Below are 70,251 nucleotides of genomic sequence, written 5' to 3'. Positions count from 1 at the left end.
TAGCCCTGTGGTGTCCACCCTGGGAATGGGGCCCCCGCTCGGCCTCATGAGCAGAGGGCATGGGAGGTATGCCAAGCCCGCAGGTTCTTCCTGCTCCTCCATCCTGGAGATCTAAGCACAGTCTCAGGACCACGATGCTCCTGCAGGTGCTGCCTTCTGTGTTCTGGATAGAAGAAGCTAATGGGCACCTCTCCTACCCACTAGAGAGCCTATAGGGGAGATTGTATGAATCTCTGCTCGGTGGCTTCACCTGTATCTCAATGGTCCTCCCAGCAGCACGGGGAGACTGGGGAACCTCCTTCCTACCTGAGTACCTTGCAACCTCCATCCTGTGAGTGAGGATGAAGCAGGCAGTGGGCTCGGGGCAGCTGTCAGCAGCGCTTTCCACAGAGGAATCCCAGTTGCAGCTTCTCTTGAAAATGTGAGTAAGCTCTCCACCCAGTTTCACTTTCTTTTCCAATTAAAATGGATTTTTTTCTGAATACATTTTTATTTTACTTGTTTATATTCATTTCACTTATTAACAACATTCCCAGGACTCGAAATTCCTATGGCGTTAAAAGGTATACCATGAAAAATCTCACTCCTGCCCAAGCTGCTCTCTCAAGGGGCTGTTGGGATCACTTCACTGGAGACTTCCACGCCCAGACGGCCAAAGCTAGACAGCTATTCTCCACCCCTCCTTGGTTATGTAAGTGGGGTGATTCCATGCACTATGTGCACCTCACCTGTTCACATGGATGACAGCTGTTGAAGAATGTGTTTCCCAAAGACCTGGGATCATTCTTTTTCACAGCTGCAGAGTACATGCTTGTATGGAGTTACAGGGATTCTAATTAGTGGCTTCTAATAGTTTACCAACCAACCAAAAAAGATGCTGGCTCACCTTGTGCATAAGCTGTTTAGCATAAGTGAAGGTGGGGGTATGGGTGGGTAGGAAGGTGAGGGAGCAATATCTGTATCCAGAGTCCCAGCAAGACAAGACTCTTGGCAACATCACTCTTCTCTCCATTTATCATTAAAGGGTCCAGCAGGAATGCGACAGTTTGGTTCTCAGCCACAGCAAGTGTCTCTAACCCCTTCCCCATCCCCACTGAGGTACGGTGACACCTCACCTTCTCAAGACGCCTCACCAAAACCTCCCCCTCTCTGTTGATGGTTCTGCTGGTGCCACAGCCAATGGGCGGAAGCACGGGCTCCTTTTAGATATGATCATTTATTTCTGTCCCCAAAGTTTATTGATTCAGGCTTCCTTAGTTCCCTCTCTCTGACTTTCTTCATTTTCTCGTGTGGCCGCACGTCCGTCCCTCTGTCTCTTCCTCTCTCCCCTCACCCTGCCCCGTTGACTCTCATTTCATTCTAACTATCCAGGCAGGTCATTAACTATAATGAAACCTGTTCATTAAAACCCTCGCTCTGGGTCTACTTTCCTTTTATTGGGGTTCTAACAGAATGGTGCAGAAACCCGAGAGAGGTATTTGTGGCCAGGACTGTTGTGGCATTAACCTCTCTTAAGCCACTTCCCTGGCTGCCTCTTCCAGGGCCCATCGGAGTGAGCTTCTTGTACATCTGAGGTTAGAGACCTCCCAACTTGAAAGGATCTGTGAGTGTAAAATCCAGAGCTCCCCACTACAGGGTCACCTGCAGTCGGACAGTGTTCCCAGCAGCCCAAGAGGCTTCTCTTGGGAGCTCACATTTTCACTCACTCAGCCTTCGATCATGGGATGTACTTTGACTGCAACCTGTAACCACTGGGAATCCAATAATTCATAGAAAACCTGGGCAAAGTACAAATTAAACCTCTGCAAAAAGCTGGGTGAATGTGAATATTAAGGTCTTTATCTTGGAATAGTTTGATCTTCGAGGCCTTAAATGGCCCTCGGACATCCTAAGCACTAGGTCTTATGGCTCTCACCTTTGGGCTTGGTGGGGCGGGGTGATCAGAAAGGGACCCTTACTGCTTTGGGATCCTCGCTTCTCCCTTTATGAGCTACAGGGTTAATGGATTTAAAGGGGACACCCTTTGAAATAAGCTATTCTCTCAGGAACTTAAATACTCATACCCTCTATCGTGGGTTGTATTCTGTCTAAGCACCAACAAAGTGCACCCCTGCAATGTCTCTGGGCTCATCAACTGTCAAGATCATCCTACCCCTCAATGCCTGCAAGCCCAGGGTAAAATTCCCCTTCTAGACTATGAAAATCTTCAGACCACGATTTGCCACATTCAAATTCCTTCAGTTCTACAGCCCCTCCTCCTTATCAGTCTATCCAGGCTTTGTCCACAGCCCCTCCGACTTTTCCTTTGTCACCAATTCTCCTCCCTCTATGGCCATCTTCCCTGATACTCAATACCTCCTCTATACCATCAATACCTCCTCTATACTCAATACCTGCCTCCCCCTCTTCCTCCATCTTCATCACGGATTCCCTCCCACCAGTGCCATCTTCCAAGCAACTTGACACCTCTTCCCTGCCTGCAGTGTCTCTGCCCCCTGCCAGTACTTTCTGCTGCCTCCGGCTCAGAAGCTTCTTCCATTAACCCATTAATTTTGCTTTCAGACCTGCTCCTGTTTATCCTCTGCATGAAATGGCTAGAGCAGGTTTGGCTGAGCATCTGGGAAGTCTTTCTTCTGACACAGACACTTATATTAAAGAAATTCAAATACCTCATTCAGGATTATGATCTTACCTGGCGTGATATCTATATAATTTAACAAGTAGTTTAACTCCCAAAGACAAGGAGAAAGTCTGGATCACTGCTCAAGATATCCAAACAGAGATAAACCAGCGGGCTTCGGTGCAGTCCCCTGGCAGAGTCTAATTGGAATGATCAGATTGGTCATAAGGACGACACTCTCCGAGATGAGATGGCGACTTATCTCATGGAAGGCTTGCAGAAAACCACTGATAAGTCAGTCAATGATGACAAAATTAGAGAAATCATCCAAAATCAGAATGAAAATCCTGCCCAATTCCGATCACATTTGTCAGAGGTTTCCCCTAAATACAGCAGGGTGGGCCCTTTGACACCAGAACGCGCTACTTTACGCCGTTCACGTTTCATTTCACAGTCAGCTCCAGACGTTAAGAGAAAACGTAAAAGATTCGAGCTTGGCCTCTGACTCCACAGCAAGACCTTCTTGTGCAGCTTTCGAAGGTTTCTACAAAAGGGAGATGCAAGCAAAGTCAAATGAGGTGCAAAGACAAGGCTAAAGGCCAAATGCCAGCAAGGGTCCTCCAGGGCAGGACGGGTCTGTCTAAACCAGTTAACACGGGACCACCTGGACCCTTGCTTTCAGTGTTCCCAAATGGGACATCGGGTAAAAAGGTGCCCCAATCCGCACCCCTGCCTAGGCCATGCCCATATTTCAAACAAGGTTACTGGAAAGTAGATAGCCCCATCTGATGGAGAGGGGGTGGAGCAGCTTATCCCACCAGACCTCCGGAGCAACCTGCTCAGGACGCACCGTTGTCAGGGCTGCGTGGCTAGGCTCAGGAGGACTGATGGTGCTTGGCGTGGGGGCCCCTCTGAAGACACAGGTTACAAACATACCCGCAGGTAAACTCACTGCTCTAGAGTCACAGGGACTGTATATATTCTTTAGCACTTACGCCCTCAGAATATATACCTCTTCAGCACCCCTCACTATTGTAGGAGGCCACAGGTACGCTGTCACTCCCACACATTCTACACTTACTGCTAGGCAGTCCTTATAAAGCACAGTTTACACATCGTCTCTAGACGTCCCCAGGTGTCTCGTGCCTTTACTAAACTATGAGAATCTCACTAGATTCAAAACAGTAATATGTACGCAACTGGCAGACGCCTCCAACCCTCCCAACCTATTACGGAACTTCTCTTGAAAGCTGTACCAGATACTCTGCCTGTCTTCACTACCCCCTCCCCCCAAAACTAACTCGTGTCCCAACACCCCCACTGGATTCTTTCCCTTTACTGCCTGCTCATGGTAACCCACGTTAACCTGTGGGGCTGTCACTCGGCCTTCGACCTTTGGTTGCTTTCCATCATCAGCCTATTTATATCAGGTTAAAAACCTTTGAACTTTCCTAACATCCCTCACTGCCCCATCGTCCTCCGACGCCTGAAAAGCCTTAAACCTGTAACCTCAAAATTCCTCAGGGCGGGCCTGTGGGGGCCCACCCCCTCTCCCTACAGCACCCAGAGTCTGCAGATCACTGTGCTCAGCGGCGGCTGCAGGCCTGCTCTAGAGCTTAGAGGCGCCAACCTTGCTGCCTGGCCTCTTCATTTCATGCATAGCCCGTATGACTCTGTTCTCCCCGGTTCCACCCATGCGATTGAAGAAATGTGCCAATCAGACAGGCTGAGAGGTTGTGTTAGCTGAAAAAAAAAAAAACAACCTCCAAAAAACATAGACACCAAGATTTTTGGTTAGCTGAAAGAAGGAAGAAGAAAGTAGTTTTGAGTTAACCATAGGGTGTCTGGCTGTGCAGACTGTGAGCGAGAGCAATGTCAAACGTGGGGGTACGCAGTAAGATGTGGAAGGTTTGTGGAAAGGTGAGCTTTATTGTTCGTGGTTTATGATAGCTGCAAATAATGAGTTTTAAAGAAGGTTTAAGGAGAGTGGGTTTGGTTTGCCTGGGTTACAGGACTTGCGAATCAGGAGTCTGTAAAAGAAAAGAGCATTCATGACTGATTTGAAGGCTTAAGCTTCATGGCTCCTACACCCATGGAACTTCTTTGTTTAATAAGCATAGTTATATGCTTCGGACCCTGTTTGTTTCTCCATTTTCCAATGTTTGCTTGCAGAAAAGTGTATGTACTAATCAAAACTGCATGCAGCATCTGTGGCTGGATTCCAGCCCATAAGGCACTCGCCAGACCCTGCCGACACAGGACCGTTTTAGGTTGCTCATCGTCCGTCCATGACCAGCAGGAAGAAGTCGCAGGAGAGGCCTTTGCCCGCATTCCATATTATTAGAACGCAGGAATAAAGGACCCAGCAGGAATGCCAAGGTTCTCAGCCATTGCCAGCGTCTCTAACTCCTTCTCCACCCCCACCGAGCTTAACATGACACCTTGCCTTCCCAAGGCACCTCGCAGAAACACCCCCCTCCCCCGCCCTCTTCACTGTTCTGCTGGTGCCACAGCCAATCAGGGGGAAGCGCGGGCTCCTGTTAGACACGATGATTTATTTCTGTCCCCAAAGTGCACTAATGTGGGAGTCCTTTGTTCACCTCTGACTTTCTTCACCCATCTTGAACTGACACCTAGCCTATGCCAGTAGAACCCCCTGTTAACATCCTCATGATCATATTTCCAATCAAGGCCACATTCACAGGTCCCTTAGGTAGGTGATGTATATATAAGGTAGGGGGTGGGGAGCAGGTGCACAATTCTCTCTATACCAATGTCCACTCCCCCTCACTTTTAAAAGTTGCCTCCATGTTTTCCAGGAACATACTCAGTATTATGAAGATGAACACAGCCGGAGGCCTGGAGGACTAACCTCTCTCTCTGGTGTAGACATTTGTAAAGACCCTTTTGTCTTTAAACAAATGGGTCTGGAACCACAGCACACCCACAGCAAAATGGGACGCCGGAGGCCTTGGGCTGCGGCCTCGGTCGCCCTCTGTCTCCTCCCTGTGCTTCTTCCAGCCTTGGCCATGGGAGGAAGTGCTCAGTGGTCAGAGCTGATTTTGTGGGTCATTCGCTTTTCACTTGTGTGGCGTCTGTCATGTTTAGGCCTCTCCCCACTCACAGATAAAATTATTTGTGTGTGAGAGGGTTTTAATTTTTGGCATTTTCCTGCTTGATTGTTGTCATTTAGAATTAATGGAATTCACCTCGGTGTGAGTGATGTATGTATGTGTGTATTTATTTATTTCCAGATGGTTATGCTTGGTCCCCATGCCACTTAGTGAATAATATGCATTTTCTTTCCCCAAATTCCCCACTCTATGACGTGGATAGTTAGCCCTTGGGACAAGGTAGAATTGCCCTTTTGGGTTTCTGAGACTTTAACGCTGTGTGTGTGTGTGCACGTGAGAAAGACTAACTTTTTTTCCCCTCAACATTTTTTATTCACATTTCACACCCATTCAATAGTTCAATCACTCCGAGAAGAGCTGTACCATCACATCCGTGTAGAACATTGTCTTCATTTTTACACTCATCGCTATTAGCTCCCCATCTCCACCTAACCTCCCCTGCCGTACCCCCAAGGAACCATTCACCCGGTTACTGTCTTTATAGATTTACCTATCCTGGATTTCGTACACAGAAAAACGCTACAGAGAAAAATCCAACAGCAACAACAAAGTAAACCAGACAAAAGTCTGAATAAAAAGGAAAGCAGACGATATTAAAAACTAGAACAAATTTAAATGGATCATAAAGGAGCGCAAAGGATAGGGTGGTAAGTTGTAACCTAAGTTGTTGCATCTGCAATAATCTACTTTCCAGTGCAGAGTGTCAGCTAGGCTCTTCACATCCCTGCGCCAGGACAGAGGGGATTCACCCGGGGCTGAAAGCACGTGTCTTTTTCCCTTCCCTTTTTTTTTTAAAACCAAAACTGCTTTAAAATGGGTCACAAGGGAGCTGCGTTACGGGAGTAGAAGGCTTCTTGTTCTCCAGTGAATTTAGCAGCCCAGCGTGCGCTCCAGGACACCACCTGGGCTCCAGTGTGTTGTCCTTTCACCTGAAACGAGGCTGTGTCTGACATGAGTTTCCTGGGTCTGTGTTGAACTTGCTGCTCTGTTCGGCTGCTGTCTGTCTGTCCATCCCTGGGCTAGATCGGCTGGGGAGTTACAGAGTGGTGTCTTTCCCACCAGGCTGGCAGCTTGGATCCTGGCCTGGGGTTGGAGGCTTTGTGACTTTGAGCAAAGGGCTTAATTTCTCTTCCTCATTGATGAAGGGGGAATGATATTGGGCACGACCTCAGAGGGTGGTGGGGTGGACTAAATAATCGAATGCCGGGATGCAACACACACTCACTAAGCATTCGTGTTTTCAAAAACCGTTGTGACGTTAAGATCGAGGGCTCCCCTTTGTGGATGAGGGAATTGAGGTTCAGAGGCAGGAAATGACTTGCCCAAGATCTTCGTGAGTGGCGCGGGGCCCCACATGACAGGGCCTAGGCCACCCCAGATTCCTCCAGTTCCTGCAGGCAGCTCTCCTCCCACCTCCCTCCCCGAGCCCTGCAGTGGTCGATCCCCTCCCCGAGAGGAAATGTCACCTGGGGCCGAGCCAGCTGTAGAGACCTAGGGCGGGTGGCTGGGGTGGGATGAGGCCTGGCCTACATGAATAAAACCTCAGAGCGACCTGGAACTGCTGCGGCCCAGCCCCACCTGCAGCTGGTCCTGAAGACTCACAGGAGGGACCTCACTCTCCAAACAGCCCAGCTGCTCCGGGCAGTCCCAAAGGCCCTGGATAGAGAGCCCGCTCCAAAGTAGGAGCCTTGGGCAAGGCCCTCGCCTCCCAGAGCCCATCCCCGCTGTGAAATGGGCAGGAGGGAGGTACCATGTGGGCACAGCAGGATGGCAGGGGGGTTGGCTACTGGCTGGAGGCACATCAGCCATGTGTTCCCTCGGCTGCAGACAGCTGGGAACCAAGGCAGAGGAACCCAACTGCCAGTTCATAGGCCGCTGTGCCAGGTGAGAGGGAGACAGAACTGGGGGGCAGGGGGTGGGGGTGCTTCTGCCGGTAAAAAAAAAATTGTCAACAGCCCAGAAAGGGGTGGAGGACAGTTTGTCAGCGTGTGGAGCAGAGGATGGCTCCCAGGGCCAGTCCAGAGAGTGGGGGGGCGCTGGGGGATTGAGGAGAGGGGAGAGGGGGAAACCAGGCAAAAGGGTCCCAGGGACTGAGATAAGGGAGGAAAACGGGCTGGGGGTCGCTGGGCTCCGTTTTAGCACCTCCCACACGCGGAGCTGCCAGAAACTGCAGAGTACAGGCTGCAACATTTGGGGCAGACCGAAACCAGCACATGACTTACCGTTATCTCCGAGCTCTGGTGGCGAAGTGGTTACACATCGGGCCGCTAACCACAGAGTCAACAGTTCGAAACCACGAGCCACTCTGCAGGAGAAGGACAGGAGCTTTCGAGAAAGGCCTGCAATCCACTGAAAAGTTAGCCGTGGAAACCCCCCAGGGCCGGTTCTCCGCCGACCATCCTGGCTGCGCCGGCTGCACAACTGTTCTTGGAAATTCAGAGTGAACTGGGTGCCCTGCACATGGTATTGATACAAGTCCCTGCATAGGTCGAAGGGCGCAGAGGGTCCTGGGCTCCCTCCCTGCAAAAGCGTGCCTGGCGGGGCCTCCAGGGAAGGAAGAGACCTTGCAGGGCAAGGCAGGCATAGCCAGGCCCCAGCTAGAGCACGGACCAGAGAGGAAACTGCAGAGTGGGGCTCTTGCCCCCTGGGGCACAAGAGCCCCGCTCTTCCAGGAACAGCCCTCCCAAGGGTAGGGAAGAAACCCAGTGCCGGCTTTATAAAGGGACAGGGCAGGCCTTCACCATAACTGTACAGATAGATGATTACGTGGCAGTGAATTTACCCCCAAGTGTCTGTTACCTTGCCCAAGGCGGTAGAGGTCAGAGTCAGGGCCGAACATAGGTTAGAAAGTATTCCGTTAGAAAATTGCGTTAGAGGATGAATTATGTTCAAACATTTTGTCATAGAACAGAGCTGTCCTTCTGCTCCTGGATTCGGGCTTGGGGGTGGGGGGCGATCCCTGCTCCAATGCAGGGGTTGGGGGCATCCCAGAAGTTGGCCCAGGCCCAGGCTCCCGCCTCGGGGCCAGGAGTGAGGACGAGGCACCCAGAGGAAAGCTCCCGTGTCTCTGACCTGGAGTCGCAGGCAGGCCGCAGGAGCTGAGGGCTGTCACATGCTGGCGGCCGAGGCGGCCCCATTTTCGTTCTGCAAACACTCACGCGGCAGCGTTTCCTGTGGGCCAGATCCGCTCTAAGTGCTTTAGAAACGTTCCTTCACGGCTCCTGGACTTGGTGGCAGGCCAGAGGTTAAACCCCGTGCCCCACGATGTCACCCTCTAACTCCTGTCCAGCCGAACCTGTCCACCTGGGGAGGGAGCCCCTCTCAGCAGGTTTCAAGAGTCCTGGCGTTTTCCTGGCTGCCCTCACCTGGTGCCAACCATGTCCCTGCCAGGTGTCCCCGGAAGCCCTTGACCTCCTTCCACTTGCACTCCCCCTCCTCGGGATGGGCCACGTGGCGAGACCCCCTCGGGGCAGGCCGGGCTCTGGGGACAAACACAGAAGCAGGACAGCATGTCTGGTGAAGCACGCAGTCCAGCAGGAGCGACAGACTCAACCCCAGCCCCGTGTGACCCGGCTATACAAAGAGCCCCACTTGAGGGCCAGCTGGGTCTACTACTTCACAGGGTAGCTCCTACATCACAGCAATCTGGGAGCTGTCCTTGACCCGCTCTGCAGATGGCTACATAAAGGCTCAGCTTTCAGTAAGGTCACGGGCAATAAGAGGCCCATCTGGCATTCCCATGGGGGTTGTCTCAGACCAGTGTGGGGCTCTCAGGAGTCTGAGCCCCTCTCCCACACTCCCAGAGAGCCCTCTAGGAGGCAAGGCTCCTCCTGTTTGTCAGGAGAAGATGGGGTAGGTCCAGGGGAGCAAAGGGGAGGGCATTCCAGGGAAAGACCTGGAGAGGGGTTAACCTGGCTCCTTGGGGAGCTGCGGGGGGCTGGAGCTGGCAGGAGACCTGAGCAAATGTTCACCTGACTGAGGAGGACTGGTACCTCCCAGTCTTCCCCCAGGGTAGCCCCAACTCACCATTCCCAGGGCCAGACTGGTGAGCTGTCCAGTCTCGGAGGTGGACAAAGAGTGTTTGCAGACGCTGGTGCAGACTCCAGCTCTGTCCTTGGGCGAGTCTCGTGCCCTCTCAAAGCCTCGGTTGCTCCATCTGTAAGACAGACTAGCTCCCGGGCCTTTAGGAGGAGTGGCCACTTTAATCTCCCTGTTTTAGGGCACAGAAGAGACCCCCCCAACCCCAAACTATGATTTAAGAACCTTTCTTAAGTCTTAAAAGGGAAGACACAGACATGTCATCCTGATGCGGAAGGCCATTAGCTGGGGTCAGAATAATCTAAAAATTTAAAGGGGGGACGAGAGGGCAGAGGACAGTGTCACAAGCTCGTGATTGGTGGCAGATCCATGCAGCAGGAGCAAGGCCATGATTGGGACATGCATACTTTGTTCGCTAGACAGAAAGACTTGTGAGATTGGTCCAACCAAAGCAGTCCATGATGTATGACAATGTGACCCCCTGTACTGTCCCTCCATCAAGGATACACCCAGGACAGCCCCTAGGAGAGACTGTCCCTCCCTGGGCTGACCAGAGAGGGGTAGAGATAATCCACTTTCCAAGGTTTTCTGCACGGGGGCATGATGATCTACATCTTGGGTTACTGATCAGGAGCCCTGGTGGCGTAGCGGTTACACTTTGGGCTGCTAACCACAAGGTCAGCAGTTCAGAGCCACCAGCCACACCGAGGGTGAAAGACAGAGCTCTCTACTCCTGTCAAGAGTTAGTCTAGGAAACCCACCGGGGCAATGCCACCCTGTCCTACAGGGTCCCTCTGAGTCAGTAGGGAGTCCAAGGCAGCGAGTTTGGGTTTGCTCTTTGGTTTCATCTACACGGGGACTCTGCAGATAGACATGGGACTGTCAGTGTCCTCCATGGCCCTTTGTAAACCAGGCACTCAGAATGGAAGCTCTAATGCAGCCCCAAGGCCCAAAGCCAGCCCTCCCAGCGGCTCCTGGGTGAAGGGCTCATTGCTTTCGCTCAGGTGGAGGGCGGACCCCTAGAATCCAATGCAGGGATCTTTCACCAGCCCTCCCGCCTCGGGCCGGCCACCTGGGGGTGTCACAGGTGTCTCTGGCTGGCCAGGTGGGGGAGGGGTGGGAACCCAAATCAGCAGTGACTAAGATGTGAACCCCGAACTGCTCTGGCAGGGAGCCTCCTCCCCCGGTGAGGTGACTCATGTGGGAACAGGCACGGAAGATGCCAGGATGCAGAGGTGACTCGCTTCCCTCGCAGGAAGCTGGTGGCGGTGTCGTGGGCTTGCAGGGATGGGATGTCTACCCGACGACTCTGGGGGTGGGGAGCGAGGCCCTGTGGCCTGGGTTTGAATCTCATCGATGTCTCCATTCCTCAGTGGTGGCATCAGCGAGTGAGTTCGCCTCTCGGGATTGGGTCCTTCCTTTTGTGCCTTGTCCCACCCTGGTGCAGCCTCGCCTCAAAGACCTGGCCCTCGGTGTGGGAGCAGCCCTCTCTGGTTGGTGGTGGGGCACTCTGCACAGCCTGCATCTCATGTCCACCTTTCACACACCTGGCTTTAAGCAGATACCTACTGCACCAGGACCCCCTGGCTCCCCACCCCCAGGGAGTAGGGAGGGGGCAGAGCTGGACAGCAGACCCTGGCTGGCCCCTGCCCAAGACTCTCTGCTTGGTCCACACAGCTTCCCCGAGTCAGTACAAGGGCAGGAGTACACATGTGGGTGGTTTTCATGAAGAGGGAGAACTAGGGACCTGCATCTTACAGGGGGAGAGAGAGAGAGAGAGAGAGAGAACAAGCTAATTTCTAAAGCACTGGGTTTGGGGACGGCTGCATTTTCCAGAAGTCGCTGAACTCCATCTTGAATCTTGCCGTGAGTCCAGTTTCCATTTGAGTCTTCTCTGGCCCTTAGCCAGCCACGGATCAGGTTTGACCTCCACAGGGTCAATGACCACAGTCGAGAGGGCCAGCTGGGGGAAGGATTAAACAGATCATGAATTGAGGGGCAGGATCGTAGGGGCGTCACGGGTGAGTCAGTAAAGAAAAGGCCCTCTCCCAGCACTAACCCTAGAAGGGGGGCTGCATTTCAGCTCCAAGGTGACAGGAGGACCCCTAGAGGAAGCTGGGACACCTGGGACAGAGAGGATCCCTCAGGAGCTCTTTACCAACTGCAGGATACCAGGTGTGCAGTGGGTCCTTCCAGGCAGCAAGACAGAGAGAGAGAGAGAGAGAGAGAGACGCGTAACTCTCCCTCATGTCCCAGGGACCCCGGCCTCCCTCAGGATTCTGGTAGCTCAGAAGAATGAGGTGTTTTGTCTTGAAGCGGTGGATTGCAACTTTACGCAGGCATTTAAAAAGCCAGTTGCCCACTGCCTTCCAGAAAGGTGAGCATGACTCTAGGACAAATAATTTGGAAATAACTAATAAGACTCATTTAAAAAAAGCAAAAAGCTCATGTCAGCTCTCACCTAGACCTTCAGAGTCTGAAGAGTTACCCTTAAGGATTCGTCCGAAGACAGGCAAGATGGTGAAGTTTTTCTTCTTTTTTTTCCACATAGAGTCACTTGAAATAGTAACAAACGCAAGGTGACCTCGGGAATGCATGACAAGAGGAGGGTGACGTAGTCACTCATCAGAATGCTGTCAGGTCACAGACCGCTGCTGCTGAGACAACCTCTACGACCGATTCATTCTAAATGGCATATGAGCCGGTGGTCAGGGGAAAGAGCAAGCTACAGAATGAGAAACCCATGTCCGTGGGTTCCCTCTGGTTAGAAATGACAGGAAACCACTCCAGAAAGTGCTCAGTCAGAGGGCTCTCACGAGGGCCAGTCTATCATGGAACAGAGGACTGGGCGCCAGGCCTCCGATGGGTAGGCATTTGGAACCTGAAAGTTGGCAGGTGCCCAGCGAGAGCCTCTTGGGGCCCATGTCTCTCAACGTTCCTGTCTGCTTTTCTCTGTTCTCAGTCACTTCCTCCTCCTCCTCCTCCTTCCTCTCCCTCTCTCGGTCTCTCTCTCCATTCTCACTGTGGCCAGGAACCTGCTTCTTCTTCTTGTGGGTTGCACATGGCTCAGCCTCCTGGGGGGTTACAAGTGCCCTGTAACTACCACACCATTTCACTCCCATTAAGGTGGCACTGCCATTGGGTAAGCATTGGGCTGCTAACCACAAGATTGGCCGTTTGAACCCACCGGCCTCTCTAAGGGAGAAAGAAAGATCTCTCTGCTGCTGTAAAGGCATCGATCTCTTGACTACTGCTTCCACGGGACTTGATTGTGGATTCAAGCAGGACAAAATCCTTGACGTCAACCTTCTGTCCGTTTATCAGGATGCTACCTATTGATCCACTTGTGAGGACTGCGTTCTATTGAGCTGTCAGCCCCACTAAAGAGGACAATCCCTGACCTTCACCAGCACGTCCGCCTCACTTTCAGCAAGCAAGGTTGTTCATAAAGCTTCCTCCAATCCTGATACCCCATTCTTCTTTCTAGAATCGGCGTTTCTGATTAGTTTCTCTGCATACAGAATCACCGTAGGATCCAGCAATTTTACTCGTGGGTGTGTACCCCGAAGACTTGAAAGCGGGGGCTCAAACATCAGTGTTGATTGCAGCCCTCGTCACAGTAACCGAAAGATGGTAACAACCTAAATGCCCATCAGCAGATGAACGGATTAACAAAGCCTGGTGCACGCCTATCATGGAATGCGATTTCCCCGCTGGGAGGAGAGGAGTCATGACACCTGCTATTGAGTAGATGGAGCTCAAAGACATGGTGCTGAGTGAAATAAGCAAACACCACGTGAGGCAGTTAGTTTATTGTGCCAACCTGGCTGATAAACACATGTGGAGTTAATTGAAGGGTGGAGGGATAAATGGCTCAGTAAGCCTTGCCTTTCTAGTTCTTGGGTCTCTTATTTTGGGATGGTGGACCAGGGTGCAGCTGCCTTAGAAGTTTCCAGCTCAAAATAACAATGTATAAATTACCAAGGGCACATGAGGGAGGGGGAAAAAAAAGAGGACCTGATGCAAAGGGCTTAAGTGGAGAGTAAATGCTTTGAGAATGATTAGGGCAGGGACTGTATGGATGTGCTTTATACAATTGATGTATGTATATGTATGGATTGTGATAAGAGTTGTATGAGCCCCTAATAAAACGTTTTAAAAAAAAGTTTCCAGCTTCAGCTGGCAAGGCTCACTTCCTGCAAGACATCCCCAAGGAGAAGCAGCATGGATCTACCCCGATGCAGCCCTGGGTGCTGGAGCAGCCGTGTGGAGACCCCTGTCAGCACTGAGATGCTTACACATTCACTGACTCGGCTTTCCTCCTGCAGTCGGCGTCATTGCGTCTGTTTTGGGAGATGGAGGAGGACTTTGTGGATTGGTGTTGGACGTGTGGGTTAATGGGTTACTGTTGGATTTGTGGGCTTGGGCAGCACTGGGTTGGGGTGTTTTCTTGATGCACACTTAACCTTTATATAAAACTCTCTTATTCATGAGCTTCTGTGGATTTGTTTCTCTAAAGTACCCAGACTAACACACATCAAAAGGCAAGAAAAGGCAAATGAACAGAGACCAGAGTTTATTGTGGTTTCTAGGGCAGGAGAGAGGAGGTAATTAACAGTGATTAAAGACAGAGTGACACAGCTGGCTCTAAGAACACCAGGGAAAAGTTGAGTTGGCAAAAGTTGGGTGATAGATATATTTACAAGGCCTCTGTCCCCACCCCCCACCCAACACACTAATGTAGCTGCTAAGGCTGCTAATGGCCAACCAGGTACCTCATGGGATTAGGAGCCTTGGTTTGGAAGTGTAGTGTCGTGGTTTGATGTGACATCCCAGTTAAGAATGTATTTAGTGCTCCTGTTCCAGCCTCTCCCTTCTCTGCACAGGTGAGCTTGCAGACTATCCATAGCACAATTATGCATCGCCATTCACCTTGAAGCGACAGAGGAGGGGGAATCAGGAGGAACAGGATATGGAATGTGTGGCTAATTGCCTCCATAGGCAACTCCTTGTTTTACCTTGAGAGCAGAAGAATGGGACACTTTGATCACAGATTTCATAGAAAAATCCTGATCAAAAGGGGAAAACAGAATTTCAAATTGACCTAGGCTTGACTCTCTGGGGACCGGTGACTGGATGGGCTCCGGAAACTACGCCCTGAGATCCTCTTTGGACTTGAAACCCGAGCTATCCCCTGAAGGCTGCTTCAAAGAGAACAGTTGTCTAGCTTCACTCGTGTAAAAAGGTCTGTCTCGAGCATCACACTCTTTTAAAAACAATCTACCTGGGACCAAATGGACAGCAGCACCCAGACAGACGATGAAAGAACCTTGGAGGACAACGGGTTTCTGTGACTGGGGCGGCCAAGAAAGGCCACCCAACTGAAAGGACTTGAAGGACATCACGTGCTGTCAATTGGAGGGGAGCCAAGGAGAGGAAGGCCCGCGAGGAGACGGACTGACACCGTGCGCTGTGATGGAGGCTCAACCGTGGGGACAATTGTGAGGCTGGCGCAGATCCGGGCAGCGGTCGCTCTGTTGTGTTGGAGGTCAACGACGGGTTGGACCGGACTCGGTGACACCTTACACCAATGACTCTTCTTTCTGGCCCCTTCTTGAGATAACACATCTCAACTTCCTGCCATTCGGTTCCTGATAAAGGTGAAGTGACACTTGGGGAAAATCCCGAGTTCGTGTCATTTGCACTGTGAGGACACTACGTGAAGTAGAACTTGACCTAAATATTTCATCCAACGCAAGCTCCTTTAAATCAAGCCGCCGTGTGCGTGTGCGTCTGTTAGATTCCTCGGGTGGGAAATACCTCAGTCCTTGGCTTCCCACGAGAAAGAAATTCATGCCAAAGCCTGGTTTGTGATCCAAGTGAGTTTTTATAAAGGACAGAGGACGTTTCGGGTTTTACTGTTAAGAACAGGGGCAACCTCGTGGGTCCATGAGACCGCACGCAGCACGTGGAGGCAGAGAAGCAGCAGGAAAAGAGAGGGTGGTCTCCGGTTCCGGCCTTTGGGCTGGGAGGCGTGGTCCACGGTACTGGTTGGCCCCCATTGGCGGAATTAAACCCACCTGGCCTAGACTGGGCCCATCCCGGTGTACTGCCCCCCTAGTACCGCCCCTTCCTGGCTCAGGGGCTGAATTGGCACATGCCTGGTGGACACCCTGGTCCCTGCTCTGCTACCTACCACTTCCTCTAGCTGAGGCCAGCTAATGCTACCTTAAAACATCCTGATGTTTTTATGGGCAAGCTGAGTGAAGAGTGGGCCATGGTATATGTCTGTATCTCAAACACTAGACCCAAGACGGGAAATCTAGTGCCGTTTTGCGAATCGGCAGGTCAAATACACCAGGCACAGTGTGATACTGGAGGCACCAAAATGTGTCTTCATGGGGCATCAGCCTCCACAACTGATAAGGTGCAATTGTGTGATTGAGGGGTAAATAAAAGAAACATCAGGGGAGAGGGGAGAGGGGAGAGGGGAGAGGGGAGAGGGGAGAGGGGAGAGGGGAGAGGGGAGAGGGGAGAGGGGAGAGGGGAGAGGGGAGAGGGGAGAGGGGAGAGGGGAGAGGGGAGAGGGGAGAGGGGAGAGGGGAGAGGGGAGAGGGGAGAGGGGAGAGGGGAGAGGGAGCAAATGCACTCTCCAACAGGCTTATAAAACCTCAGGGCATGCGCAAACCACATCAGACTCATACATGTAACAGGAAGGGGAGGTACCAGGGGGCATACACGTGACAGGAAGGCAAATACAGAACCAGGTGGGTGGGTTCTAGAGTTAAGGCCCCGGCTTAACCTTGGTGGCCCCTGAGCTGGCTTGACCTTAGGTGTCCCTGAGCTCTTCTCAGGGAGCAATCTATGCTCCTGACCAGAGGGAGTTTGCCATACTTAGGGTGGGGCGGACACTAGGGTCTGCTTGGCCTGGATGGCAGGCAACCTTCAGGAGTGCAGTCAGCAACCAGGAGCTTGTAAGAGGCTTCTTAAGATGGTGGTGGTGGCGGCGGTGGTGGTGATGGGGCGGGGGGGGGATCACTGTTAGCTAGGAGAATGTGCTGGGATTCATTCGCCTCCCAGACTCTCAATTATGAGTGTAGAGAATCTGTCGGCGCACACTCTTCCCGGATCTCTGTTTCCCACAGGTGTTGGCCCTTGTTCTCAGCAGGCAGCACGCTGTTCTTTCACAGCGATCACAGGATAGGTGCTCACAGTCGCTGCCTCCTACTGCTGACCTTCTAAGTGGTGTGACCCGAGCCACAAGAAAAACCAAGATCCCACTTACACGGTTCTGTGGATTCACACGCTGGGGCTGCCTCACAGGCCGGCCGGCCTACTTCTTGGTTGCGGTGGTTTGAGCTGTTTGCCCTTGGCCTCTGAAGCCTCCGTCTTTTCTCCTGCCATTGAATGTTCCAAGATGGAAGCCCCTGCATTCCTTCCCTGCCTGTCGCCCCCGCCCAGTAACCAAGGCTGCTGTCCCAGCCACCGCTTCCGTGCCTGACTGTTCTCGATCGATGTACGTCTCTGCCCACACCAGGCACCAGGGGGTGGGTGTGCCGCTCAGGAACTCTTCGCTCCAGGGGAGCAGCCATCTACTTATGGGCACCCAGGAGCCTTCCAGGAGCTGGGCGTCCCAGGAGAGGAGTTGGGGGCGTGTGCATAGCGCTAGGGGGCCTCCTGGAAGACCATTCCTCGTGGAGTCTGAGAACCTTTCTGATGACTGAAGTGGCCAGGGCCCTCCCCCTGCATTAAGAAGAGGTGGCTCAGGCTGCACCCGAGGATCTGGAGGATTCTAGAGCAGATCCTCCAGGAGGGTGAGTGGTGACGAGTCGGGATGCTAGCCACCAGGTCAGCAGCCAGAGGAGAAACTAGAGAAAGACGAGGCTCTCTGTGCGGGTCAGGCGGTCCAGCCTCTGGCCTCCAGAGGGGCCGTTCTACCCAGCCCTGTAGGTTGCTATGAGCCAGCATTGACTGGTGTGGTTGAGAAAGGCTTCTAGACTTTGGTGCTTCCTCGGTGTGTGCTGAGGCTACAATTCCTGATGGGGGCCCGGAAATGGCTTCATGATCTCTGAGCACGCTGGGGAAGGCAGAACCCACCACATGCTGTGTGTGGCTGCAGCTGAGAGGTTGGCCAGGGCGCGGAAAGCCACCCCCCCTAGTGGACAGTTCTGGGATTCCCTGACATGTTGGTAGTTGTCTACCAAGAGGGGTTTCTGGGGACTGTGGCTCTTTCCAGGAGTAGAAAGGCCCTCAGCCTTCTCCCACTGAGCCTTGAACTGCTGGCCTTGTGGTTAGCAGCCCAACTCAACACCACGACGCCACCAGGGCACCTTGGCAGTTGTAAAGAGGTGACTGCATTTGTACAGGAGGCAGGGAAGCAGGCAGTCCCAGCTGCGATTGTAGGTTTTTCCCTGCCCTCCATTTGTGGTTAAGTAACAGGAATACTGCTCCAGGTGCTGCTGCTGCAGGTGAGGGGAGTTGAGACATGATAAGTCAACCCATATCTAACATCACCTTTCTCTGGGTAAATCTGCACAAGACCTCTTGTGCAGTGTTGAAAAGTAAGGATGTTTCCTTGAGGACTAAGGTGGGCTTGACACAAGTCATGGTCTTTTCAATCGCCTCATCTGCACGTGAAAGTTGGACGCTGGGGAAGGGAGACCTCAGCAGGATGGATGCGTTTGAATGGCGGTGCTGGGGAAGAGTACTGAAATTACCAGAGTGCTGCCGAAAGAAGCAACAAACCGGTCTTGGGAGAAGGCTGGCCAGCATGCTCCTGAGAGTTAAGGATGGCGAGACTGTCTCACGTATTTTAGACGTGTTGCCAGGAGCGACCAGTCCCTGGAGAAGGGTCATAGAAAAAGAGGAAGGCTTTTGATGAGATGGATTGACATGGTGGCTCAACAACGAGCTCAAACACAAGAACAATTGTGAAGACGGGGCAGGACCGGGCTGCGTTTTGTTCTGTTGTACGTAGGGTTGTAAGGAGTGTTGCCTAACAACAACATCACAACATGTCCTGGATCAACTTCCTGAGTAGATGGCCCTTTCCCCTCTGAGTTTGCCCAGGCAGTATCGGTCTCCTCTCTGCACTGCCCACCTCACTCCCGATTGGTAAGACAATTGTGAACCCCTGACTATGGGCAGAGAGACACCTGATTGGTGGTGGTGCTCTTATATCAGTCAGGGGCAGAGCAGACTGGCAGCCCTTTGTTCATCCTAGCTTGATGCCTAGATTGTGGCCAGAGCTGTTTCATGCCTAGGGCACATTAAAAAAAAAAAAGACAATTGTGTAGCACATCAAAGCAATTGGTAAGTCAATTGTGTAGCACGGTCTGTTTGTCTTTATTGCTGCGTGCTCAGGGCCTGAGATTGGACAGACATTCCTTCAGTAGTTCAACAAATAGTTGCAGAGTGCCTGGCCTGTGCCAGGCCTGCAGTGAGGAGGCCAGACAGGATCACCAACACCACATCTGCCACCTGGGGCCTACATCCTAGTGGGGGGAGGAAGGGTAACAAGCAAGTGGTCAGAGGTCACGGCGGGCAAGAACAGCTTGGGGATCTCCCAGGTTTTCTCTGGTCCTGTGGTGTCTGCCCAGTGACCCGACGGAAGGAAGCCATGGTATGTCTTGTGGCTGGCCGTGAAGCAGGGGAGCAGGTGGGAAGGGCCGGCCGGGGAGGAAACACACATGATTGTCAATCCTGGCTGTTGACTCAGGAGATGACTTCATCGGGCCACATCTCCCTGCTCCAGCCGGGGGTCTGGGGCTCTTACCTCCGAGCCTGCACCAGCTACAAACTCAGTGTCTGCCCGCACCCATGGCTAGCACGAGCCCTCTGGGCTGTCTCCGGGCAGTCTCTCCTGACCCTTCCAACCCTGACAGGTGCAGAGCCTGAGATTGGGCTGCGTCTGTCTGTCTCCACTAGGCTACATGCTGCATTGCTTTGCCCCAGCCCCTCGCAGAAGGCCTGTCACACGGCAGGCAACCACTTGGGAAGGACTGGCTCTGTGGCCTGGAGGCCCCCAAACCACAGAAACTCAATGCCAGCAAGGTGACCTTGACTCAATGACCCTGTAGGATGGGGTAGAATGGCCCCTGTGGGTTTCTGAGACTAACTCTTTATGGGAGTAGAAAGATTCGTCTTTCTCCTCCCGAGGAGTGGCTAGGTGGTTCAGCACTGCTGACTGCAGTTGAGGGCCCAGTGTGTCCCACTGCTGCCCCACCTCTCTGGGAGCAGCTGACCTCAGCCTTGGTGGATCTCCCCCATGAGATCCAAAGCAAGCCCCTCCCGCCCAGATAGACCAGCCACTGAGTCATCATTTTTCTAAATTTTTGTTTATTTTATAGCAATTGTCATGATTAGAGAAGTAAATGACACATTTAAAAACCTTCTCAGGGCCAGAGCACTTACAAACACAAGGTGTGTGTATGTGTGGGGGGTGTCTCAGCAGTAAGACACGAGGTCTAGGGCTGGGATTGTACCCAGGATCCTGCCCCGGGTTCTGAGCCACCAGGACTGTCCCACGGGCCGCAGTGTGGGCCCTGGAGCATCAGGTGGTTGCCAGGTTCTGCTCAGTGGGACCTGGTGGGAGACCCACCAAAGCTAGACCTGCGATTGTGATTTGGCCTCCTACCTGGGGTGGGGGTCTTCTTGCCCCACAGACCAGCTCTTAGGGGCCTCTGGGAAGCACCGAAGGACAGGGGGCAGTGTAAGGGGTACAGGGGGAGGGGGCGCTGGGATGCAGGTTGGGGATGACCCAGCCTGCCTGGGATGGGACAGACACGCACATGCTCGCACACAGAAATACACACGGTACCTTCACAGAATTGCTAGAATTTTTGTTTGTTTTTTAATTTTTAATTTTTCCTATCTACGGTGTTATTAGTTTTTTGCTATTTATTTTTCTTCAACTGTGACATAAACTGAGGTAAACATCTGTGACCAACAGCTCTCCTAAGGGGCAACGGGTCCCAGCCCACCAGTGGGGGGTGGCAGCGGGAGGAGGCCTGCCCTGAAAAGGGCAGCTCAGGTCTCAGGTCCACCCCTGCCGTCTCTGGGCCTCTGGGAGGGGAGAGTGGGGGCTGGGCTATACAACTAGATCCCTTCCCAACTCCTAGATACTACAAGGGAGAGAGCTCCCCAATGGGGTCTTAACACAGAGAGGGGGCGCACGGAGACGTCTACTGCGGGATCTCTCACCCTTCTTATTGCCGGAGAGATCAGGATGTCGAGAGGCCTAAGGCAAAAGGAGAAGTCCAGGTTGGGAGAGGTGGACCCGGACAGGCTCCAGGTGGGCCAGGGGCAGTGATGGGGGGCCTTCTCTGAGGACTGGCCTGTGGCAGGAGGGGGTTTGCTACTTGCCTGGCATGTGGAGGGTCCTGATGCCTGCTGGGGGTAGGGGTGGGGGTGGGGCTTGAGGGGCGGGCACACCCAGGAGCATGGGGGCCAGGCCCTGGGACACCGCACACTTTGTAAACTGGGCCCGGGCAGGGCAGGGGGACCTATAGCCCTTTTGCGCGGTGGAAATGAGGGGGGTGAGGTGGGGGCTTCAGGCCTGAGGGTGAGCAGTGCCCCCCCTAAGCCAGCTTGGCCATCAGGAGCCCCTTAGCTGCCCCAGAACCCCAGGGGGAGGCCCTAGTAGGGGTGGCCCAGGATAGTGGGTGGGACACTGCCAGGGGGAGGGGCAGCTTCGCCCCTCTTGAGGTTATTGCGGGGTCCCAAGCCTCCACGAGGGCCTTGGACCAACTTCAGATGCCCCCACACTGGGTTCCCTGAGGGGTGCGATGAACCGCAGGTCTGGGAGCCCTCTGGAAGCTGCCTGGCTGGCCTTACCAAGAGGCCGGATGAACCCACACATGAGCCCCCTCCACACACACCTGTCCACATCCCCCCCCCCCAACTCATTCTGCACACTCAGTACCAGGGATTTGGGCAATGAGAGCTAGCCGGGCTCAGTCTGGCTTGGAAGCCAATATATTTGCTGGACCCGACTGACTAGGATGCCAGGAGACCCTTCTCACTGGTGGACACCATCTCACCACGCGAGGCTGAGGTGGCTCTGGGTGGGCCAGGGCAGCAGGGGCTGGGTGAGCCCTGGGCCAGGAAGGTGCAGGGAGCCTGGGGAAGGAAGGTAGGTGCTGAGCCCACCCTGGGTCTGCACTCCCTCGTCTGTCCTGGGGATGGGTGCAGGGGCAGCTGAGGACCCCTGCCCTGTGTCCACTGAGATCTTAGGACAGCACCCCACCTCCGTGTGTGTGTGTGTGTGTGTGTGTGTGTTTTCCCTCAGAGGCTGTGTGGTTCAAGGCAAGTTGCCCTCCTTCCTGTGTCCGAATCAGCAGGGTGGGGGCGGGGGAGGGGCCGGGGCCTGCACACACGTATGAGAACACGGAGACATTTGCTACATCGCGCAGGGGCGTGGCCCTCTGTCCTCTCAGCAGAGTGGCAGGACAAGCGAGCAGCCCTGGCCTGCACCCTGGCCCTGTCTGCCAGGGCCCTAAGCCCTTCTCCCTCTGCCCAACACTGGGAGTCCCTTTCTGTGCCCAGGGTGGGGAGGGGGCAGGGGCTGGGGCGAGCCTGCGGGGTTATCTGCCTAGCGTATTAGACCGGGCGGCCAGCCAGGGTGTCCTAGGGTCAGAGACTGTCGGGGAGTTCCTGCCCCCAAGTTCCCTAGTTCCTGGTGGCTGGCGCTCCGAATCCTCGGACCTGCGCGGGGCGGGGTCCCCCTCTTCTGGGCCAAGACCGTGCCTGCCAGGCCGGGCAAGAGGTCTCACCAGCCCACTGCGACCGAGGCCGCGGGGCTGGGGGGCCGCCTCCTACTAGTCTACCACTCCCTCCCAGTGAGGGGCGCAGCTCGCTCGGTCTCCCGGCTGCCCAGGGGGGAGGGGGGCCTCGCGGACCCCGCCTGGCTGCTGCCCGCTGCTCCGGGCCAAGGGCGCGGGCGGCTCAGACGCAGATCTCGATGGCCGTGGCCAGCACCACCTGCCCCTTGCTCTTGTCCGGGCGGCCGTCCGTCCTGCCCGGGGGCCCTGGGGGCGCCAGGCCGACCTCGGGCACCGGCACGGGCACGGGCACGGGCCCGCCGGTGGGGGGCGCGGGCCGGGCGCCGCTGCTGCTCTCGGTCAGCACCGTGCGCTTGAGCGGCCCGGGCGCCTCCAGGCGCAGCGGCCCGGCGGGCGGCGGGCGGTCCCCGGGGGCGGCGGGGGGCTTGCGCGCGCGGTGCGAGGGCCGGCGCCGCAGCTCGGAGGTGAGCTCGTGCTTGAGGAAGCGGAAGACCTCCTTGGCCGGCCCGCGGCGCTCGGGCTCCAGCGCCAGCAGCCGCTGGAACATGCGCAGCGCGGGCTCGGTGAAGCGGCGCCACTGGGACGGCAGCCCGGGCAGGCGGCCCCGCTGCCAGCGCACGAACTCCTCGAAGAAGGCGTCGGCGCCCGACGCCGCCTCCCACGGGAAGTTGCCGGTGAGCACGCAGAAGATGAGCACGCCGAAGGCCCACACGTCCACGCCCGTGTCCACGGCGAAGCCGTCCGCGCGCCCGGCCTGGCACACCTCGGGCGCCGTGTACGGGATGGTGCCGCTCACCCGCTTCACGCGGCAGCCCACGCGGCGCGTCATGCCGAAGTCGGCCAGCTTCACGCGGCGGCACTCGCGGTCGAAGAGCAGCACGTTCTCCGGCTTGATGTCGCGGTGCACCAGCTGCCGCCCGTGCATGAAGTCCAGCGCCAGGCCCAGCTGCTGTACGCAGCGCTTCACCGTGTCCTCGGGGAGCCCCACCTGCCGGGCCGGGGAGAGCCACGCTCAGGGCGCCGCGATCGCGCCTGCTCTCTGGTGGTGGCCCAGCGCCCTGACCCAGGCGCGGGCTGTCCTTCCCACCCACATCCACCCCGCCCCGGTGCTCCTGGCCCCAATGACTGCGTGCTTGGCCTCAGCAAGGCGCTGGCGTCAGCCCAAGTCACCCATCGGGACACGGAGGCTGTACACCACCTTGTGTGACCAGGAAGTGGCAGGGCAGTGGACTGGCTAACTCCAAAGCTGGGGTGCCCACGCCTCCACCTCCCACATTTCTCAGGGCCACGGTTTCTAGGGGCTCCCTTCCAGGTGGACCGGATCCCCCAAACCCTGTACCCCAAGTTCTGAAGCTTCCCAGGAGGGTCCTGTAGGGCCTTAGCCCATCACCCTGTCTGCCAGGTCTGAGCTCCATGGGTCATCGGTCATCTGGTTCCAGCAAAAGGTCTGTGTTCCCCACCAGAGGTGGGCAGGACGCCTCTCCCCGCTGACCCAGGTCCTCAGGAGGGCCATACTCCATAAACGTGTGTGTGTGTGTGGGGGGGGTGGTGGTGGTGGTGGTGGTTGATGAGTGGTCTGACTCCTCGTCCCCGTTACACTCTGGGGACCCGAGCACCCCAAATACCTGAGGAGGGATGATGTCGAACAGGTCCCCGGCGGGCGCGTACTCCTGGGCGAAGACATAGCATTCCTCGGTCTCAAAGACCACGTCGAAGACCTTGATGATGAAGGGGCTGGAGGACAGGCTGGTAGTGATGCTCACCTCCCGCAGGAAGTTCTTCAGCTTGGTTTTGCTCTTGTTCACAAACTTCAGCGCCATTTTCATGCCTGGCAGGGGTGACTGTGGTGACGAGCCTGTCTCCCCTGCACCCCTGCCCCATAGCCACCCACCATGGGGCCTCCAGAGGGCCTGACTGGCCCCATCCTACTGGGAGGACCTAGAAAGGGGACATGACTTGCCCAAGGTCAGGCCAAGTTGGGGATCAACCGAGCCTCTTACTGGAAGTTGCCCTGCACACCCAGCCGGCAGCCCTCTGGGGGGGCAGAGGTGGTGGGTGCCTTGGTCTTGTTCCTTCCAATACCCCAGCGCCTACAACAGAGTCTGGCCAGCGGGCACTCCACAGACGCCTGGGCACGGTGAATGGATGAAAGAAACGAGACACAGAGGGGAGGGTCTGCAGGCACCTGCACCACCACCCCCAGGCCCATAGCCTTGTGCCGGACACGTGTGTCCACAGAGCATGTGCATGTCACACAGCCAGTCTCCAGTCCTTTACATGTACAACTTCTTCCTTGTAATGACCTGGCGAGGTTGACCGGGATGTCCCTCCAGTGTGCAGAGGATGCTTGCTACCAAGGCACAGAGAGGCCGGGTAAGGTATCCGAGGTCACACAGCAAGCTAAGTGTCCTGTGGGCTAGGTGTACACCTCTGAGTTCTCAGGAGCTGCAGGATGTTAGCTAAGTGACATGATCTGTCTGGGTCTCAGTGTTGTCATCGGAGAGGTGGCGGTGGCTGTGGGGACCTCACAGGGTCATTGCTCACCCCCCCCCCCCGCCGTCTAGCGCCGTGTCCTGTTCCTGAGGCACCCTGCCCTCAGTTCTGTGGCTGCATGGTGCCAGCTATACCCATCTGTTGTTGACTCTCCCGATGCCGCTGCCACCAGATCCGACTGCCCCCCCCCCCCCTGGAGCTCTTGTCATCCTGGGCACGTCCCACAGACTCCCTGGCAGACCTGAGGCAACCCACCTTCCCATCTGGTTTCTCTGTCCCAGGTTCCTCCCTTCCAGGGCCTGCCCAGGCTCTGCCTCCTTATCCGCCTTGGTCCCGTAGTCCCCTCGACCTGGGTCACTCACTGCCTCTGGCTCCAGGCAGCTGAAAGACCTTAAACTCTGCCCCCCTTGCAGACACCCACCTGTGCCCTTGTAGGCCACCAGGTCCACCTTCCCGTAGGTGCCCTTGCCCAGCTCCCGGACGAGCTCATAGTGCTTGGTGACGTCGCTGGCAGCCAGGGTGCGGAGACTCAGGGCTTGCATGTCTTCGGTGAGGAGAGGCACGGCGGCCCCCGGCCCGGGGGTGGCCCCCGGCCCACAGCAGGGCAGGGAGCGGGCCGGTTCGGGCTCTGGGCAGCTCACATTCATCTTCTCCCTGTGGCGGTGGGGCCAGGGTGCACATCAGGCCAGGGGCCCCTCTGCCCCGCTAGCACCCAGGCGCAGGGTGACCACCAGGGGGCGAAAGCCACCTTGGCTGCATGGAGTCCCAGCAGACAGTCAGTGGCTACGCCTGCCTACACTCAGCCTCCCTGCCCGGAATTGGTTGGTGGTGACTTCTAGCAAGGACGCTGTAGGACGGGGTAGAACTGCTCGGTGGGCGTTTCCAAGGCTATACCAGAGAGCCTCGTCTTTCTCCTGCTGATAGATTTGAGCTGGGGACCTTGCATAACCAACAGTGCACCAGTGTCCCTGGGGACATAATACCACCACTGCACACGGCCTGAGCCTTCTAGCCCCTCTCTCCATTGCAGATGACACCTCCCCCCCCCCAGGGCCACAGGACTACAGCGAGGCCCCGGGGTCCCTGGCCCTCCGTCACAGTCACGGCTGACCTCTTCATAGTGTCTTCACGGGCTGGAGAGGCAAGGCTGTGAACTCCGGCCAAGATGTCGTCTTTGAAACCCCAAGGAGCAGTTCTCCGGGGTCGCTGTGAGTCAGCATCGACTCGATGGCAGTGGGTTTGGGATGTCTACTCTAATCCCAGGGGTGGCACTCAGCACCCTCAGAAGCCCCACCCCCTCAGCCCCGAGTAGCTCCAGGGCTCCAGTTGAGAGAAAGCCTGATCGGAGCTTGAGTCCCAACACAACCCCTTGCTAGCTGCAGGTCCAGAAGCACGTCACTTCCTTCCTTGGTGCCGCCCTTTCGACTCTCGCAAGGACATGGGCCTCGTCCCCGAGTGGTACAACGGGGACTGGCGAAGGGCACTGCCAGCGTCACGGACTGCCAGGAGGACAGACACCTCAGTCTTGGGAGAAGCACAAGCAGAATGCTCCCGAGAGGGGAGACTTGGCCTCACGTGCGTTGGGCTTGTGGTCAGAGGACGTCATGCTGGGGAAGTACTGGGGCAGCAGAAAAGAGGAAGGCTTTCAAGGTGATGGATGGACGCAGTGGCTGCATCGATGGGCTGGCTCAAACGTAACCACTGGGAGGACAACGCGGGACCAGGCAGTGTCTCCTGTTGGGCACGCACCAGGGTTGCTATGAGCTGACAGGCTGGCACTAACAGCAACTAGTTGGAAGGTTGTCAGATGTACGAGGAGAGGGGGTTCAGGGCGCTGCCAAAGTAGTTCACAGCCTTGAAAGGCCTGTGGACCAGGTCTTGTGTGCACAGCCCGGGGGTCTCCATGAGCTGACATCCCAAAACTGTGTCCACTAGATCTTCCTCCCCGGGGCTGTCTTAAGGACTAAGCCAGCAGACGTTAGCAGATGCCAAGCACTGCCAAGTGTCTGATGCTGCGGCTGTCGCAGTTACCTGCAGGGTCGCCTGGGAAAGCGAGTGGCCCCACATGCCGGGGCTGAGGGCGGGGGGTTGCCCGTGGGCCCAGCACCCTCACCTGGCCTAGGAGCTCCCCGCTCCAGGCCCCCTCTTCCTCCACCTTCCCCTTTATGCTCAGCACGACCCAGCCTCCCACTTCCCAGCGAGGAGGGAATATCAGTGTGGAACTTCCTGGCCTCCCACCCGGCTACAAATGGAGCTCCATCTGCACCGTCCGCTCAGCTGGCTGGGGGAGGAGGTGCCCCCTCAGCCTTGGCGCCCACCCCTTCTGCTTCCTCGGGAGCCTGCTCCCCACCCGGCCGCCCACCCTGCCCCTCCATTCATGAGCAAGCTCAAGTGTTCCCCCTTCTACTAGGGCCTTCCCACCCCACCTCCCCCCTCTCCCTCCCAGCCCATTCCCCTAGGAACAAACACACACACAGACAGGAGTCTGTCAGAAATGCCACATAGTGCCTCAGGGTCTGGTCGGCAGCCGGGCCAGCCCCACCAAGTGCTGCACCACCCCTGACCAGGCCCCTGTTCTGGTGTCCCCAGGTAGCCTGACCTGGGCTGGACTGCAGTGGGGTGATATCCCCCTATGGTCCTCTCTCTCTGGTTTTAGAGCCAGTGGTGGCTGCCTCTTCAACCCCTGTGGCTGCCTGGGTGACACAGGATCCTGAGGGGGTGTGAGGCTGCGGCAGGCAGCCAGCCCCAGGGGTCACAAGCAGGGCTCCCCCCCTGATGTACTTCCCCAGGGGCTGGGTAAGCGGGGCACAGGGATGCAGACACAGATGCACACGTGGTGGCTGTTCCCTCCTGGGGCATGACCCTGTCAGGCCACTCGGGCTGTTTCTACATCCGCAGGGCTCTGGACCAGCCCCTCAAAGTGCTTGCTCTCCCGACACACCTCCTTAGAGTCTAGGGCTGGGATCCTCATCCCTTACTGTGACCACGCCCCGCATTGCTCTTCCCAGCTCCTCCCCCCTTTCCTGAACAGCCTGGTCTCCTCCAGGATGCCCATCCTTCTGGCCCCTGGCAGGTGCTGACCCTGCCTCTGCTGAGGCCTCACCCCCTGGTCTCTACACCGGGTAGTCTCTCCTTCAGCCCCACTGCTGAATGTTCTGTAGCGGTCCCAGCTGTGTCCGTTCCCATCAATACTTCACCAGCTGGGTGGGGACAGGCAGGGACTGGGTCAGATTCAGCTCCCACCCTGACCCCCCTACCACTCTCTGTTCCTCCCAGCATCCTTTTTCCTGGGGCCTCCTGTTTCAGGCTTATTCTCTGCAAACTATCAGCAGGAGACCACGACTTAATCCACAGCCATCCCTGCTGCCCAGTGCTCCCCGAGGGGCACCCTGCCTGACCCAGATACCATGCACGTGGCGGCTCAGGAGACACCCGGGAGCCGTGCAGCCACGAAGGACGTCTTAGCTCGGCGACCTTGAACGAGTCCTAGCACTCCTGTGGACCTCCGTGTCCTCTTCTGTACCTTACAGACAATGGCAACAGAGCTGTCATAATGAGGGTAGAGGACCCTGCATGACACCTGATGTGGGCCAGGTCCCCGCTGAGGAACCTGTTTCATGCTCACCTCTCTCAGAGGTACGTCCGAGGGGCGAGGGATGACGACACGAGACCAAGTGGCTCGTCCCAGGTCACACAGCTCCCCTTGGGATTGGCGCCAATGGGGATGCGGTGATTTAAAAAAAAGGGGAGGGGGTGAGTTCGTTATGTTTCCAGGGCAGCTTTACACACAGGTTCAAGTTCTGTCTCCATGCAGTGCCCTGTGCTGGGGGAATTCCTTGCAGGGTGGGATGGTTCTCATCCCTTCCACTCTGCTGGTTCCGTGTCCATGCTTCCAGTGGCCGGCCCTGCCCTCAGACAGTCTGGGGCTTAGAGTCATTGCTGACTGCTTTGAGCTCACAGAAACGAGGGCTCTATAGAGGAGGGCTGTGTGCTCGCGTGGGTGATGGTCTTTATTTTCTGACTTCTTGCACCACTAACAGGGGACCCCAAGGGGTGATTTCAGCTCAAGGTTTAAAGCATTTATCTCAGGGCGATTCCCTGGGCAGCTCCTGTGCCCACACCCTGCCCCGCCAGCCTCAACAGGGGTGGTAAGTCTGCGTTTTTAAGAACTGCAGGCTCTGCTCCACTTTCCTCCCCTTTTGTCAGATCCGTCCACGGTGGCCCTGATCAGAACACCTGCAGTGGCCGCCAGGAACCACCTAGTGCTTCTGGTCTCAGACTGGATGAGGCCCTGGTTTGTCTGGTACACTAGTTTCATCTCAGCTTCTGACTTGCTCCTTTCTTGTTTTGGTTCCAAATGAGTGGCCAGGAGTCGAAGGCGCTACTTTTAACCACAAGGTCTTTCCGAGTCCCAGTGCTGGCAACAGCATCTCATCTGGCCTTCTTGGCCGTAGCAAGGGCACTGCATCTTACAGCATCTCACCTGGCCTAGGCCTGGGCACTGCACACATCGACTCCTTCACCCCTCGTTAGCGATCTGGTGCGAGGGTTCCCCGGCTCGAGTTCCAGGTCCAGAGAGTGAAGTCAGGAACGTCAACCTCACTTGGAGCTACAAAGACCGGGAGGCACCTCTGCCATGGCGGCACTGTCTGTCACCTCCGCATTCATTGGCAGGAACGCTGTGGATGTTCAAGCACCAGGGCGGAAGCGGGTGGGCGTGCCGGCTGATTTGTGTGGGCTACCGTTGTGGTTGGCATGGCACCTCCTCTCATTGCCTTTACCCCAGCTCTGTGTTTCCATGGCCCCGGGGGAGTCCTTGATCTCCCATCTGTGTGGCAGAGGGTCCCCCGGGCATCTGGTTCTGGCCTCTGGGCCTCGTGTTCTGCCACACACTGGAAGGTCCGCAGTGGGTGTGGGAGAGATGCCATCCACCCTGGGTTCCTAAGCAAGCACCTGCCTACCACTTCCTGCTGGCAGGTGGCTCTGGCTGGGTGCCGCCCTGTGAAAACGAGCTGACCCGTGACGTGACTCGAGCCTACGTTTAACTTCCCTCACCGCATACCACGTGGGCACGCATGTCTGCACACCGGGGCCGCTGGACAAAAACCTCACTCCCTGCTTTCAAGGGTCCCCAGGTCCCAAGATGCACCCTTGTTTTGCTTAACAGCGTCATCGATGGCAAACTTATTTATTATCAAATCCATCCGTTAAATGCCCAGTCCTGCAACTCTGCCCAGCTGGGCAACTGCCCTTGCCATTCTGCGCTGCCTTCTCTGTCACTGATGAGACCCAGAGCCCCGCCTGCCCTCCCCGAGGTCCAGGGTCGGCCCCTTGCTGTGGCAGAGAGAGCCAGCAGAATTCTCGCTTCCCTTGCTGCACGCAAAGTGGTTGCAGGGAACTAAGGACACTGCTCAGCCTCCTTGGGGCCAGGTTTGGCCATGTGACGGGTGTTCTCCAATGGAACACCAGCACACGGGGTGCCCATCACTGGCCGGCTGGGGCGGTTAGGAAATGTGCCTGGGTTCTCAAGTCTTCTCCTGTAGACAGGTGACTCCAGCACTCCAAGAGAGGACAGAGCCACAAGACAGGAGGAACCCAAGAGCCCCCCCCGACCCATGATTACTGTATGGAAAGTCACCTGTGATGAGAACCATCTGTTGGCGCCTTACGGAAACCAGACGTACCTAAGTGTCCACTGTTAGGTTGCTGAAGTCCAGCAGGTAGCACTGCCCTTATCCAAGAGCCGTGCAGTGAGTGAACCAAAGAACTGAGACTGGGACATGGCCTGCCAGCTGCCTAGAATGTGCCCACGGAGCTTGACCAGGACGGGGACAGCACTGGAGGCCACATCCCGAAGGTCCAGCTCCTGGGTAGGTGCAGGGGGACCAGCTTGTGAAGATGGGTCTGCCTGCTGGGTGGACCTTGGTGAGGACTTCTGGGTGTCAACTATGTGCCACGGCTGTGACTGGATTAACAGCCGCAACAGCCAAGGCTGGGCCGCGGGTGCTGCTGTTACTCTCTCTGTTTTCCGGAAGGGATACTGAGGCCAGAGGGTCCACGTAATACCCCACGATCCATAGCTAATCAGGAGCGGCGTGGGGAATGGCATCCAGATGGTCAGGTCCATACCCCATGCTCCCAGGCACCCCGGCCCAAAAGGCCCCTGCAGGCAGAGCCAGGCACAGTTCAATCCAAATCGAATGGCTCTCGGAGTCACGGTGGCACAGAAGTGAGTTCTCCGTCGCCAGGGGTGGAGAAGCCCCATCTGGTGGGGCATCGATGGGGAACAAGGCCGGACTCAGAGATGTCACTTGGGCCTCCCTGACTGGGATGGCAAGATGCTCAGGGCCCTGCCCAGGGACCCTCCTTTGGGTCACAGGCCTGCGCTTCGTCCCTCGCAGGGCCAGCGCCAGGGGATCCTTAAAAACCATCCTGGTGTGGAAGAACACGGCTGCTGCCTGTTCCTGGCTGGGTCCCCGCCATGCGCGGTTCAGATCATGAAACGTCCCCGTGAGAAAGCCAGGCTGGGAGAATTTCAGGCTTGGAGGTGGGGCAAGGAGTCCCTCTCTCACCTGCTACCCTTTGGCTCATCTGAGGAGTGAGGGGCCTGGAGTCACGGGCCCTTGGTCTGCAAGACCGAGTCAGCTCCCGGCACCCTCTCTCTGTCCCTGTTCCTGTCTCCACGCTCTACCCCCAGTCCTTTCTATACAGAGAGGCAGAGCAACAGTCTAAAAGCCAGCTGTGACCCAACCTGGGCCTTCCGTACCACTCTCTGTGGTTTCTTGAAGGGGCCCCTGACCTTATTCAGGTGACGGTCCCTCTGTTCTCAGTCCACGTGGTCCACAGAGTCATCTCCACCCTGGCGCTCTGGGTGGGGGAGATGTTGTGGTGAGGTGCCAAGGGGTGGATTCTGACACATCGCGACCACATGCACGGCAGAACGAAACACTGGCCGGTCCTGCGCCATCCTCACAGGCGGTCCCCTGCCTGAGCCCGTTGCCACGGCCACTGTGTCAACCCATCTCCTGAGGACCTGCCTCTCTTCCGTTGCCCCTCCACCTTACCCTCCTCCAGGGACTGGCCTCTCCCGACAACATGACCCACGCGTGTGAGACAGAGTCTGGTCATCCTTGCCTCCAAGAGCCCTCTGGCTGGGCTTCTTCGAAGTCAATGTGTCGGTCTCCTTGACCCCCTGGGGTGTTTAGCCCAGTCCCCAGGTCACTGTGACTGGCTCCGGGATGCACATGTGACCCACTGAGAGCCAGCCCTCAGTCCTTGGCTAGAGCTGGGGACACAGCCCTGGAGCTGCCAGGCGCTGGCTTTGCCACTGTGAGGAGAGAGCCTGGCGGAGGGTGAAGTAACCCAGGGTAGAGTCGAAAGCCGAGTCCTAATGATCTCGGCACCTGCACTCGGAATGTCTGTTCTGAGTCAATCAGTCAATCCACTCCATTTCCTCTTTGGGTTACATTGACCGAGCGGAGTTTATGTAAGTCCCAGATGAGCACCTGGGCTTGGGCTCAGGCACTGTGCTGGCTGCTGGTGGGGGGCAGGCCCCGGGTGGGGGGACAGCAAGGGCATGCGTCTAAGAGTAGACAGACAGGTAAGCATGGACGGGGACCATCCCCAGACGGCTGCATCCTAGTCAATGTACTTCCACTTCCGGGGTGGGGTGTAGGGTGGCTTCCTGGAGGAGGTGGGAATTAGGGTGGCTTCCTGGAGGAGGTGACCCCTGAGTGGGCCTTCAAGGGCACCCACAACCCAGTAAGAAAACCCCAGGAGTTTTTCAGCTCTTTGAAAGCGAGCCCCATGTCTTAATCATCTTGCTATTCCCAGCGCGTAGCCAGGGTGTGACAAAGGCGGTGAATAATCCTGTGTTTGGGAAGTTGTACCTTTTTATAGCTTGGCTTTTCCTGAACGTGACCCTGCGGGCTCCTCGTGGCTTCTCCTCCCGTTCTACAGATGCGGAGACTGAGGGCCCGCGGGGGACCGAGAGCTGCGCAACCCCATGACAGTCCGTGGCTGGGCGGGGCTAGAACGCCCAGGCCCTGCCCAACAGCACAGATGGGCGCATGCCTGTGCGTGGCACAGGCCACTGGGAGCAGGGGGGCTGTGGGGTGCCTGAGGGAGACAGGTGAGAAGCCCTCAATAGCACAGAGGGACATGATGCGCACAGATAGATAAACCCTGGTATCACACATGCCCTTAAAAACAACGAGGAGCCTGGCACCCCCCATGACACGGACAAACATCAGAGGACACGACATTCATCGAAGTTAACGATAAATAGTTCACAATGTCATTATTTTGAAACAAGGGAGGAAAAAAGCGTTTTTCACGCCAAAGGAAGAGATGTTGAAGACTGCAGTGGGGGCAGGGAGACAGGAGCAGCATCAGGACGGGCAGGAGGGAGGGGGGATGGGGGAGGCGGGCAGGAGTCACAGACACACAGAGGGGGGACTGAGGGGGTTCCTGGGGCACGTGTCCCTGTCCTGAAGCAATAGGCTGTGCAGCTATGAATGGTATGTTTTCTTTGTATGTTATAGCTCACAAAAAAGGGGAGGGGGAGAAAGAATAGAATTAAAATTCAGAGAGAGGGTCCCAGGCTTAACTGCCCTCCAGAGTCTTTACCCATCAGAGGTCAACACTGGTCCGAGTGGGTGCACGAGGGGGGAGAGCAAACCGGACACCGACCTCAGTTCTTGCGTGATACAGAACTAGTTCTAAACAAACAAACACCTGACTGGTCATCACTGAGTGCTGGCCGACACAATGCTGGAAGGTGACCCCTCTGGTGGCCACGACAATGCCCTGGGGTGTGAATAACTGGCACGAAGACCGCACAGGGCCAGGGTGGCTGTGAGCCAGAGCTGCCTCTGGGGCCCGTGACAATAGAGGTAAAACGGAGGCACGGGCAGCTCATGCCACTTGAATGCCATCCTCTGCCCAGGAAGTGGCAGGTGGACACTAGCCCGGGCACTGGCCTCTGGTCTCCAAAAGCTTTACCCATGATGCTTGACTACCACTAAGACCACGATCCTTCACGTTCCTCATGTGCCAAGGTCATGGGCGCTGTGGCCATTCATTCCATCTTCATAGCAATCCTGGTTCGTAGACAAGGGCTCTGAGGCTCGGGGAGGTTCGGCAACCGGCCCAGTCACTCAGCCAGAGAGTGGCAGAGCCAGGAGCTGAACCCTGCGCCTTCCCCTGGCCTCTCATTCCTTCCCTACTCTTGGTCTCTGGCCCTCAGTCCAGGTCTTTCTTCCCAGGCCCTGCTGTCTCCAGCATCACAGGCATGGACCGCATCCAGGCCAACCCGGCACTGACGGCCAGGCTGGGTGGGCCAAGAGGGCCAGGCATGGAGGAACTGCCACCGAACGTCAGGGCTGGAAAGGTGCACACGGATACACTGCCACGTGTAACGCCAAACCCCTACTTTTGCCTAGCATTTTGCTATACTACAAAGGATGCTTGTACAAAAGTCCTTGCTCAGCGTGCAGCATGGCTGGGACAGTGGGGCAGGAAATGGGGTTTCTGGGGCAAAGGGTGAACGCTAGGGACTCTAGTCTGCGGCTCAATGCCCCCTCCCCCCAGGGCTGGGCCACTGGCCCCCGAAGGGCCTGTTGGAGAGGACGCTGGCTGGTGGGCTTGTGGCTGTGTTCTGAAGGCCTGGGAGAGGCCAGACTGCCCCTGGTGTTTATTTAGAACGTTGCCTGGAAATGGGGCAACGTAAGAAAGAGATAACGTGTGTATTTGTATATACAGGTCATGATTCTGGACTACAGCACCGGAGATTCACAGGGATGTTCCCCATTCACGCTGGCCACAGCCTGACGTCAGCCTCTCGGCTCCTGCGGTCACCTCCGACTGCCCCTGACAACCTTCCCCCAGTCTGTTCTTGGCACGGAAGCCAGGGGACCTGTCAAAACCCAACAAGATCACCTTCTCCACTGCTCACCAGCTTCCCAGCGTCCTTCAAAGTCCCTCCCTCTGCCCCTGGCACTCTGTTGCCCGCTGCCTGGGGGCCCCTGGGTGGACCTCTGTTTCCCTAGCTAGCCACCCAGTCCAGTCCCTCCAAGTTCATCTGGGGCTCCTTAGCCCCAGACGCCACACTGTACAACGCACCTCCCTTGACATCAGCTGAGACCCTGTTGCCACACCTTCATCAGGCTGGTCTTGTTCGCAGCTAGCTCTGGGCCTGGCAGACTCGGGGCCGGCCCACTGCTGGCAAGCCCCCTCGGTTCCGGGCCACCCTTCGGGACAGGGAAGAACAGACCGTGGGGTTTCCTCGGCCGTAAACACTTGGGGATGCAGATTGCCGGCTGCCACGTCATTCTCTCTTGGAGGGGCTGGCAGGTCCAAGGGCTGCTGCTTTCTTGGTGGGCCGCCAGGTGCTTAATCACTGCTCCACCAGGGCTCCTCGCACCCCCAGACTTCACTGCCAACAGGCTGATGCCGACTCACAGTGACCCTGTAGGGCAGGGTAGAACTGCCCCTACCCTGAGACTGTGACTCTTTGCGGGAGTAGAAAGCTCTGTCTTTCTCCCAGAGTGGCGGATGGTTTTGAACTTCTGGCCTTGCCATTGGCAGCCCCACAAATAGCCACCACGGCTCCTAATACTACAACCTTGTTGACTGAGTGCAGGGACGACCGAGTCTGGAGAGAGGAGGGGGACCCGGGTGAATGGAGGCAGTGCAGGAATGGGACTTCTCCCGAGGGTGACGCTCCTGGGCCTGGGGCGTGAAAGGATCCACATGTGGTTTGGGAACCAGGCAAGGCCAGAGGAACATGCCTGTGAGCTGCACCCCTCTGCCCATAGACCCAGATAGTCAGGACTAGCCCAAGAAAGCTGCCGAGTCAGCGCAGGCCAGCCCTGGCGCGGGCAGGCGGGAAGCCCTCCCTCTCTCCAGCCAGCACCTTCCTGGAAGCATGGCCTTGTGGCCGTCTAGCTTCATATAGAAATCTGTTTCCGTGGATGCTCTAAGTGCCGGGGATGGGGTGGAAGCTAACCTGCCCCTCTGGCATCCCCAAGAGGCCGGCAGGTAGTTGGAAAGGCTCTGCTGTTGCCTCTGGTCCCCAGAAAGGTCTGGCCACCCCTCCTCCATCTCCATTTTCCATTGCATGATAGGGACTAATCTAATGACCCTTATCCTTTTAGGGGTCACCAGGGCCTGGGGGTCCTCTTGCTTGAAAGTCCACAGGAGCTTCTAAGGGACGCCTTGTCCTCCCCTCAGACCACATGCCACACTCTTTTCTGGCCCAAAAGGAGGAGGAGGATAGTCTCAAACTTCTCCCTCCTCCTTCCCCTCAGGGTACAAACCCCACCTTTGGCCCTTCTTAGCGGGGGACTTGGGGGCAAGGGATGCCACTTCCCTCAGCCTCGGCTTGCTGGCTCCGGTAGCGATGAAACGGGATGACTCACAGTGTGTGTGGCAGAGAGGACATGCTCCGGAAGAAGTTGTGTAACAGGGCCCGGGACCTTGGGCTGTCACCAACTCTGCAGGTGCTCTGGGGTCAGGCCGACCTTTCCCCATGCCTCAGCACTTTCCCTTCCGGGGTTGGGGTACGAGCACTTTGGCTTGGCCAAACCCCTGGACCTGCTGAAACAAGGGCTTCTGGGACAGGCTTCCCGCCTGCCAGCTCCCAGATGAGGGAGTCTGGGATTCAGAAAAAAAACAGGCATTGGCATTTTCAGAACGAGCAGAAGCTCTAGACAAGCCTTGTTTCTCACGCCCTCCTTCCCCCAGGGCGTCTGGGGTTCCCCTGACACCTGTGAGGCTCTGCCTTTGGCTCCGGGCCTCTGCCTCATCTGCCCCTCCCAGCTGGCACCCAGTCCACCCCTTCCCTGGGGCACACCCTTGGTGGTTATTAATAGTCCGAGATGCTGTCTGCCTGCAGCTGGTGCCCAGCCTCTCGCCTTCCCCAGCAAGGCCCTAGGGGAGGCAGGCACTTGGGCTTCTTGCTCAGGGCCTGTAGCAGCCCCTGCAGAGCTGGGGACACCAGCTGGAAGACATGCCCTGATGCCTGGGTTCAGTGGGGTGCCCTGAGCTTGGGGTCCCACCCAAGTGGAGTATGCCCAGAGGCCAGGCCCACGGACAAATGGCCACAAGAGGTGGCTCGGTGGGCAGAGGCTCCTGGGAGAAACGGGTCCCTTCCTTGGTTCCTCTTTTTTGAGCTCCTATAAACCAAACTCACTGCCATCGAGTCGATGCCGACTCCCAGGGCAGGAGGGAACTGTCCCTGTGGGTTTCTGAGACTGTGACTCTTTAGGGGAGTTGAAAAGCTCCATCTTGCTCCTGTGGAGCGGCTGGTGGATTCGAACCGCCGACCCTGCAGTAAGTTGCCCAACACGTGACCATCATGCTGCGAGGGCTCCAATGGAGGGATTAAAAACAACAAACACCAAACCCATTGCCATCGAATCCATTCTGACTCCCGGCCACCCTCACCTCCGTTCTGCCCCCTACACCAACCCCACGCTGCAGAGGTGCCCTGCTCACAGGATGTCTTGGCTGGGATCTCTATGGAAGCAGCTGGCCAGGCTGTGTCCCATGGCCCCACTGGGCAGGTGGAACCCAAGCATTTGTATGGCTCAAGGACCAGCCGGGAGGCGAGGGCCAGAGAGCTGGCCCAGTTGCTGGGTGCAGGGCCTGGAGCCCCGATTCAAACATTCCTGGCGGATCTGGGTCACCGCCATTCCTAGTGTCGGAGCTTTGGGTAAGTCATTCCATCTCAATGGGCCTCCCTTTCCTCGTCAGTGAAACGGGGATCATAACGTTGCCAGTCCTGGTGCCTCAGTGACAGTCAGCATCCGTGGGCATTTACAGCACAAGCCTGTTGGGGCGGCGCTCAGTTCAGCTGTGCAAGGGATGCGGGCTGGGGGCGGCCCGGAGAAGCATAGGGGTCTTCAGGGTAGTGTGACCTGTGGGAAGCAGAGTGCCAGGCCTTTCTCCTGAGGCACCTCTGGGTGGGTTCAAAGGGCCGCTCTCTTGGCTTGCCGTGGAACGCTTCATTGTTTGTGCCACCCAAGGGTCCTGGGAGCCTCCCAACCACCTTGGGAGGAGCTGACGTGCTGATTCCTGTCTTACAGCCTAGGAAACCGGCTTGAAGGGAGAGGATCGAGTGCCGTCGTCGGGGCCACACAGCTGGAGAGTAGGTTGACCTAGGTCCTGGGCTTCAGGACATTTGATCGACACTTGCGGGCACCTACCAGGGCCTGGAATGCGTTTGTGACCCAACATCCCTGCCCTTGGCAACGTATCCTGGTTTGGGTTTGGAGCCAGGAAGGTGTCCTAAAGGGCAAACACATTAGGCAAGAGGTCAATGGGTCGGGGGGGTGGGGGTGGTCCCACTGTGGGGACTTGGGGGAGATGCCTCTGAAAGACAGGGTGAGTGAGGGTCCAGTGGCAGTGTGCTGGGTCCTGGGGCTCCCAGTGGGGCGGGAGGAGAGATGAGTGTGGAGGTAATCAGGTGGTGGCAGGTCGTGCATGGCTTGAGGACTCTGGGTGGGAGGGAGCTGGCACACTCCAGACCCTGGCCCTGAGCAAACCATTCCTGAAGCCCCACTGTGTGCTGGGCCCTGGGAGGAGAGACCCTGGCCTGGCCCTGACCTCAGTGAGCCTGAGTCCATCACTGACCGTCCCAGGAGGGTCCCCGTGAGGAGGGGCAGGTGGGAAAGAGGAGTGATGTGTAGGGGGCAGTGAGATCCGGTCCTGGAGGAGCCTCGGGCTGGCCTGGCGCTCTGGACACGTGCTATGGGGGAAAGGGAGGCTGGGGCAATGTTATCAGCGGCAGACCCAGGTGCCAGGCACTGGGTCTACAAACACTCGCCCAAGCAGTCCCCACCATGACCCGACAACCAAGGCTGAATGTCATGCCATCCTGGGATGGGCCAGGGAGTGGTACGGGCCCAAGGGAGGTGACACATGGTATCCAGGGTCAGGTAACTGGGGCCAGAAGTTGATCTGTTCCCCGGAGCTGTGGGCTCACTCATTAGCTGCAGGTACATGTCCCCCACCCCCGAAGATACCTGGATTGGAAGCTGTGAGCGCCCTGAGCTCGGGAGACTAGGGCCTGTGCTCAGAGCCATGAGGGGTGTTTCCTGCTTTGGTGGCAGCCCAGCAGACTCAGCCAGCCTGCTGGGGAGCAGAGAGGGGGTGGGGAGCTGCTCCAGGCCTGCCCCAGAGCACTGGGCAGCTGTCCTGCCCGCCTGCCCTGAGGGCCTTTGCCCAGAGGCAGCTGGCACATTCTCTGCGGCCTCTCCTGTGATGGGGAAGGCGCAGGGAGGGGGTACTAGGGCAGGGGTGGTGGTGGCGGTGGCTAATGGCTAATTGCATGTGACTATCCCATGTGGGTGTGGCGGGTGGGGGGGGACAACAGTGGTCACTGTTGAGTGCTTCACCTGCCATCCAGTCATCTAACCCAGCAGGTCCCTACCTGTGGGTCCCAACTCCTTCGGGGGTCGAACAACCCATTCACAGGGGTCGTCCAAGACCATATTCTGTCCAAGACCCTATTTCCGATGGTCTTAGGACCCGAGACACCACTCCTCTATCCATCTCCAGGTGGGTCTGCCCACCTGCAGATATGCCCACATACTGGGTCACCACAACAACAGGAACTGCATTAAAGGGTTGTGGCATTTGGAAGGTTGAGGACCGCAGATCTAACCCATAGGATCCCAAACTGATTTCCCTTTCAGGGGAAACAAAAAAATTACTCAGCACTTCCCTGGCAACGAAAAGCCTTTGTAAAAATATAAATAAGTTAATTAAATAAAAACCACACCCCATCATAAAGTGTAGGTATCTGCTTTGGTAGCGAACCCCCCCCCCCCGCCCCTGAATTGTCCTAGCACCCCCTTTGCAGCAGCCCTAGGAAGCAGGATTCAGATTCCCAGTCTTCATCAGACTAAACACACAAGGAAACTGGCTTGGTCCAGGTCACACAGCGTGAACACCAGAGGCGGGATTTGAACCCAGGTATGGTTGTGCCTGGTTCCCCTAAGCCCCACTCCAGCGTGCTCCAGGGGCCTCTGGGACAGGGGATTCAAGCGTGCTGTCCTCCAGGCTAAATGAGCTCGCCATCCAGTAAGGAGACCTGCCATGGAAAACATTCCCAGTGCTCCGTGGTCCGAGAGCAGAGGCTGAGCTGGGAGTTTGGACCCCCCCCCCCCCCCCGGGCCTTGGCCAAGCTGTGGCGGTGGGGGAGGTGGGAAGGAGCACAGGGTAGGTAGCTTAGCTGTGCCCCCACCCCACCCCCCATCTTTCCTGGCCTGGAAGGGGTCCTGGGAGTGTGTGGTGGGAGTGGGGCAGAAAGCCTCTGCTTCACCAGGCAAAGCCTAGCACCTGGCCAGCTGGGCTGAAGCTGAGGAAAGCATGGGCCCCCATCACAGCCAGGCAGAGCTCGGCCAGGGCTCTGGAAGGACGCTCAGACTCTCCAGCTTTTGCGTCCCCTGTGAACTGTGAGATACTGCCCCTCAAAGACTCCGTCCTCGTTTTAGGGGGGACAGTGCCAAAAGTTCTAGCCGTCCCCAGACTCTTAGGTATGGAAACCACTAGGGCTTAGCTACCTGCTACCAGTGCTCCTTTGCTTGACATCCTGTGTGCCCACCTGTGCCAGGACCTTCCTGGACACCCACTCAGTTCATCCCTGTTGACTCCAGCAAGTATGTATCAGCCCAGCACAGTGAGGTGACCTGTCCAGGGGCCACACACACAGTGGCTTGACACAGAGTCAAGCCCAGAACCTGTGTTCTACCCACGGGCCTGGGCCATGCTCAGAGGCCAGGTCCGAGTTGGCCCCTGGCCCGCACATGGCAACCGTAGGTTTTATGAATGGCCAGAGAACACAGAGATCTTAGACTGGGCACAAAAGTCGTGGCCCTGACTCCCTCCCTCCTGACCCAAACTTTGAGCAACTTGGACTCAGTCTTGGGAAGTCAGACTAGGAGGCAGCTTAGCACTGAGACCTTCTCATCTGATTTTTCTTTGGGGGGGGAGGCAACTGAGGTTCAGAGAGCAGCCCTCTCCAGAGTCCTTGAGAAACCCCGGGCCTAAAACCTTGGCCTGGCGGCTCCTGGGCAAAGCAGGGCAGTGAGCCTATCTATACCTCTGGTTACTGGGGCCTTCCAGTGTGGGGCAGGGGGAGGGGCTTGCAGGGACCTGCAGGCCTGCTTCCCCACCTGCCCGGAAGCCCTGCACAGGCCTCCTACCCTCCGCATGTTCCAACTTGGCTGAGGGAGAGGCAGGGCGCACTGGCTGTGCAGAACACGCAGGATGAAGGTCTCCAGCTGAGCAAACAGGTCCCAGCCTCCACCCTCTACCTGAAAACCCAGATGCCTGTAGTCGAGGCCAGCAGGCCCACCACCTGAGTGACCAGGCCAGGTGGGACTGGGGCCACTGTGAGGGAGCATGCCTTGTCCAAAGGTGAGCAGAGCCTCTGATGTTTGAAGTGGACCCCCAAATCCCCATCTGTCTGTAAAACCGCCCCCTGCCTTCCCGCCCCACCTCCCACCCCCATTTTAAAGAGCCAACCGGAAACGCAAACATAGAGGGCACTGTTTGGGCCAAGAAAGCGCGTCTTGTGTTGGCCTGGTCACTGGTCTCCACGTGCGCGCTCTCTCTCTGGTTCAACAATGCGGATGCAGCAGGAACGGGGAGAGCCAGGGCCCTGTGTCCCTCCTGGAGCCCAGAGTCTAGACGTGGAGGTCACTGTCACGGTGCACACGGAGGGAGATACCTGGTACTGTCTCCAAGTCAACCAGCCCACAGCCGACCAAGTCAGCTCCCTACTGTGTGCCAGCCCAAGTCAACGCAGGAGGGAGGTGGCGGCAGGGACCTGCTTCTCAGTGTCCCCCAGAGCAGGACCAGCAAACAGGAAATTGCCAAGGAGTGGGGTTGGCAGGTGAGGAGGCAGCAGAGTCAGGAGCTCCAGGAGCTCGGGAGGGTGGGAGGAGAGGACCCTGGTGAGCCGGCATGGGGCCTGACTGCACGGACCCTGAGCTCTATTCTTGAATTGATGGGGTGCTACTGCAGGTCGTGAGGAGAGGGGGTCACAGCCCTGTGCCCTGCTGGCATCCTAAGGGTTCTCCCTGGTCGCAGTGACTCACAAACTTGGCTTTGTGTCCTACTCCCTTGCCTGTGGGTCCTAGCACCGGGGCTCTGGGGAATCCATTTTAGGGGGTAGTCAACTTGCCTTGGGGCTGGTAGGGCACACCTGGGTGCCTCCAGCGGCCCAATGTGGACCCGTCTCTGTCCTACTGGGAGCGGACCGAGTGGCTCACTCTGTCATGATCTCTAGGAGAGGCCACATGCTTGGCCAAGGTCACCTCAGGGCAGCTGGCTCCCGCGCAGCCTGTGCCAAGGGCAGCTGCATCGACTGTCCTTGACTTTGCAGAGGGGGCTGCCACAGGGACCCCTCCCTGATATCTCTGGGTCACAGCCTCCCCCACCTCAGTCAACGTTGGCACAGCAGCAGGTGGGGAGGGGGCACTGGCACTGGGAGCGGACCAGTTGTCCCAGACTTAGAGGGGTCCCCAAGACTGCAGCATGGTGATCAAGTGTAGGGTCAAGAATTGACCCCTGGGCCCGGATCAGGTCCATCTCAACTGGCCCAGCCAGGCATGGCCTGAGCAAACTGAGAAGTCCCGAGAGGTCCAGGGAGGAGGCTGGCTGAAGTGGGGGAGGGAGGCTGGACCCCAATGCCTGGCACATCCCAGACACTGGATAAAGGCTTCTTAAACCAATCCTGGGCTTCGCTTGCTCACTCGTCCAATGGGGTCAGCCTCGCTGCCTGCCTGCAGGGAACTCGGAGAGAAAAGGCTGGGTAAGGCTCGGTGGCAGCCCAACTCAACACCGCCTGGACCTCTGGTCCACAATTTCAGGGGACAGCATCCCCTGAGCCCCTCAGTTTCCCCACGAACTGCAGGGCCTGGGCTTCAAGACCTCACAAGGGCTGGGTTAGGGTACTGTTTGCATGCTGCTGGAAAGCGGAAGTGAGAACCTACCCGGTCCCTTGGCTCCTGGGGCAGCACCTGGACCCACCCTTGGCCTGGTCCCCCAGCTGAGTGTAGTTAGGAGAGGAGTGTCTGAGCCCTGGGGGGCCAAGGGGAAGAGAAAGGTTCACTGACCTGAAAAAAAATGTCTTCTTCATCTAGAAATCTAGAAACACCCCCTCCCTCGAAACCAACCCCTTACTTTGGGGGAGGGCTTTCCCCTTCTGTCTTACAAGAGCACAAAGTAAGATCTGGATGGGGGGCAATGGGACCCACAGAAAACAAGGGATTCCCACCAATGCTTTCCAACACGTCCCCCCCCCCTACCTTCTCACAGACAAAGACAAACACCCAAAGCTCCTGGCAACACCCTAGCGCCACACACTGCAGGCAACCTCACCTGCTCATACCCCCAAATCCCATCCTGGGTGCGAGGAGGGGGCTTCATTTGAAAAGTCCACCGGTCCTGGGGGGCGGGGGTTTGTATACACGGAGGACCGAGGGTCTGACGCTCCAGGTTTGCAGCTTTTTTGGAGGGGTGGGGTGGGGTTCTCTACCCGCTTCTTCAGTCTCTGGGGCTTAGGGGGACTCCACCACACCAGCACCCCTCTCCGTGGGGACAGGGAGTCCAGGACAAACCTCGGGGTGAGGGTGGGGGATGGGAGAGGAGGAGGGGGCGGCTCCTCCAAGCGAGACACAAAGAGACGTCCTTCAGCCTCTCAGCTCCATGGCGACGCTAGGGAGGGGGAGCGCTCACCCGGTATTCCCACCCCACCTGCAGGGCTAGGGGCCTCGGCCTCGGCGACGACGGCGGCCACTCACCTGCTGCCGCCCCTCACCTGGGCTTGGCTTACCTGGGCAGGGGCCGTGGGGACGTCGCGGCTGGTGGTCTGGGCGCCGTCTCGCCTCCGTTTCCTCAGCCCGGCCCCAGGGGCTCAGGGCGCCGCGACCATGGACACGGGGATGCGGCGGGGGGCCGCGAGGGGCTCAATGGCCTCAGTCCCGAAGCTTTGAGGGAGTCCCCAAAACCCCTCGATGGTGAGGGGTCTCTCGGTGTGCTCAGGACCCCGAGAGTTGGGAGGTTTGTGTACCGGAGTTTGGGGGGTGGGTCTAGGACCCCCTGATCTAGGGGCGTTCCGCGCTGGGTCTTCGCGTCTTGAGGTGTGGCGTTGTAATGACCAGGATCTGGGGAGGGGGTCACCGCAATCCCGGAGGGGGGCGTCTTAGGTCTTGGGGGCCAAGGTTGAAGAGGGGGAGTCTTCGCGGTACCATAGGGGGTCGCTGTCTCCGGAATCAGGAGGGCGTCCTGCTTTCGCCGGCTGGGGAGTCGCTCTGCGCTGGTTCTGGAGGGGGGCCCGCTTTCTTGGGGGTCGCAGGGTCCTAGGCGTGTCGGTGGTGGGGGATCCCGGAGCTCCCCGGCTGTGGGGGTGCGGGGGGCTTGCAGAATCGCGGCCACCGGCAGACGATGGGAGGAAGCCCCTCACCCGCTGGGGGGCTCTGTGGCCGCCGCTACGAGCAGCCCGGCCCTGCGGTCCCGGACCCCCGCCCGGCCCGGGCTCTGGCTGCGGCTCCCGTTGCTGCTCCGCCCGGCGCTCGGGCCCCGGCCCCGGCTCCCGCCCGGGCTGCGCTCCATGGCGGCATCGCGGCTCCGCCCTCCGGCCCGCGCGCACCTGCCCGCCGGGCCCGCAGCTCCGCCCTCCGGCTCGCGCGCCGCCGCCGCCCGCCCCTTTGTCCGTCCCGCGCCGCGCGAGCGCGCCCTCGCGCACGCGCACTCTTCCCGCCGCGCGCCGCGGGGCGCAGGTCCGCCCTCCAGCCGCTCTGGGTCCTAGCGCCCGTGAGCTGCCTCCCAAGCCTCCGCGCCCCGTCTTTTTCTAGGTCAAAGCCCACGGGGGGAGGAGGGGGGAAGAGAACGAGGTTAGAGAGGACTCGGGGGAGTCTGCGAGGGTCACCTAGTCCAGCCTCCTGGCCCCTGAAGGATCAGACTGTCCCTGTCTGTCCTCGTGGGGCGGAGCCTGTGTCTCAGGCTGTTGGAAGCTCTATAATCGCATATGCAAGCAGGCATGCACCTACCCACCCACCCATTTTCGAGAGAGACCCCAGAGACTAAGAACCTACTCAGAAAAGGCCTAGAGAGGGACAGGGATAGAGTCAGACATTGAAATGCTCCCAGTCCTCCCCCCCCCCCCCAATAAGGAAACCCAGTTCAATGCCATCTCCTATAAGCCATGTCCTCTGGTCCCCCCAACTGGGGAGTTTGGTTTCCCACAATGCAATCAAGTTTCTACAGACTGCCAGAAGAGCAACCCCATCTGTCGTGGAAGAACCACAGCCAGCGTGCTGTTTAGAGGTGAGGACGTAGAGGGTCACTATAAAACCCGGGAGACCCTCGATGAGATGGATGGACACAGGGCTGCAACAGGGGGCTCAGACATAGGGATTGGGAGGGCGCAGGACCAGCCTGTGGTTGGTTGGTGCCACACAGGAGCACCATGAGCCAAAGCCGACCCGGGTCACCCAGCAAACACGACAGTATCATCCATACAGGTGTATCCAAACAAGGGTTGGGGGTGCGGGGCAGAGAGTAGGGGAGCAGAGGTAAAGGGGAACTGATATCAAGGAGTTTTAAGAAGGAAGAGCATGGTTTGAAACGGATTGTGTTCGCAGTTGAACAATGCTGCTTGTTGTGATTGAACTATGGAGTGATAGGATAGCTGTATTAGCTCCCAATAAATTGGTTTTGAAATATATATAGATATAGCCAGCAATGAAAGTGCCCCTTCCCTGGATTCTGCAGGATGGGAAGGGGGCATACTTTGCCAGTGGACACAGCCATTCACTGCCACTACTCATTAGGACCCTCTAGAGCAGGATAGAACTGCCCTGTGAGTTCCCAAGACTACAGCTCTTTACCGGAGTAGAAAGCCCTGTCCTTCCAACAGGGATCACAAGGGTCTCCTTAAATTTAAATGTTAAGCTGTCACTGCTGCCAGGGCATGTTGGACTCTACCAACAAGGAGGAGCCACAGTCCAGGCACTGGCCCCAACCCTGACCAGTGGGAGAGGCAGGGAGAAATACCCAGAGCCCAGCCACGGCCCGCAGCGCCCCTGGCCTTCCCTCGCGCCATTGCATCCTGAATGCATTTGTGCTGCAACCACAGCCCAGCCGCATCACCAGGTCCCCCTACCCAGACTACCAAGGTCATAGCTGGGAGTGTGACAGTGGAGGGGAGACAGCAGAGGGGGGGGGTCCCCAGAGTCAACAGCAGCCAGTGGGCTGGAGTTAATTCAATCCACCTTCCTCTTCAGAGGTACTTTTGAGATCCCTGGAGGCGTGGCCGTTGTGGGAACTGGCCTTTCTGCTCTCTGACCGCAGAGGAAGGAATTGACCCGGGCAGCATCCGTGAAAGTTATCAGGGGACCCTGGCTGAGTACTCACTAGCCACTGCCAGCCAACACCTAGCCCAGCAGAGGTACGGAGCCCTGTCATGGCTGTCTCTCCCTAGCCCACCTCCTGCCATTCCCAGGGTTGGATCTTCTCTCCTGGTTTTTCCTTCCAGGCATCCACACCCCCCACCCCCACCCCCCAGGAACAGAGCTGGGGTCTCCTGCCTGGGAGGAGGATTCTGTTGTTGACCACTCATGCCCTCGCTGGGAGGCATACAAAGACAAAAACAAAACAACCCGCTATTGTCCACTTGGACTCATGGGGATCCTCCAGGACAAAGTCGAGATGCCCCCAAAGCTGTATCCTATATGGAACCCGACTGCCACACCTTCCTCTGTATCGGGGTCTCACCCAAGCCTGTAGGTTTGCAGGCTGGTGATATTGCCACTGTGCCCCCGGGCCACATGGTGGTCAAGTGACTTGTGGAGAAGGAACCCCCGAGAGGGCCACTAAGAGCCCAAACCAAACTCCCTGCCACAGAGTTGTTGATTTCAGCTTACGGCCACCCTATAGGGCCGGGTGAAACTGCCCTTGTGGGTTTCTGAGACAGTAACGCTTTTATGAGAGTAGAAAGCCTCATCTGTCTCCTGAGGAGCGGCTGGTGGTTTTAAACTGCAGATCTTGTGGTTAGCAGCCCAATGCATAACCACGATGCCACCTGGGCTCCTTTTAGAGGGCCCCTGGACCCTAAGAAAGAAGACTGGCAGCCAGGAGGTGTATGGGTCTCAGGAAATAGCCCTGGGGTCTCTTCCTCTTTCAGTGCCTCCTGGGAGGGTGGTGTACAAAGTGAGAGATGCACTGGGGTCTGCTAGAGAGTGCTGCCCAGCCCCTCTCCCCACGTGGCCAATGGTCCTGTGAGGGCACCGTTGCTGAGGGGAGGACAGAGAGGACAGTGTGGGGACGAGGGCCATGCAGAGAGGAGGGGCTGCTGCCTCAGGAGCAGGCGGAGCTTTGGCGCTGTGTCTGGAGTTGGGAGTCTGTCCCTTGCAGCGGAAAGTGTGCCAGCTGCTGGAGGGAGAAAGATCTAGGCTACGACAGATTGCCCCCCGGGACAACAGCCAGGAAGCGGGACGCGGTGGGACAAAGGGAATTCATCTTTTTCTGTCATCCCCTCCCCCCCCACCTTACAAACTAGCTGAGGCAAATACGATACAGTTAACTGATTCTAGCTTGATTCCATGCACGGGGTTATATTTTTCTGTATTTCCTTTGACTTGGAAACAGAGAAAGACCTTTTTGACTCTGTGATTTTATGTTTTGTAAAATGGAGTCCATGAACAGCCTGCAGGGGCCTCATCAACCATTGTCCAAGGGTCCCTGATTAGCACTCCATGGCTAATGAATCGGATGGTGCCTGGGAGCCCCTCTCGCCCCCAGGGGTGCTTGTCCACTTTCTCCCAATGTAGCACAGATGTGCTCTGTGCCCATGGGCATCTCAGGAGTCGGAGGGGCCCTGGAGGGGCCTCAGGATGATACCACTTTCCAGGGACACTGCAGTGCTGCCGTGCCGACTGTGATTCCTGGTCACCCCGAGCGTCACCCTAGAACTGTGCTTTACCGCTTTCAATGACTGAGCTTTTGGAAAGAGATCACCAGCCCTTTCTTACCCGCCTGCAGGTGGACTTGAACCTGAAACCTTTGGGTTACTAGCCCAGCATGCTAGTTACTGTTTGCATCACCCAGGGACTCCCGAGAAACACTCAGAAGAGAGAGAATACATTCGGTTCTGGCTGCTCACCCCACCTGCTGCTTAGCCCGTCCGGATTGCCTGTGCTCTCAGGCCATGGAGGCGCTGGCTCACTGGACGGTGTCGAGTGAGGACCTGTCCTGGCATCTGTCTCTCGTCTCCAGTCTCTACTCATTAGGGACGCTGGCTGTCAACTCACTGCCATCAAGTGGATTCCGACTCACAGCAACACGTTCGGACTGAGCAGAACTTCCCTGTGGGGTTCTGAGTCTGCGACTCTTTATGGGAATAGGAAGCCTCATCTTTCTTCCAAGGAGCAGCAGGTGGTTTTGAACTGCCGACTTTATGGTTACCAGCCCAACGGGTAACCCACATGCCACCAGGGCCCCTAGCTCTACCAACCACTTATTCCAGACCTATAGTTACAGTGTGTGCTTCTGCCCTGGGTCTGTATCCCAAGCCAGGCTAATGGGAGAGATGGTGTCTTTTCATTGGACTGAGAGGTGGTGGGATGGAATCAGGGAGCAAAGAGACATCCGCAGAACCTCCCTGAGGATGATGCCACGGAGAATCGAGGGGGAGGGATATGGTGTGAACCCTAAAGCCGTCATCATCCGAGCCCCGGGAGCAACTTCGACCTGAGACCAGAACCGTTTACTTACGTAACTCTGGCACTGCACTGGTATCAGTCCATTGCCATCTGCAAGCCCCGAAGAGAGTTCAGTAATATTTTTTCAATGGTATTTTGTTGAGTAACGGAATGATTAAGGATTTGTTGCTGTGTCTAAATGTGGGCTTTCCAAGTGCTCAAAGAGGCAGGAAGAGTTAGGACAGATGGAGGATCAGGGACAGAAAACCCAGGGAGGAAGGATGGATGACAATCAGTGACCTGAAATGAAACGTGGATGAAACGGATCTGCCGCGTCAACCTTCCCCCGATCCTCAGTACTCACTGCTGTCGCAGAGACCCTAGAGGACAGGGACAAACTGCCCCTGGGGTTTCGAACTACAGACTTGGTGCTTAGCAGCCCAGCACGCAGCCACTGCGTCACCTGGGCCCCTTCAAGGTCACCGCACAGAGCTTTGAGACATGACATTCTCCTCTCGGCCCCTGTTAGCAGCCCTGCACTGTGTCTCCTCTGCTTCCCTGGGGCTCAGCCCACCCAAGAGGGGGCAGTTTTGAACCTCAGAGTTCAGCTCCTCCCTCTAAGGCCCATGTGAGGAGTAGGGGGTGCAGTGGGGGTGTCCCAGAGCAGCAGGCAGGAAGGCTGCTAGACGGGACCCCTTTCCTTCCACGCGCCAGGAGCCTCGGGCCAAGGCATTCATTTGCTCATTCGGTCGTTCATTCGTATGTTGGTACTTGTTCACTGGGCCCTGGGCACAAAGGCCGGGTTAAGCTGAACAATGTTCCCTTCTTCGTCGGGTCTGTATCCCAAGCCAGGCTATTGGGGAAGAGGGTGTCTCAGGGACCTCTGGTCCAGAGCAGGAAACCCCTCCCCCATCTCACTGCCATCGAGTCAATGCCCACTCACAGAACTGCCCCTGTGAGTGCCTGTGGCAGTTACACAATCTTCGGTCAACTTGCAAAGGGGTGGAGTCTAGCCTGTCTATCAGGCCATAGCCAATGAGGGCTCCGTGGGGGCATGGCCTTCTCCTGAGGATTCCAGGAACTCCTGTATTCTTCCCTGGAGGTGGGAGAGTCTCTCTGCTTGTCTTCCTGCTTATGCAGCCAGAGCCTGGAGCTGGAGGAGCCACGTGGAGACCCCTGCCAGCGCTGGGATGCTTCTACCACCACTGGATCCATAAGACTTTCCACCCACTGGCCTGTGATCTTCCTGCATTCAGCATCAGTGCATGGCTGTGTAAATCTAAAGAGGAATTTATGGACTAGTATTGACATATGGGGTAATATTGGATTTATGGACTTGATCTGGATTGTGCTGGGCTGTTTTCTTTATGTACAATTGCTCTTTGATATAAAGTTCTCTTTTACACCTAGGAGTGTCTCTGGATTTGTTTCTCTAGTCTACCCAGACTAACACACTTCCCCAGACTGTCATTCTTTATGGGAGTAGAAAGCCCTGCCTTTCTCCAGAGGTGTGTCTGGGAGGTTTCGAACCACTGACCTTGCATTTAGCAACCCAATACGTAACCACTAGGCAACCAGGTCTCCAGAACAAGTAAAATTCCATCTGAGAGCCAGGACCCAGGAAAGCCAAAGGGGGCAGTGCACATGTCTAGGGGTGGAGGGGGATGGGGCTCCCAATGGAATCCGAAGGATGAGCAAGAGTTACGTAGGCAAAGGATTCACATTTGAGGAATTTGGGGAGGTGTTCAGCTCTTCCATGTTCTCCATGCTCAGGGCCCACCCACTCCCACCCCTGCCCCCTCATTCCCCATGCTGATTGGCCAACAACTCAGACATACTCTTCCTCTATCTGTCCTTCACCATCTCACCTGCTCAGCTCCAGTAAGTCCTGCCTTACATCTAACCTGAGTTTTGCCTGCTGTCCCCCAGGCTGCTCTCTTGGCTTTGGTCCCCAGGGGAGCTGGAGGACAGGTGCATCTTCCGGGATGAGTCTCTCAGCACCCAGGATAGGTCAGGTATTTTTAGATGGGGAAACCGAGGCACAGCGAGCTGAGTCTCTGAACCAATGAGGCCAATCCCATCCGCTGGCTGGAGGAGAGGAAGGGGCACCCTGCCCTGAGTCCCTGTTGCCTGCTCATTCCACTGCCCTTTCCAGGCCAAGGACCTGCCCAGGTGGACACCTTCTCTGCAGTTGGTTGGTATCCCAGAGCTCCCCTGGCTGTCTCCCTTCCTCTGGCCTCTGCTCACCGCCACCAGCTGTGAGGTGGTGCTCTCATTAGATGCCACAGACAAGGTTAAGGGATCTGCTGAAGTTCACATACTCCTGTGGGTTCCAGCCCAGGCTGGCTCAACTCTGTACCCGAACCACCTCACTGCCCTTCCCACCTGCCCCCATGCCCTCCTCACCTCCTCTTCTGCTTCATTCCATCTTATCCTGCCCCTGCCCCCACCCCTAGCCTGGGATGCTGCCCTGCAGGGCCCAGCCCTAGGTCCTGGGTCTGGGGTGGGGCACAGGGTGCAGGGGCCTGGCCAGGCAGGGCCCAGGCCCTCCCTGCACTGCCCCCCACTTCAGCCTGGTGGCACAGGGCTGAGCCAGAGGAGGTAGGAGGCAGGCCTGCAAGCCCTAATTAAGTCAGTTAATTAGGTGGGAAGGAGAAGCCTTGTGGGAGTTAATGAGCTTGGCTAATTAAGTGGATCTTGGGGAATGGTTGAATTCTCCGGCTGGTGAGAGATGGGCCCTTAGCCAGGGTGGGGCAGGGGGGGGGGTGTGATACCAAAGTCACCAAGGGTCTGTCTCAGGCCATCGCCACAGTCTTGGCATCTTAGGTCACCAAGGTCACAACCAGGCTCTGCAGCCACCCCGGGATCTGCTCTGAAGTGGTGCTGTGTAGCCTGCACACCTGGGCCCGGGTCCCTGCCACCCCTCCCTCTGGGATTCATTGCAGACTCCAGGAGGTGGTGGCAGTGGGGGTGGCGTGAGGGGGGCAGAGTCCAATCTGGATCTGGGACCCTCGTGAGCAGTCATGACACCCAGTGAGAGACAGACCTGCACCTACCGGGCACAGCTGAGGCCGCCTGGAAGTTTGCCAAGCTGCCCATGCCAATGGCGGCTGCGAGGGAGGCTGCTGGGACTCCTGGCCCAGCGCACAGGTCTCAGCCTTGGCCTGTTGCTCCAGGGACAGACAGGCTATAAGAATGTTCTCCCCTAGGCCTGCACCCGTCACCTCTCAGGCCCCTGCTGTCCCTGTGTCCCTCTGAATCATGCACTGGACCCTAGGGCTAGTTGAAGCACTCGGGAGGCAGAGCCCTGCATGCCACAGTGACTGACACACACACACACACACACACACGGAGGAAGAAGAGGCAGGCTGCTTCTAGAAAGATAGGCAGCCCTGGAAGCCCTAGAGGCCAGCCCTGCTCCACCCTGGGAGCCCGATAGGAAGCTGCCCCCTCTGGGGCACTGCCTCAGGCTGCTTCTGTTGTCCTTGGCCTCAGGCAAGGTGGCCCTGTGGTTCCCAGATGAGGGAAGTCAGCCTTCCAGTCTCCCCTGTCCAGGGGTTCCCCGTTTGCTACTTAAGACCACACACCCTCAGCCCCAGGTTCAAAGACCCTCTGCAATGCCCAGGATCCCTCACAGACCTGCCCCCTGCCCCACCAGGGCCACCATGGGGGAGGTGGCCTGAGACGAGGCTCCAAGTCCCCAGTGCCTACCCCCTGCCCCATCAGGCTTCCCCTGCACGCCCAAAGGTGACACACGGAAGCATTCCAAGGCAGCGTGAGTCTCCGGCCTTCTGGGTCCTGCAGCTGCCCGCTCTGATTGTCCCTCCGCCATTGGCTCTCAAGGAACATGTGCCTCCAGCCGGTCATCCCTCCCCTGCACATTCCTGAGTGTCTGCTCGGGGTCCCTGGTGGCACAGTGGCTGGGAGGTGGGCAGCTAGCCGCATGGCCAACGGTTTGAAACCAGGAGACGAGGCTTTCTCTCTACTCTGTCGTGGAAACCCCCTGGGGACCGTTCTCCTGTGCCCAACGGGGTCACCGTGAGTCCGAAGTGACTCCATGGCCGGGAGCGTGTGTTTGTTTTCAAACGATGGGGCAGGAGCCCTGGTGGCACCGTGGTTAAGCACTCCGCTGCTGAAGAAAGGTCAGTGTCTGAACCCACCATCAGCTCCACAGGAAAAGGGGGACACTCTTGGAAACCCGACTGCGCTCCCCACGCCCCTTCAGGGAGCCAGCAGGTGTAGGTCCCTCCAGACCCACCCTGTTCATGAGGAAGGGACCGGAAAAGGCCCTGCCTTCCGGAAGCCTCCATTCTGGTGAGGGGAGAAGACATCAAATCGGATCGCTAAGTACGTGATGGCATTTAAAGGGGAGCCCTGTTTGGGGAACACCCCTTGGGGAAGGTGGCACCCGTGCAGGGGTGGGAGAGAGGGAGCTGTGCAGGGAGAGTCAGCGTGAAGGCCCTGGGGCCAGAGTGCATGGGAGGTCAGGACAGTGGGGTCAGGGGTGTGCTGGGGTTGGGGACAGAGGTGGGGGCGGTTGGGACAGAGCCTATGGGCACTGACTGAGTGAGGGGGAAGTACTTGGAGGGTTTTGAGCAGGGTGGGATGGGGGGGTGTCTTAGATTATTGGGGAGCAGGGAGCAGAGAGCAGGAGACCAGCAAAGCAGTGTCCATATCAGGCCAAGCAGAGAAGAGAGCAGCTTGGACTGGGGGGTAGGGAAGGAGGTGGTGAGGGCTGGTTGGACATCGGGTCTATTAGGATGTACTGTCATCAGGTGCGCGCGCGCACACACACACACACACACACACACACACCTACGTCTTAACAACAAAAAGACAAGTGGTCCCAATTACAACAAAAACAGGCAAAAGACCCCAACAGAATGTGTCTCACCAAAGAGGATCTCCCCATGGCCAACCGACACGGGAAAAAATGTTCACGGCCTTCCCCAACACGGACCCAGGACGGGGTAGAACCGCTCCTGGGAGTTTCTGAGACTGTCACTGTTTAAGGGAGTAGAAAGCCCAGTCTTCCTCTCTCAGAGCCTTGGGTGATTTTGAACCGCCGACCTTGCAGTGCACAGCTAAGGCGGAACCACTTCGCCACCAGGGTCCCCTCAAGATCACTCGCCATTCAAATACCCAACCCTGTTGCCTGTCAAGTTGACTCCGACATTTAACCAGCCCTGGAGAACAGAGGCACGCAGCCCCAAGGGCCGCCAAGGTGTGTGATCTTTACAGAGGAGCCCAGGTGGGTCACTCGGGCCCCGAACGGTCAGGTCAGCAATTTGAACCCCTCCGCAGATCCTTAGGAGATAGACGAGGCTGTCTGCACCCAGAAGGGTTTATCGTCCCCAAAACCCTATCTCGGGTCACTAGACGTCAGCATGGGCACTCTGAGCATGGGCATCTTTGCCGAGCCCGGGCGGCGGGTTCAAATCACAGACCTTTTGGTTGCGGTTGAGAGATCTGCCTTTGCCATGGTTGTCAGGTGCCAGCTCGAGCGACCCTGTGTGTCCCGAACGGACCGTTCCGCACCGTGCCCCCAGTAGATAGTGATGGCCCCTGTGTGCTCCGTTGGGGGAATGGCCCTCCTCTTTATTACTGTCCTTCTGCATGGACTGGCCCCTTCTGATAACGTGTCCAGAGCATTCTGCTATCCTCCTTCCCACGCTGCTGTGGTCCCTTTTCTGACGGTCCACGGGGTGTTTCCCGTTCCTCGCCAACACTCATTCAAAGCATCGCGCTTCTTTGGTCCGCCTTGTTCATGGTCAGATGAAAGCCTGGCGACGCCCATCGTTTCTCCTTCATGACGACCTTGCTGATGGGAAGAATTGCGAGCATCTGTTTCCTTTAGGTGGAAACGTCCTCCGTCCGTACTGAAGGTGACAGCTTTGAGCTCCATCAACAAGAGCTACAAGCCCTTTCACTTTCCGCCAGCAGGGCGGTGCCATCTCCCTACCACAGGCTGCTACCACCATCCGGAAGTGGTGCTCTTCCTTATAGGTGTGGGGAGGGAATACAAGCCACATCCCTGCCCTGAGATCAAACCACCCAGCATCCCCTGGTTCTGTCTGAACCACTGCCTCTTGGTCATTGTACAAGCTCCTCGCGGGCACAGTGGAGGGCTGTGAAATTCCCAATCTTCTCCAGGTTATCCACAGTCTGTGATGAACCTCAGGGTGGAATGCCTTTGCGGAGTCAGTAAAACACGGGCTGGTGTCGTTTTGGCATCACCTGCTTGCAGCCAGGATCCATCAGATAATCGGCGCCGCTTCGGAGTCCAGCTCGAAGGGCTGCCAGTTTCCTGTCGGCATTCTGCTGTGACTGTCTTGAATTACCTTTGGCAGCATCTTTCTTGCGTGCGATGTGAACAATATTATTCAATAAATTCTCCGTCCTGTTGGATCACCTTTCCTTGGAATGGCCGTGAATATACATCTCTTCCCGTTGGTTGGCCAGATTTCTTGGCATAGAATCCATAGATTGCCTAACTTATCTGGCCTACGGCCCCCTTTCCAAGGGAGAAAAAAAAAAGACTCAGTGTCCCCCTGACAAGGCAAACCTTTTGTGCTGTAGTCCATAATCCAAGCTAAGTACCCGCTTTTGCGGTCCCCTGGATTGTCCCGGCACTCCCCACTCTGAGAAATGCCGACTCAGACTGATCAACACTCCCAGCATTGCCTTTGCTAGATGAAACATCTCAACTGACATTCGGTCCATTTCCGGAGCCTTGTTTTTTGCCCAGTGCTTCGAGTGTAACTTGAGCTTCTCCCTCCAGTTCCATTGTCCTTGATCAGATGCTACCTTCTGAAATGGTTGAAACTTGACCGTGGTAGTTACCTAATTTCATGTCAACTTGATGCACAGCGTGAAGGGGTGGAGTTTAGCCTGCGGGCGTGACTTTTTCAGGAGGATTCTGGGAACTTCCTCGCTTTCTCCCTGGAGGAGGGGCACACACTCTGCTTCACCTTCTGGTTGACAAGCCACGTGGAGCCACTGATGGCAGCCAGAGCCCTGGAGATGCGTCCACTGCCTCTGGATCCACAAGACTTTGCATCCACTGTCCTGTGATCTTCCTGAATTCAGCATCATTGCGTGTGCTACGTGAGTTTAAAGAGGAATTTATGTTATGGACTAGTACCGGACATACAGACCAGTATCAGACGTATGGACTTGATCTGGACTGGGCTGGGATGCCTTCTCAATATACAACTGCTCTTTGATATAAAACTCTCTCTCTTACCGACATATGCATGTCCCTGGATTTGTTCCTCTAGTCAATCCCGTCTAACACATTGACCAATTCTTTTTGGTACGGTGACTCTGTGTATTGTTTCCCCCTGCTCCGCCTCTTCCTCCTCCTTCTTGTTAAAATGATTGTATTTCCTTTATTTAATAAACTGAACATTTCTTGATAATTATTTTTATTTTTTATTAAAAGATCATTTTATTGGGGGCTTTTACAGCTCTTATAACAATCCATACATCAATTGTATCAAGCATATTTGTGCATATGTTGCCATCATTTTTTTCTAGACATTTTCTTTCTCTTTTTTTTAATAATCATTTTATGGGGGGCTTGTACAACTCTTATCACCATACATCCATCCATTGTGTCAAGCACATTTGTACATTTGTTTCCCTCATCATTCTCAAAACATTTGCTTTCTACTTGAGCCCTTGGCATCAGCTCCTCATTTTCTACCCTCCCTGCCCCTTTCCCTCAGGAACCCTTGATGATTTATAAATTATTATTTTGTCATGTCTTATACTGTCCGACATCTCCCTTCATCCACTTTTCTGTTGACTGTCCCCCGGGGAGGAGGTTATATGTAGATCCTTGTGATTAGTCCCCAACATTTACTTTCTATTTGAGCCCTTGGTATCAACTCCTCTTCCCCAACCCCCCACCTCGTGACCCCTGGATAAATGATAAATTATTATTATTTTCATAGCTTGCATTGACTGCTGTCTCCTTTGCCCCATGGTTTCTGTTGTTGGTCCCCCTGCAGGGGCATGTGGGTGTTGGTTATGTGTCCATCATTAGGGGTAGGTGGGTGTGGTTGTGTGTCACTCATTCGATTGCTTCCCCCTTGCTCTCCTCCTCTCCCCCACTTCCCCTTCCCCTTCTGGTATCGCTACTCCTGTTCCTGATCCAGGATGCTGTGTGTCCTGAGCCCCGTCTCTCATCTGTACCTGTGCACATGCCGCTGCCAGCCTCGCAGTGAAAGGCAGGACGGGGGTCCTGAGAGTGGGGGTTCCTCCTCTCCTTCCTCCTTCTTCGTCTTTCTCTTCCATTTTCGCGTGATGCGTCCTGCGCTGGCCCATGCTTCACCCATGGGACCCTGAGTACTCCAGCTCGAAGCTTTCCTTCCATTCTTCCAGCCTGGGAGACGCTGTCCGTGTTTCCCCTTTTCAATTCTCTAACTCGTGGTCTCTGTAGGTCTCATTGCAGTACTTTATTTTGCCTTCTCCAGCTGCCTGTTGACGTCTGTTCAGCTCTCTTACATCACCCTTTTCTAGCCCCCTTAGCTTCTCTACAGACAAGGACAAGTTTCAGAGCCTCTTCAGACACCTGTTTTGGTCGTTCCTTTCTTTCCAGGCTTCTTAGTCACCGTTTGGTTTCTTTGTGTCTGATGTCATTGACGTTGCCCTCCAGACCGTCTGTTCTTCAGTCATCAGAGATCAGAGCATCCTGTGGTAGTTACATCATCTGGTGTCAATTTGGGACTTCAGAGGATTAAGAGCAGTGGTTCTCAACCTTCCTAATGTCATGACTCTTTGACACAGTTCCTCAACCATAAAATTATTTTCGTTGCTACTTCATCACTGTAATTTTGCTACTGTTATGAATCAGGTGACCCCTGTGAAAGGGTTGTTCGACCCCCAAGGGGGTTGCGACCCACAGGTTGAGAACTGCTGATTAAAAGTGAAGGGAGGGGTGGAGTCTAGTTTGTCAATTGGGTCACAGTCAATGAAGCCTCTGTGGGCATGGCCTTCCCTGAGGATTCTGGGAACTCCTGTCTTCCTTCTTGGAGGCAGAAGATGCCTCTCTCTCTATTGGTTCACTCCCTTGGAGATTGTGTTAGTCTGGGTATTTTAGAGAAAGAAATCCACAGAAATTCATATATATAACCGAGAGTTTTATATAAAGGTTAAGTGCACATCAAGAAAACATCCCAATCAAGTGCTGCCCAAGCCCACAAGTCCAACATTAACCCATATCTCCACCAATCCACAAAGTCCTCCTCCATCTCACAAAACAGACGCAATGATGCTGACTGCAGGAGGAAAGCCAAATCAGTGATCGTGTAAGCATCTCAGCACTGGCAGGGGTCTCCACACGGCTACTCCAGCACCCAGGGCTGCATTGGGGTAGGTCCATGTGGCTTCTCCTTGGGGATGTCTCACAGGAAGTGAGCCTTGCCAGCTGAAGCAGGGAACTGGCTAAGGCAGCTGTGTGGGGGGAGGTCAGACAGTTGAAGGCATCCTCCCTGGGGGTGATCAGTTGCCAGACTGCAGTGGGCCCCACTCCCTGCTGTTAAGGACAAAGGACAGACCTGCAGTCATCGATTTGGTTCCTGTAGATGGAGTTCACACCCTACAGATAATGGTTCCTATGGGGATCCAGAGAAGAGGTCAAACCCACTCCCAGACATCCAAAGTTAAGCTGCCATCCTGAATCTAGGATCCTCCCATCTTGTCACATGTATACCCCCAACCCCTCCCCTTCCTATTGCGTGTATGTCCCTAGATTGTCCCCCTCTCATTGCTGTACAACCTATAGTGCAACCCCTTCCTGTGACGGATGTCCTTACCTGTAATCAGTGTGTTTGCATATCCCCCCCAAAGGTACATAGGCTGGGGTTAGCAAGAAAGATCCCTCACTCTCTCGGCTCCTCCCTCTACCTCTCATTGGTTCCCCCTCTCCTCTCCCTTCCTCACTCCTCTTTCCCCTTGTCCTCCGTCCCTTCCCTCTCTCTCCAAGTGGACCACCAAGTGGGGCTGAGGTGAGCACTGTTACCATGAAATGTGTCTGACTCCATTATTTTAATATCTCTTTTATCTCACGCTCTCGATGACTTTAATATAATATTTATATATCACAACCGTACAATTGTGCCTATCAAACCCGTGATTAGTGGTGGGGGGGCTGGACCCCATCTCCTACCACACAGCTGCACCCTGGTCTGACCATCAGAAAGCAAGAGACCTGAGAACTAGAAAGGCAACAGAACCATTTATCGCTCTTCCCTTCAATTAACCCCACATGTGTTTATCAGCCAGGTTGGCATAATAAACTAATTAACTCCTCCCTCTGCCTTTCAATTAACCCCACATGTGTTTATCGGCCAGGCTGGCACAATAAACTACCTCAGAGACTCTCTGACAAGGCTGACTCCCTGCAAGACATCCCTGAGGAGCAGTCACATGGACCTTCCCTGATGAAGTCGTGGGTGCTGGAGAAGTCACGTGGAGACCCCTGCCAGCGCTGAGATGCTTACAACGCCACTGGATCCAAGGGCTTTCTACCCACTGGCCCATGATCATCCTGAATTCGGTGTCATTGCATGTGTTTCGTGAGTCTGAAGAGGACTTTATAAATCGGTATCAGACATATGGGCTAATATCGGACTTACGGGCTCAGACTTGACTGGGTTGGGATGCTTTCTTAATGTACAATTACCCTTTATATAAAACTCTCTTATACACATGTGAGCGTCTATGAAATTGTTTCTCTGGTCTACCCAGACTAACACAATCCCATCTGCATTTGCGAAGGTCTCTGAATTCAGGTGGGATATAGTCAAGGTTGTAATTGTGATTCTCATGGACTTGTTTGGATTTTATTGACCTGAACTTGCATATGAGCAACTTGCATATGAGGCCCGTTCCACAGCGAGGCCACGGCCTTTGCACTGAGCGCCTCCCTCACCTCTTTCCACAGATGGAGCAGGGTTGAGTCCTGGCACACCACTGGTGAGGTCCGTGTGGAGTGTCACTGTGGCTGGTGTTGGGAAGAGACACGAGTAGGTGAAAACGGTGAATACGCCACAGGTCTTGCCAAGTTCTACCCCGCGAGCTCCAGCTTCTCCCACTGCTGGTCCTTCTTGGCTTCCAGCACTTGTGTCCCAATCACCAGTCATTCCCCATGCATCTGGGTTGCACGTTCGATCAACTGCAGGTGACAGGGAGCGACTAAATTCCTAAATGTCCTCATCCTGGGTCTTAGGGGTGGGGGCATCTATTTGAATAATCGAAGGTATGAGCCAGTCTTTTTTTTTCTCCTTTTAATCATTTTATTGGGGGTTTGTACAGTTCTTATCACAATCCATCCATCCACCCATGGTGTTGAGCAAACTTGTACATTTGTTGCCATCATTCTAAAAACATTTGCTTTCTGCTTGAGCCCTTGGTATATCAGCTCCTCATTTTCCCCCTCTCTCTCTGCTCCCCCTCCCTCATGAACCCTTGATAATTTATAAATTATTAGTATTTTGCCAGATCTTACACTGAAGGCTCCCCTCGCCCACTTTTCTGTTGTCCATCCCCCAGGGAGAAGGTTATATGTAGATCCTTGTAATCAATTCCCGCTTTCCACCCCACCTTCCATTCACCCTCCCGGTATCGCCATTTTCAGCACTGGTCCTGAAGGGCTCATTTGTCCTGGATTCCCTGTATCTCCAGTTCCTATCTGTACCAGTGTGCATCCTCTGGTCCAGTCAGATTTGTAAGGTAGAATTGGGATCATGTTAGGGGGGGTGGGGGAAAGAAGCATTTAGGAATTAGAGGAAAGTTGTATGTTTCATCGTTGCTACACTGCACCCTGACTGGCTCTTCTCCTCCCCGTGACCCTTCTGTAAGGGAACCAGTCTTTCTTGTAGACTTATGAATAGTCCCCCATCACTGATGGCATGCTACTTCAGGATGGATCTTGAAGTGTTCTTTTCCATGATAATTGTGAGGACATTCCCTCATGCATTATTCATGATGCAGTAGATGGTGTGGTCATCTGATGAGAAAAGAGCCAAGACCATTCCATTTCAGCTCACGAATGCCCAGGAGATTGATCTTCATGTGTTCTGTTCCATTTCTAATGGCTTCCGGTTGCCCTCGTTCATGCTTCATACATTCCACATTTCAGGGATGGATGGATGTTTGCCGCTGTTCCTCCTCATTTCGGGTGACACCCCGGCATGAAGGTCGACTCTGCTGTGAGGGGGCAGCTCTTCCCCCGTCGTATTCAGACCGCCTTCCGACTTGAGGGGCTCATCTTCCGGCACCACGTCACACAGTGAGTGTCCTGCCATCCTTCCTAAGCTTTTCAGTGCCGAGTCTTTTCAGAAGTGGGTCCCCATGTTCTCCTTCATCTATCTTAGACTACAAGCTCAGCCAGACACTGCCTACCAGGGGGCCCTGCTGGTATTTGACACTTCCAGGGCTTAGCTTCCAGTAAGACAGCAAGACGTAATCACAGCCGACAGCACAACAAACCAACGAAGGTGGTGGCATTAACCCTTCCAAAAACCCACCCCAACTCAACACCATAGTGACCCAGTAGAACAGGGTACAACTTCCCCTGTGAGGTTCTGAGACTGTCACTCGTCACGGGAGTAGAAAGCACCATCTTGCTCCTTTGGAGCGGTTGGTCACTTTGAACCGCTGACCTGGCGGATTGCAGCCCAACACACAATCACTTTGCCATCAGGGCGCCCTCCATCAGCCATTAGGGTGGCGGTTCTCAACCTGTGGGTTGTGACCCCTTTGGGGGTCGAACAACCCTTTCACATGGGTCGTCTGATTCATCACAGTAGCAAAATGACAGGGATGAAGTAGCAATGAAACCATAATTTTATGGCTGGGGTCACCACCACATAAAGCACTGTATTCAAGGGTCACAGCATGAGGAAGGCGGAGAACCACTGCATTCAGGAGATGTGAATCCAAACCACCAGGAGACACCACCTCCTGCCTGCTAGAGTGACAGTGACAAGAAAACAAGCGTTGGTGAGGTGATGGGCAAGCTAACGCTAATCTATTGCTGATGGGAACACACACAGTGTGTTAGGTTCTCTAGACCTAACAAGACCAGGACCCTTATGATTTCATATCTATAGAAAAATGAAAAAATAAACAGCTAATTAGTCCACAGAGCAGTACAGAGGGCTCAGTTCAACTCACTTCCGTGAGTCACTTAATACGCTGGTCGTTCTTCAACTCACGAGGGCTGCTGGGTGCAAGTCAAGGAAGCAGACAGCTGAGTCTTCTGTAGAGCAATACAGGCAGTCCGGCCACAGGCAGCAAACAGCGGGGCAGGTCACCAACAGTCAGCCAGATGACAGGGTCCGACAGTCCCCAGCTCAAGTGATGTACACACCAGCAGTGTGGTGAAGCAGGTCTCAAAGGAACCTCAATATCTAGCAACATGATCCACAGGTTGGGTGTCCCACAGGTAGTGTAGCTTGCAAGCTCAGGCAAAGAACTAGCTAAGGCAGCTGCACACTGGTCCGATCATCAGAGAGCAAGAGACAAAGGAGAGGCTTGTCGAGCCATTTATCTCTTTGTCCTTCGATTAAACCACGACCTTATTAATCCCACATGTGTTTATTGTCCCAGTTGGCACAATAAACCTACCTGTCACACACGGTTACAGCCGCTGTAGAAAGCAGACTGTAACCCCTCCAATTGCTGAGCCATACATATAGAATGGCCATGTGGGCCAGCCCCAATCCTACGTGCTTCAGAGGAGAGAAGGCAGAATGCAGAGAAACCGGTACCCTAGTGCTCATGGCCACACTTGCCCAGTGTTCAAAGGATGGAAACAACCTAGATATCCATCACCAGAGGAAACACAATCCTGCTCAGCCACATGGAGAAATGAAGTCCGCAGGCATGCCACCCCTTGAATAAGCCAGGGAAACACGCTGGGCGGAGTCAGCCAGTTGCAGGACAAACCCTGTCTGGGACCCCCCACAAGACACCAGTGAGTAGACAGCACCCAAGCTTATGAGTGGTTCCTGGGACGGGGAGGAGGTGGGCAGGGAGAGCTTTGTCTAGGGGGCATTGATCCTATGATGGGGATGGGGAATGATTTGGAATAAGATGGACAGGCCGACTCCCTTTGGGACCAGGGACAGGACCTGCCCACAGCACCTCCTACACCAGGGCCCTTGAGGCTTGCCAGCTGGTGAACTCGGGAAACAGCTGCCACCCCGATAAGACAGGGGCTGAAGAGTGGGTGTCAGCTCTTGGCTGGTCTGGGGCCAGGCAGTGGGGCTATTCCAGGGATGGTGGGGGTTGGTGGGGAAATCAGGCAGGGGGACCACTGGCCTCCTGGGCACCTGCAGGCAGGGGGAGGCCCAGAGGGAAGTTTTTTCCCCACAAGGCAGCCAGCAGGGCTGAGCAGGAGGGGAGGCAGCTGGGCTCCTCAGGGCTCCCCTGCTCTGAGGCCCCCCTGTCTCTCTCATTCCCCAAAGATCACTGTCAGCTCTCTCCTGGGGTTTGGCCAGGGCATGCCTGGGCTGAGGGGCTGAAGGAGAAGTGGGGAGACAGGCTGGCCACAGCAAACCCTGGTCTTCCATCACAGGGCAGTTGCCATTGCCCAGTTGCTGGACAGCTTCACCTGAGTGATCTCATGCACCCTCAGGGCAACTTAGAAAGGAGGTGGGCACAGTCGCTGTGCCTGTTTCATGACGGACCGGTGGATGAATGAATGGACGGACGGAGCTGGGTTCTGGAGCTTCTGGGGGTACAGTCAGAGCGCTGCGGCCCAGGAGTGGTGAGACTCGGGTTGTGTGCTCCAAAAGGTACCGTATATACTCCAGGTTAAGCCGAGGCTTTCTAGCACATTTTTTTAAGCTGAACAATACCCCCCCCCTCAGTTTTTGGTGGTTGAATTAGATGCCTCGGTTTGTACTGGAGTTTATAGCTGCGCAGAAGTCTTTGTGAAGAAGAGGGGAGGAAGAAAGTGTATCTAAAAAGGATTGTGGTGATGATTGCACAACTCTTTTAAATATCATCGAACTATCAGGCTGGGCGATGCGTGCGTTTTATGCCAATGAAAGTGTTAGAGGAGGAGAAGGGGGAGAGGAGGCAGAGGCTGCGAAACCGCGACCTGCTGGACCAATTCCGCACGCCTGAGCAAGGCGCGCCCTCTAGTGGCCAGTGCGCCACATTGCAGGATGGACGGTCTTCTAGCCTCAGTACAGGTCTCCGTCTCCCGTTCCCTCTGGCTCATATTCTCATTCTCCCAGGGGAGACCATGTGACTCCCATTTTCTCTGTCAGCACCCCCACCCTACGCAACCAACCCCTGCCGCCTGCTTGCACAATCTGTGTGCCTGTCTCTATCCACACACGCCATTACAAAATTCCCGTGCATACATTCGGACATTGGAGACGTTCAAAAAATCCTGAAGCCCAAGCTATACCCCAAACCAGTGAATCAGCGCGCCCCACCGCCTCACCTCTCACCACTTTAAAACTTGGGTACAAACTTCACACAGCGGTGGGCAGAGGGACGGAAGAATTTCAGTTGCCTGTCTAGCTCCCCACTTCTTCCCGACACCCCCAGCCTTCTTTGCTCCCCTTGGCCACCTCTTGTGCACCCCCTCCACCACCACCCCCACCCCGGCCTTGTGATAGCCCTGGACCCACTCACTCTTAGATCTCCATTTTTGGTCCTTCCTCCCCCTGACGCCTGGCCCATCATCACTAGTCCTAGTTTACAACTGGAACAGGCTCACCAAGAGTGCCAATTCTACCTTACAAATCTGGCATGTACACGGGTACAGATAAGAGCCTGCAACACAGGGAATCCAGGATAGATAGACCCCTCAGGACCAATAATGCAAGTAGAGATACCAGGAAGGTATGGGGAAGGTGGGGGAGAAGGGGGAACTGATCATAATGATGGACATATAACCCCCTCCCAGGGGGACAGACAACAGAGAAGTGGGTGAAGGGATACATTGGTTAGTGTAAGACACACACACACAAAAATCTATAAATTATCAAGGGTGAGGGAGGGAGAGTGGGTGTGGTAGTTACATAATGTGGTGTCCATTTGGGACTTGAGAGGATTAAGAGTGAAGGGGTAGGTCATAGCCAATGTGGCATGGCCTTCTCCTGAGAATTCTGGGAACTCCTATATTTTCCCTCCTTGGAGACGGGAGACACTTACTTTCTCTGCTGACTCCCTGAAAGATGCTCTACTGACTAGACACATGGCACCACACCGATAGACCCCGTGCCCTGGGACCTGGAGGAGCCACGTGGAGAAATCTGCCAGCGTTGAGATGCTTCTACTGCCACTGGATCCACAAGACTTCCCACCCACTGGCCTGTGATCTTCCTGCATTCAGTGTCATTGCATGTGTTTCTTGACTCTGAAGAGGACTTTATAGATTGGTTTTGGACATATGGACTAATATTGGACTTACAGACTTGATCTAGACTGGGCTGGGGTGTTTCTCTCAATATTCAACGACTCTTGTATATAAAGCTGTTTCCTATACACATAGGAGTGTCCATGAATTTGTTTCTCTAGTCTACCCAGACCAACACAATCCCCCATTATTGATAGTTTGGTTAGGTATAGAATTAAAGGCAGAACGTAATTTTCATGCTTACTTTCAAAATTAGTCTTCTGGTCTCCAGGATTGCAGATGAGAAGTCTGATGCCATTCTGTTCTCAAGCCTTTGTAGGATTGCCTTCTCGTCCCTGAGTTCTGAAATTTACAGATGATCAGACTGGTCTTGACATTGGTCCATTTTCATCCTTTGGTTGAGCAAACATGGGGTCCTTTCAGTCTGGACACTCGGGTCCTTCGGTTCTGAGAAATATTTCATTGACCAGCCCCCTCCTTCGGTTGTCCTTCTGGGACTCCTCTATTCAGATGCTGGACTCTGGGCCCCGGCCTCTAATTTCCTTGCCCTTCCCTTTCCTTTCCGACTTTCCCCTTAGCTACCGCAGCCATGTAGGTGTCTACTTGGCTCTCCTTTGGAGACAGAATGTGCCGTTCAGTTACGAGGAAGAAAGCTGGAGACCTGCTACGGCATCTAAGCCAAGACCAAGACCAAGAGTCTGTCTTGTGCAGTCACAGTCACTGAACTTGGCAGGGATCCAGGGATTGAAGTGATTCTTACCTCTAACGGATCCGGATGACACCCGAGGGATGATGCCAATGGAGTGACTGTTGGGTGGGAGCTGTCCAGGCCAGAACGACCCCTGAGCACCCTCAGCTTGATCTCAGGGGAGGAGAACTGGAGGTTTAATCAATCATGCCCATTGATGAGGACCCACTAACGCCTAATATGGAAGCTGCAAGGGGAAGCGAGGACAACCTTCAACATGGACGACTGACACAGCAGCTGCATCGATGGGCTCAAGCCTAAGATGGTGGTGAGGCTGGCACAGGGCCTGGCAGAGATTCATTTTCATGCACGTCGGGTACACATGAGTTGGAATCGACTCAACAGCATCCCCCCACCCACCCCCAACAACAACATGAGCTTCAGCTGGTGAAAGACATTGGCACTTGGGAAGGCAGCATGCCCTTTGGGACTTGCTGGTTTCTGATCACGTCTTCATCGGGTACCTGCTTTGCTGGGATACCACGCTAATCTCAAATACAGCGCTTTCTGCATTCTGCGAGCCAGACCGGCCACTGATTAAGCCTGAGGGAGTAGAGGGAGCCAGCAGGTTAAAAGAGGAGAGAGGTCCTCAACCTTATGGCTAGCACCCGAGGGGGCAATGGGAAGCCCCCAGTTGATAACCATCAGGTCAAAAGTGAGGGGATCATTGGGGGTACCCAAGGTGATGGCTGGCATCCTGAAGAAGTGGGACATACTTGAATTCAGGGGTCAAAAATGAGACACCCCCCTCCCCCCCGCCGAGCTTACAGTTGGTGTTTGAAGTCCTGGGCGGACTTGACAGTTTGGAAGACTGTGTGCTTTAACGTGTGAGGTCTGACCTGACGCTGGGTCAGATTCTCAGGTTCTGAGGTTGGTGTCAGAACGGAAGCAGAACCAGGTTGACCTGGTAATAAATTGGATTAATTTCTCTGCAGCCGGCTATTAGAGCTCACTTCTATCATTGCCGTGGGAAAGCAGACAGACACAGACCCTACAGAATGTAATGGGCTCCAATAAAACTTTATTTATATATCCAGGAAGTAAGTCAGATTTGGCCCAAGGGTGGATAGCAGGGCAGCCTTTGTCTCGGTCCCTTTAACGAAGTTTCCCGCTCTGCTATGATATTCTTAATTTTCAGGAAGTTTTTGTTGTGTTTGTTCACAGCATGGTACCACCCCTTCCCAGAGATGCAGCATAATCGTGCTCATCTCTGAACACGTGAACGATGGTTTTGTTTGTGAGCTTGCTTTCTCCTGAGGAGTCTCTGGTTTCTCCAGATTAGATTTTCCTGTGTTCTCGTCCTGCCTCGTACATTAGAAGCTTTTCTCGAATGCTGATTATCCCCGACTAGCTGCTCCTATTCAACAAGGCAAATGTGGTAGGAATCTGAGTCCCAGTTGCCTGTGTGCAGGTGGGTGCTGGCAGCGTGGCGACGGAGCAAGCGGAAACTTCCGGGGAGATGGAAATGTGTCCGGAGTGAGGGGTGGGCCACACAGACGCAACAAAATGCATTGAGCTTAAGATCTTTACTAAAACAATTTATAAAAACAAACTGTTAAGAGGACCCATACTTGAGGGCTGGACAAGGTCATGCAATATTTGGGGGTTAGAGCAATACAGGAATTTTTTGTTTTTCTAAATTAGGACATTTCTGAAATCAATACGGAATCGACTGACTCCACACCAGACTCACTGCCGCCAAGTTGATGGCGACTCCTGGCGACCTGATGGCACAGGGTAGAGCTGCCCTGTGGGTTAATGAGCCTGTGACCCTTGACAGGAGTAGAAAGCCTTGTCTTTCTCCCACGGAGCAGCTGGTGGTTTTGAACTGCTGACCTTGCAGTTAGCAGCCCAGCGCATCACCAATACATCACCAAGGCTCTATTTAGTTGTAGTAGATTTTATTATTTTTAAAATTAATTATTTTTATATCATTTTATTGGGGGCTCATACAGTTCTTATCACAATCCATCCATCCATCCATGGTGTCATGCACACTTGTACATTTGTTGCCATCATCATTCTCAAAACATTTTCTCTCTATTTGAGCCCTTGGTCTCAGCTTCTCATTTTCCCCCTCTTCCACCGTCCTGCCTTTATGAATCCTTGATAATTTATGAATTATTATTTTTTCATGTCTTACACTGACCAATGTCTCCCTTCACCCACTTTTCTGTTGAGGGGGTTATATGTAGTTCATTGTGACTGGTTCACCCTACCTCCCCTCACCTTCCTCTTCCCCTCCTAGTATGGCTACTCTCATGATTGGTCCTGAGGGGTTTATCTGTCCTGGATTCCCTGTGTTTCCAGCTCTGATCTGTACTCATGTACCTGCTCTGGTCTGGCCAGATTTGTAAGGTAGAATTGGGTCATGATAGTGGCAAGGGGGTGGAGAGCATTAAAGAACTAGAGGAAAGTTGCATGTTTTATTGGTGCTGTACTGCACCCTGACTGGCTCATCTCTTCCTTGTGACCCTTCTGTAAGGGGATGTCCAGTTGCCTACAGCTGGACTTTGGGTCCCCTCTCCGCACTCCTCCTCCTTCACATCGGCATGATTTTTTGTTCTGGGTCTCTGACGCTGAGAAGCAGATGTTGAAAGGAAAAAGGCAGGGCTCACACAGAGACCAAAGCTATTTGGAAGAGATAGAGACTGTGTAGGGAGAAGAGAACACACACACAGGAAGCAAACCGCCAACAATAGAAAAATACTTATTATTAACCTATTCAGAGATTGAAAGGAAGGAGGACCGAGTCGGGAGTTATTGGTTTCAAGGCCAGGAAGCAAGCCTGGTGGTGAGGGAGGGCCCTTCTCCCCCAACTCACAACATTAGTCACACCTCAGTCTGGGTGTGAGGTGGTGTCGTGGTTCTATGTTGGCTGTGATCCACAAGGTTGGCAGTTCAAAACCACCAGCTGCTCTGTGGGAGAAAGACTGGGCATTTTACTCACATATCCAATTGTAGTTTCAGGAACTCAAAGGGGCAGTTCTACCCTGTCCTACATCCTATAGGATCCCATGAGTTGGCACTGACTCAATGGCAGTGATTTTTTTTTTGGGGGGGGGTTCTGGCTATATAGCTAGGAGTCCTGGATGGCTCAGTTAAGCATTCCCTTGACTACAAGCCCAGTCCAACTTCACCCAGGAGCATCTTGGAAGAGAGATCTGCTTCCAACCGTTACAGCCTAGGGCCCGTGATTCTCACCTGGGACCACCAGGTGGACCCTGATAGATGAGAGAAAAGATGTGACTTGTGGGAAGTGAGTGTAGGCGTGCACATTCTTCATTCTCGTATTTAAGACGCCTGGGAGGCCAGGCTTCTGGTGGGGGGAGGCCTTCACGCTTGTGAGTTAGAGATGAGTCCCACTCTCATCATGAAGGTGAATCCCCATGATATCCTCCCATCGTAGTGTTACCGTAAAGTGACCTCTACAAGCACACGGCTGATTACTCCCTGGCCGGCAGCCATATCTATGGGAGAGAACACCTTACATCTGGTCTCCCTGCTCAAGGGACAGTCACCCCACTCACCTTCCCAGCACTGGTTAGCATACTCCTCCAATGAACTCGGGGACCTCTAGGGTTAGGGTATAGTCCACCTTGTTACCTATGTGGCTACCTGTAATTAGGGGGCTTGCCCGCCCCAGACTATATGAGTTGATGTTAAGAATATCTTTTCTCTCTCTCTCCTGCTCGGACCTGGTTCCTGGTGCCATGGTAGAGGTGGGCACCCTAACACTGGTCCCTTAATTTCTTCCCTTCAATCACACCACCGTCCCTTAGAACCCACCTGGATGTTGGGCTGGATCACACAGTGACTTAGAACCTCAGATTTTTAAACACGGCAAAAGAAAAAAGACTCACTCTACCCATTGAGATCGGAAGACTTCCGGAGACTACTATCCCGCGATATTGTCTAATATCGTGACATTATTCCCAGTGGACCTACCCACTAAAGTCCCCTGGTAACCACGTGTCAGATGAGCTCACAGTTTCACTCAGGAGTGCTGAGCGCTTTATAAAGCCAGCTTTAGGAGACCGAAGCCCAAACTCACAGCCATTGAGTCAACGTGTCTGAGACTGTGACTGTTTGTGGGTCTGGAAGCCCTGTCTTTCTCAAACCACAGAGACACGGTGGGTTTTGAACTGCTGACCTTGCAGATTGCGGCCCAAGGGATAACCCCTCTGCCACCAGACCTCCTTTGATGAGACCAGTCAACAACGACTTCAAAACACAGCTGGGGATGTCAGGGGTGGGGGGAGGCAGGGAAACTAGAGGAAAGAAAACAGAACAACCAGATGGAGACACTGAGCACGTTCCCACACGGTGAAG

General features: G+C 55.4%; 1 protein-coding gene and 1 non-coding gene across 2 annotated transcripts; one reads left to right on the top strand and one right to left on the bottom strand.

Annotated features, from left to right (window-relative positions):
- Positions 1 to 18,920: 18,920 nt before the first annotated feature.
- On the top strand, positions 18,921 to 19,064 carry LOC142423685 (small nucleolar RNA SNORA48). Its single transcript, XR_012779289.1, has one exon. It is a non-coding gene; the product is annotated as a small nucleolar RNA SNORA48 (small nucleolar RNA).
- A 1,071-nt stretch (positions 19,065 to 20,135) lies between these two features.
- SBK1 (SH3 domain binding kinase 1) lies at positions 20,136 to 44,759 on the bottom strand. The gene is made up of 4 exons (XM_075564658.1): positions 43,915 to 44,759; positions 25,489 to 25,721; positions 24,200 to 24,402; positions 20,136 to 23,562 (listed from the first exon to the last, which is right to left on the bottom strand). The coding sequence occupies exons 2-4, from the start codon at positions 25,712 to 25,714 to the stop codon at positions 22,738 to 22,740; spliced, it is 1,254 nt and encodes a 417-aa protein (XP_075420773.1). The 5' UTR covers positions 25,715 to 25,721; positions 43,915 to 44,759; the 3' UTR covers positions 20,136 to 22,737.
- Between the last annotated feature and the right edge of the window lie 25,492 nt (positions 44,760 to 70,251).

This window comes from Tenrec ecaudatus, chromosome 12, assembly GCF_050624435.1.
Source record: "Tenrec ecaudatus isolate mTenEca1 chromosome 12, mTenEca1.hap1, whole genome shotgun sequence".
Lineage (NCBI taxonomy): Eukaryota > Metazoa > Chordata > Mammalia > Afrosoricida > Tenrecidae > Tenrec > Tenrec ecaudatus.
This window is presented reverse-complemented; position numbering and strand designations above follow the sequence as displayed.

Excerpts from the sequence above, each read along its gene's own strand:
- SBK1 (XM_075564658.1), bottom strand. The coding sequence starts at position 25,714 with ATGAATGTGAGCTGCCCAGAGCCCGAACCGGCCCGCTCCCTGCCCTGC. Across the intron at positions 24,403-25,488 it reads GGTGGCCTACAAGGGCACAG|GCATGAAAATGGCGCTGAAG; the intron begins GTGGGTGTCTGC and ends CACCCCTGCCAG. Across the intron at positions 23,563-24,199 it reads TCGACATCATCCCTCCTCAG|GTGGGGCTCCCCGAGGACAC; the intron begins GTATTTGGGGTG and ends CCGGCCCGGCAG.